The following is a 69,926-nucleotide window of genomic DNA, read 5'->3' as shown; positions in this document are numbered from 1 at the left end:
GTGTGACAGACAGTAACTGCTAAAGATGTTTGGGAAAAAGGGCTCTTTTGCGTAAGGCACATGGAAAGCCGTTTGGGGCTGGGAGAGAATATCTTCTGTGTCTTGTGGTGTAATTTTGTGGCCGACTGGGAGCCGTCTATTGTATGATTTCAGCTCACTGCATATCTTTAGATTCCAGTCGTATCGATCTCTCTCGAAGAACCAAGCGAAACTAATCACTACACTGACAGGTGATATCAAGTTGTCACCATGATATATCTTCTGAAAGGCTTCTTCAAAGTTACTTGTATTAAATCTCTGTAGAATGTACTCTCTGCAGTGTGCAAAAGTATCGCGGTAAATGTAGACAGGAAAATACGTCATAAAATCCGCGACCATCGGTAACCCAAGCGCGATTTCGGTAGTTTTCGCCCACTTTCGCACCCAGCCAATTTTCATAGTGCACTCAGAACCCTGGATGCGTATCCTTGAGCCGTTAAATATGGTTGCTTTTGTTACGGGTGTAAGAAATGCAACATCGGTATCCATCCATGCTATAATGTGGTCGTTTGTGTATAGATCAATAAAGAAACTGCTCCAGAGTTGGCGGTTGTAACCCGGGGATTTTCGAACACCCTTGAACTTTAAAACACTTGCGTCTTTGGGTAACGACTCAAAGGCCACCTCAAGTTTGCGATCTGGAAAGTGTTGTTTGATTTGACTTGTGAGGTTTCTGGCAAAAATATGATCCTGCTCCGACTCCTCGTCAAGAACTACGACTGTCTTCCCAAACGATGCAGGCCAGAAGAGCACAGCAGTCCTGAACAAGTCGCAGAAAAAACGAGTCCTGTGTTGTTTTAGTTTGCCCGCCATCCTCACGAACAGCGAGATCGATGGAGTAGAATTTCCCATGGAAGTGCCATCACGATTTTGTCTTGCTTTGTCAGCGAGGTTATATGACGGAGCTGCTACTTCGCTCTTGTTATTCATGTTGATACAGTTCCATAAAATAATGCCACTGAAGGTCATCAATAGGGCGACGAATTGAAACCTTCGCGTCAATGCAAAGCGATTCAAGGCCCAGAAAAATCTGTATTTCATTGCAGCCTTGTCTTTAATTATGATGAAACCCTATGAAACGTTTCGTGTCTGCTAGAAAGATGAAGACGCTCATTTAAATAAATAAAATTCCCTTTTCTGCTTGTATGAATATTTAAGAGCCGTCGTGAGATGGTCTCTGAGTTTCAAATTCAAATTCAAGCCTAACTTTTGAAGTCTATTCTTTTTGACCATTTTGTAGGGAACAGATTTATCACGACTTAAGTACATAAACATAAATAGTTAACTTTACAACTGATTTATTTCCCAGTACGTAGCAAACGAAGCGTGTATAAAAACAAACAGTATCCAACTAACACAGAGGGACCCAGTCTAAAATACGCCGGAGAAATTTGAAACCGCAGCTTTATTTGTATGGTCAGGCCTAAGGCCCACACCAGTCCGTCACGAAAACCTCCGAACGTTCCGATACCCATTTTTGTCGCTCTCGTACAGCATTTTTATACTGAAAATAACGCAGATGAGAGCGATCAATTTGAATTCATTACTCCATCCAAGCCTTCCGATCGGTGATGTCAAGCGACCTGATCGGCACCGCTGGAATGTGCTTAAATGCCCCCGCAGGGTGAGGTAAATGCGTAATATAACATAGCCTTATCGAAGCGCGCTTTCTGCCCATTTGCCCGTGCCTTGCACGCTCACGTCCGTTTGTTTATTTGTACTTTATCTTGGCAATTGTTTTCATCGATGTTGACACTATGTAAAACATAATTCCTATTTTTCTTCTAAATACGGAAAAATCTAATAATTCTTCCGGAGATGGGGAATATTATTTCCGTGAGCTAGCAAATTTCGAGCTTAATTGTTTTGCCGGGCCTCCACCTAAGAGATTTGCGAATTAAAGCGAGCAGGAGTTGAATCAGCTGGTTCAAGAAAGGCACTCGGCACTCGGAGACCGACCAAAAAAACACAACAAACTGGTAGTAGTGCATTGCGGGAATTTTACAGAGAATTTCCTAGCGATTTGACGACCTTGCATTGTAAAACTTTTCTGGCATTGAAAGCCATTTAAATTTATGCTTTCCACGAACAAAACTTGAACATGAGAGCTGTAATTCTAGAGGATTAATCTTCGACTTTCATCTAAATCGAAAGAGAAATAAGTGTTGGTTAGCGGCGTACAGTTGCGATCTATTCACGTATCAGTATAACGTTTCTTGATCATGACCGGATCACACAACTTTGCCGGTTATGTTATAAATACTGCGGGATTGGAAGATATAGGTTGTCGGTGGTATTTCTACAAATTGCTGGTTAGCTTTAAGCAGAAAATTTATGAAAACAGCGTTCGCAAGTCTGCGGAACAAATTCCAATGAGAGTTCTTCAATGGTTCTCACAGATTCAGTTCGCTTGTTTCGGTTCGACAAAATCAACCATCGTTACGTCTTTATTGCACCATTAGCCGATCATCGCCAGTAAATTGTACAGTATACCTTTCTTTAAATCTGGAATATTGCTGCAACAGCCGATAGCACCTCTGGAAGGCGTTTCCGCGCACTTTTCGAATGTGTATTGCACCATCCTGAAGGAGATGAGAGGAAATGAGATATCCAACCTTCCTGGGTAGACGTCACAAGAGCCGCTGGACCCATTCTCCTCAAACTCGGTCGTGAAACAAAATGGCGGTGTTTTGGAGCTATTTTCGAGATTTCGTCGTGGCACAGAAAATCGAGGATTTAACGGAATCCAAAAAGTTTTTCGCAGAACTATTTCAAATAATAAGTAGATTCGTTCTAGCGAAAAAAATTTTTGGGGTTAGGTGCACTTTAAGGTGGCTCAAAACAATTTCTAGCACTTCTATCTGGATGGGTCGTTATAACCACTCTTTATCACTTGATGCTACAATCATGGTATCAAACAACTGCCCAATCATTGGTGAACATGTTGGTATCATTTTCGTGACACAATAGTTTACCATAGCAACAGTATGACTTCCTAAAAACACCCTTCATTACAGCTTTAGGGGCTTATAACTCAAAAACGGCACGGTGAAATTTTTTTATATTATCAACTTTTGATAGGTATGATAAGACACAACTTTTGGCAAAGTTTAAAAAAATTCTGTACCTGGGGTTCAGAGCCACCTTAAATTTTTGAAAGGCTTGGGCAGTTTTTTGATACCATGATTGTAGCATCAAGTGATAAAGAGTGGTTATAACGACCCATTCAAATCTAACTGTTGGAAACTGTTTTGAGCCACCTTAAGTGATCGCGGCAACCTTTTGGCCGTCCTGTTGAGCGTTTTTAAATGTCCTTACTGCTATTAGCCCGAGTATCTGCTTAAAAGCAGACGCCCACAATTTAATACACGTAGTTTGGCCAAGTGCAAACCAATCAAAACGGACTTAAATCAAGAGTCATGGAAGGATATAGGAAATTTAAAGAATTTCGAATAAAATCGTAATAACTGAACTCTCAATTTTGAACTAATCCGAAATTTAAGGTTTAATAAAACAAGAAATATAGGGTAAACTGAGGCCTGGTAAATAGGAAATGCGCAAAAAACTTGGTGTTGACAAAAACTTATTTTGTGAGAGATTGTTGACTACTTGATTACAAACGTTGATTGAGTGGATTTCTAGTTCACATGAGCTCCACTGTTTTAGAACTCGTATTGCCTAGACTGAATATTTGTAGATAATATCAGCCTCCTTCGCAAGCCTTTCCACAGTTTCAAGGTCCCGCCATTTTATTTCACTTCCCTGCTTACTGTCAGTTCCAACTTGGTTATAATGGCGTTCTAGATTCTTTAGGCACTGGTTTCTGTTGCTTCTAGTACATGGTGTTTCATGGCTCGGTGTGAGTTTCATAAGATCGTGATTAAAAAGAACCAGGTTAGTGTCCGCTGAAAATGACCGAGTGGAGCAAATCGCCTGTTGGTTATTGGCTGCTTTTTGTGACAGACAGGAACTAACAAAAATGTTGGGAAGAAAAAATGTTGTGTTTATTCGAAAAGTATGATCAATATGTAAAGCTGTTTGAGGCTGAGAGAGATTATCTTCTGTGTGTTGTGGTTTAATTGTGGCCAACTGGGAAACGTGTATTGTATAACTTCAGTTTACAGCATATCTTTAGATTCCAGTCATATCGATCTCTCGAAGAACCAAGCGTAGCTTATCACAACGTTGACTGTAGATAATAGAGAGGCGCTATGGTAGGACTTCTTAAGAGTGCCTGCCTGTAAAAATCAGACAAATTCTTAATTTCGCGGCAAAATGGGATGACAGCATTGCGTGACGAACAAACAACTAACCTCTGCAAGCAAGGATTCAAGCAACAATAGATCAAACGTTGATCAAACGTAATATTTTGGTGTAGTGCAAGGCAAGCAACTATCTACAAATCACTTAGCCGTTTTTGACTTAGATGCAGTGGTGATCATATATGTCGAAAGAGGGTCATAGATTCATGGTATTCGACCATTAAATAAGTTCACAGTTGGCGATGTACATCGGACGTTGTAGAAACAAAAGCAAACTTCTGCTTTATGTGCGACGAATGGTGACAGAAACACGTCAAATCAGCTTTTGGACCCGCCTTTTACAGCAAATAAGGTTAGAACATTTCGAAATCATCAGCTCTGTGTCTATTTCAACTTAATATAGCTCAAGACATGTGGCGCGTGCTAAAATATATGTCTAACTCGTAAATTGAAATTTGACGACGGATGGTCAAATATCTGCATTTTTAACGTACTTTGAAAAGCTCTCGCGTCGCTCACAATCATTTGCCCAAAGAAATTTTTACAGGAATCTGTATACCATCCTTCTGTAATTCAACCACCAGAAGCTAAATCCATTTGAAGGTTTCGCACATGGTGAAAATCAATTATTTTTACGAAGTACTTTTAAGTGAATGAAATACATGCCTTCGAAATTTAATTATTTTGCACCCAACAAAAACCGCAACATTCCCTAAAATCAACCCAGTACACAATTAAACACTGCACAAAAATATTTGAGTGTTTTAAAGACGGAAGAATGATGTGGTTTTACATGCGAGGCTCTCAAACTAGTTTAATAAAATGGTGCGTCAAATGACGATTTTAACGGAATTTGATAATTTGCATATTTCTTTGAAATAAAAGGAAATTTTGCCAAAAAAAACTATCGAGTAGTTTTTGTCATGCCCTAGCCTATCTACCGTAAAAATATGAGCGAAATCGAATTTTCGACCCTTGCCGAGTTATTTTCCATATGTATGGACAGGGACTCTTAAGTGCTTCTTCAAAGGTTCTTGTATTAAATCTCTTTAGAATGTACTCTCTGCGGTGCGTGAAAGTGTCGCGGTAAATATAGACAGGAAAATATGTTATGAAATCTGCCACCATCGGTAACCCCAGCGCCATTTTGGTAGTGTGCGCCGATGTTCTCACACGGGGGATCTTCATGGAGCACTGAGAACCCAGGATACGTATCCTTGAGCCGTTAAAGATGGTTGCTTTTTGTTACTGGTGTAAGAAATGTGACATCGCTATCCATCCATGCTACAATAGGATCGTTGGTGTATAGATCAATAAAGAAACTGCGATTGTAACCCGGAGATTTTATTGAAGCCGTAATATTCAAAATACTCGCGTCCTTGGGTAACGACTCGAAGGCCACCTCAAGTTTGCAATCTGGAAAGTGTTGTTTGATTTGACCTGTTAAGTTATTGGCAAAAAATATGATCCTGCTCCGATTCTTCGTCAAGAACTACGACTGTCTTCCCAAACGATGCAGGTCAGAAGAGAACAGCAGTCCTGTAAAGATCACAGTAAAAACGAGTCCTGTGTTGTTTTAGTTTGCCCGCCATCCTCACGAACAGCGTGATCGACGGGATGCTTGGAGTTGAACCAAAGTTCTCCACGCAAGTATTAATATGATTTCGATTTACTCTGGCAGCGGTGTCAAAATCCTCATATTTGTCGCTCTCGTACAGCATTTTTGCGCTAAAAATAATGCAGATGAGAGCGATTAATTTGAATCCAGGCCTCCATTCAAAGTCTACGACCTTCAGAAATATTGCTTGCATCTTTGAGCGTTTCTTGTGAGGAAGTGGTCAGAAGTTTATGTCAAGCGCGCAACCTCATCGGCACCGCTGGAATGTGCCTGCAGTCATTCTGTGTCACGTGAGTTGAACATGTGATGGAAATCAACTAATTTACGCGCGACGTTCAGATACGTGACAGAGATGACATTGGAAAGTCAGAGATGTAAAATGCATGGCGTTTTTGAAGATCCATGTGACACAAGAGACTCTGTTCTATATGTTGTGCGACAAAATTGACCACCATGGACACCATATTTCTAGAGGTATGTCAAGCGCGCAACCTCATCGGCACCGCTGGAATGTGCCTGCAGTCATTCTGTGTCACGTGAGTTGAACATGTGATGGAAATCAACTAATTTACGCGCGACGTTCAGATACGTGACAGAGATGACATTGGAAAGTCAGAGATGTAAAATGCATGGCGTTTTTGAAGATCCATGTGACACAAGAGACTCTGTTCTATATGTTGTGCGACAAAATTGACCACCATGGACACCATATTTCTAGAGGTTCCAAGTTTGAAAGGAGAGCATTTGTGCCTTACAGAGGTTACGTAGTTTTATTCATTTGTCCATTTCTCTTATCTTCTCTGGTACGAGAAGAGCTAGCCGGAGAAATACAGTCGAACCTCCGGTTGCGACCACCTCTCGTAAGCGACCACCTTTCCTCAGCGACCAGTTTTTCAAAATACCAAAAGTTTCCAAGTCAGATCACTATATTTGGAACCTCTTGTAAGCGACCACCTCTCGTAAGCGACCGCGACCACTTTTAGAGCTAAAAGTTTGAAATTTTCTTTTGTTTTTAACCTCCCGTGAACGACCATTGAACAGATTATAGACCGAAAATTGGACACTATGTAAGATGTTTTTACATCATTGCATTCCTGGGTAGTACAAGAGATGGAAATTTTCTCAGCGCAAAGTACCGGTTTTTTTTTTCTTTTCGAAATTGACTTTTCACATAAATAAGACATTTAAAACATGGTTAATTCTCTGCAGTTACCGTATGCTAATGAGGTAAAATTTTGACCGGCAAAATGGTCTGAGCTCTCGTAAGCGAGCACCTCCCGTAAGCGACCACCTAGGCTTGACATTTTGGGTGGTCGCTTACGGGAGGTTCGACTGTAGTCTTTTTTTTTTGTGAAAAAAAAACAAAAAACAAAAATGTTTTTCCGGCCTAGGCTCAATAGTCTTATTTTTCTGTCGATTTTAGGCTGCAAATAGCCTTGTTAATATTCTTAGATTATAGCTTATGGCATTTCCGATTTATTGATCTTGATGGTGCTAAAGTAATTTTGGAGCAAATGTTGGACTGCAGGCAATAAATCCTGATATGACACATAGAACTGTTTTTCAGAAATGTTACACGGCTAGTGCTTTTTTTGCTGTTTTTTCCTAGTTTTGCTATTTAGAAAAAGGAAGAATTTCATATATCAAGTTTAGATAAAAACATATAATGTATTGTATTTACAAATTTTCAACACACAAAATGATATTCTTTTTAAAATCTCAGCTTTGGGGTTTATTCTTAAAATATTCTTAAACTTTTGCAAATTTCAGCATCGATATTCTTACAAAATATATTTTTATAGAATGAAAAAAGGAGTGCAGGCGAGCTTCTGCCCCGGGAGTATAATTTCTGTCGACGTGCGTTTACCGTGTGCAGAAAACGAGAGGAAGGCTTACTACTCAATGCCTGTATTCGTACAATGACAGCAAACGAAACCAATGTCGAACTGGATTCATGTGATGTGTTAAGTGATTATTTGAGGAGGCGAAAATCACACGCTCAAATGATCTTTCAAACTGCGCCTTTTGTTACATGAGCTGATCTAGAGATGCGTGGCTTATATTCCTGACCTAGGTAATTTACGGCCGCTGGTCGGAACAATTTGAAAACTCGAAAAGACCGTTCGAAAATTCCAAATCGCTATTCAAATTTTGCAGTTTCCTCTTTAAATTAGTAAAAACAAACGGCAATGCTCAAATATGGAAAACAAGACTTGTCATGTTTATTGAACATTCGGATGACCGTTCACGCGTGACGTAGTGTTACGAAAAATTGTTTACGTCAAGTTCTAGAACAATCTAGAACCGGAAGTCATTCAGCCGTGACCAATTTGTATAAGAACATTTCAGAACATTCTGATCCTTATGTCATTACTCAGATTAGAAACTGTGTCAAACTACTTAATTTAGCTCCTAATAGAAGTTTCTATAACTTTAAGCCTCATGTATATTAGAGCGAGAGTTTCTTCTGTAAAGGAGATTGGTTCAAATTTGGAGAAGCTTAGTGCTGTAAATTCGTTACCTTACAAAAATAAATTAGTTTGTTGCTGTTACCAGCGATCCTGAGTTTTGTCTGGAAACAACCCTCCTCTACAATGATACTCGTAACACGTAGAATGACTGTAAATGCCCCCGCATGGTGATGTAAACGCGTAGGACTGGAACGAATTCACATCAGTCAATCAGTGAATCAATCAGTTTATTAATGCCCTGCATGGGAAAAGGTTGCCCTCGGTATCCGAGCCAGGGGCTCATGTATAAAACGTATGACAAAAACAAAAAGAAAACGAGAGAAAAAAAAAAAAATTAAATATCAGTCAGTATAATCCATGAAACATTTTTGCTCGCGACTGGTCTAAACGCGTCATGTGACTGAATACACTCGTGGTCAATCGTGGTCACTCGTGAGTACTTTTAGACCCCATCTACCAAACAATGGTGGTGGGTCTTGGTATTATCGCCAAATACAGAGGTCCAGAATTCTCCATGGCTTCGGGTCGATGTTTTAACCATTCTTCAAAGAGTCTTACGGGGTCCCTTTCACCGCCGTCTGTACACCACATTTGTTGGGGAGAACTTCGGGTTTTATTTCGCAAGCCGCCTTGCCTGGTTTTGGTTGGATTTTCTTCGAACTGAACCACTTTGTCTCCATCTGCCATTAGCAAAATGGTGAAGTCTTCCACGTACGCATTGTAGTGGTCTTGACGGCCTCTGAACCCCATGTGTTCCGACAGATTTTTGAAGATGGCGTTTGTGAGGGCAACACCATTGTGATTTCCTAATTTACCTTCGGTCCAGAAAATTTCTTCGTCCACTCGACTGTAAGGCTGAGCTCTGTTGGGTCGTTTTCCCTTGCCTTGATACCGGAGCAATTTTGCTTTGAATTTAGAGTCTCTTGAGACTTTTTGAACTGCCGTCCGCTGATGATACTATCTGGATAATTCTTTTGGCGAAGATGCCTTTCGATGGATGCTTGCATCACCCGAAGCGAGTCCGGTTCGTATTCGGAGCCGTCTCTTTTCCTCACTTCAGCGTAAAATTTTGTCAAAATCTCGTCCAGAGCTTGTGGGGTGAAACTTTCAATCTCGTCGTCAATATTTCGCGCTTTACACCATTTCATCCATACTGTCAGCCATGTCTGCGTGGTTCGCTTTGTGTTTTTGCTTGCAGCCGACTCGTTCATCTCCGTTATTTCTTCGTTCGACAAAACTGGAAAACGGGACTCTTCAAGTCCAAGTGGTGTTGGCAAGAGAACATTTTCATCTGGAACTGAACGTTGCCGCAGTTGTAGTTTATCAGATAACTCAACTTGCAGTGTTTCCGTTCGTGGAATTTGCAAGGGCATTAACGATGCCGTGGTCACCGTGGGCTGTGTTTCTTGTATATCATCTGTGGAAGGTGGCAATTCTGATGATAAACTTTCGTCACTTTACTGTAGAAAATGTGAAAATATCTCAAAATTCACATTGGGGAAAATATCTCCAGTGAGACATTATCTAAAGTTACAAATTCCGCCATTTTGGAAAAGCCCCAGCCGTGAAGGGTAAGTTTTTGTTGCTATAGTGATTGTAATCAATGGGGTGATTGGTGTATGTGGATGACAGGACTTAAAATGTTTGGTTTATTTAACTGTCCGATTACAGGTGTCCGATTACAGCCAACTGTCCGATTACACTGTCCGATTACAACTTAGCAGATTAATTAATGCAAAATACAGCAGTTTATGCACCAATCACATCTGAGGAAATTGTTATTGTTATGATTAATTACTTATACAAACAAAGTTGGCTCTAATTGGCTCTAGTGCGACCCGGCAGACATCATCTAACGACGGCTCTTAAAGTGCACCTAACCCCAAAAAGATTTTTTTACTAAAACGAACCCATTTGTTATTCGAAGTATTTGGGCGAAAAAAATTTTGAATTCGGTTGAATCCTCGATTTTCTATGCCCTTTCAAAGTCGCACTTGAAGTGTTGCGCGACCGCGTCTTAGGGAGTCTGGGGCGGCGGTTGCTGATGACGTCTACCAAGGAACCAAGCACAATGGCGCCTCAGTCAACTCTCTGCATGTGTTCGAGAAAATGGAAAACAAAACTAATCGTTCCAATATATTTTGGGACTAAAACGTCCAAGTTTTGTTTAAAAAACTCTTTTTTTTCGTCACTGGAGTCAGCGTTAAGTTTCGATTCGCAAGACTCCGAAATAAACTTCGATCGAGGGCTTTCGACAACTGTGAAGTCACTGCTTAGAGCTTGAATGAATGAATGAATGAATGAATGAATAAATGAATGAATGAATGAATGAATAAATGAATGAATGACTGAATGACAACTTTATTTAAGTCTCAGTCTTAATAGCTGAACACAAGTGTTCTACTAATTGGGGAAACTAAAATATAAAGTAAAATGTATTCACCTAAGATTTAGTAAAAGTAAGAAAATATTAAAATATTAAAATTGAATTAAAAAGAAAAGAGCAATTGAGAGCAATTTGCAATATTTCAAGCGACGATCGGGAAGACCTCCTTGTGGACGAGCTGCTTGAACATTAGGATTGGAAATTTAGATACGAAGTAGAGGAGCAGGCAAACGAAAAGCAGGAATGAAAACTCAAGGACTGCTTTGGATGGTAATCACAAGATTCCCAGTCGTGTTTATAGTCCGTTTAATTTGTCCTTAGCGAGAATGTATTTTGTCAAGGTATGGTTGTTCTATTAAATCCAGTTTGTGTTCTACTTTCTGGAATGGTTCATGTTTATAAGAGCGACGTAAGTGTTGCAGTTTTCGAGACTTGATGACCTGGCTTCGATCGATTGAAAACCGTAGAATTGTTTGGACCTGTATTTTTGAGGTTGCGGGAAGCAAGACGGAAGGAAACATTTCATACAATTACCGATTTTACATTGTCACACGTTTTAAGTCGTAATTCCAAATAACCAGTGCAAATTTTTCTCAAAGTTTGCAGTGAAATTCGTCAGATAAGCGAGAAGAATGTGTTCCCTAAGCGGTCCGCAGATAATGCTACTCGGTCACATTTTCGACACTATTGCACAGAATGTTTGTCGCACTGCTGATTGCAAACCTTCGAAAAACTCTGTGAGTCTAACAATTTTTTTATGTAATTCTAAATGATTAATCTTCGACTTTTGTCTAAATCGAAAGAGAAATAAGTGTTGGTTGGCGGCGTACAGTTGCGACCTATTTACATATCAGTATATCGGTCGTAACGCTTCTTGATTGATCAAACAACTTTGCCGGCTATGTTATAAATAGTGCGGGATTGGAAGATATAGGTGGTTAGTAGTATTTCTACAAATTGCTGGTTGGCTTTAAGCAGAAAAGTTTGAAAACAGCGTTTGAAAGTCTGCGGAACAAATTCCAGCGACCGTTCTTCAATGGTTCTCACAGACTCAGTTCGCTTGTTTCGGTCCGACAAAATCAACCATCGTTTACGTCCTTATTAAATCCATTTTGAAATCACTGGTTATCCTTGCAATCTGATTGGCTCTCAATGGTGCGATTTATTCACGAATCGCACTATTTTTTGCTGTAAATCGCATCTTTTTCTCAGCCATTGAGAATGGCACAGTAAAACAAAACAACCAATCAGATTTCAATATTAGTTTAAAGTAAACAATAAAATTTCAGGAAAATGAGAGGCAAAAAGCCATTGTGTGGAGAATTTAGCAACTACTATTGCCAAAACTTTGTTGTTACTGTTGTTTTTTTTCCAAAAAAATTGACAAATGTAATTAATTACGGTTTCTAAATGACGATTATGAGCTCCTTCAGGCTGAACACCTACTTTAATGGAAGTTTCCAACTTTCAGTGTCCATTTTGACGAATATTTTGGCGATTTTTCTTCAACATCTGCTCAAAATCCGTATGATACCGAGTCCAGTAAAACATAAACAAACGAAAACCACACGACAACAAATTCAGGGCCATCTCAAGAAGTTAGATGTTTCCAGGTTTCAAACGAAGCAACAAAAGAGCTCAACTCTGTCGCTGTGAATAAACATAGTCAAAATGCGCCCCGCTCCACAAAACAAATGAATGAATGAACGTCTTATGAAGCTGGTGCTAATCCCGCCATCTTGGAAATATCTTGAAACAAATGGCGCCGCAAGAACTTGACAAGGTCCTGAGTATTGAGTCCTTCCCCGAGGTCACAAAAAGAAACGGAGATGATAACGAGCTGGACTCCCTTAAAATCATGCCATTAAACGGTATGAAAGAAAAAAAAATGTACCATCCACTGGGCATCGTGCACTCGAGTTTCACAACTCAAAAGAAATCCATCGCAGAATTACGCAGGATGCACCTTCAAATTCCTTCTCCAAAGACAATGAAAAGTCTCAGCCTCAACCACAGAAGAAAGAAAGACCTTCCATCATTGATTCAGGCGACGAGAATTGAACTTTTATACCTGAGGTAGACTATTTTCGTTCTTACTTCAAAACCGCTTGTTTCTTTGTCATACCCGGATGAGTTTTCGTCACATGACATCATTTCGCATACTAAATGAGACGTAAAGGCGTTTCCGGTTCCGCTTTTTTTTTTTAACAAGCCGGCTACTAGAACAATACACCAAAAATCTAAAAATTAAGGCGATAAAATTGTGCGATTTCAAAGTGGATCTAATAAAGTGGCAATTGAACTTCGTGTCGTGCAATTTTGGTCTGAAATCATACTTGTGATTTCAAATCGAACTCGCGCTGCGCGCTCGTTCGATTTTGAAATCACGCGTATGATTTCAGACCAAATTGCACTCCACTCAGTTCAATTACCATTATTTATTGTACCATTGACATCGCCAGTAAATTGTAAAGTATATCGCTCTTTAAATCTGGGATATTGCTGCAACAGCCGATAGCACTTCTGGAAGGCGTTTCTGCCCACTTTTCGAATGTGTATTGCACCATCTTGACGAAAATGAGAGGACGTGAGATATCCAACTTTCCTGGGTAGACGTCACAATAGCCGGTGGACCCATTCTCCTTAAATGCGGTCGCGAAACAAAATAGTGGTGTTTTGGAGCTATTTTTGAGATTTCGTCGGGGTACAGAAAATCGAGGATTTAACCGAATCCAAAAATGTTTTCGCAGAAGTATTTCAAATAACAAGTAGATTCGTTTTAACGAAAAAAAATTGGCGGTTTGATGCACTTTATTTCCATTGCCTTAGTCTATTTATTTCTTTTATTAATTATCAGAAGAAACTCCAGCTTGTGTTTTTTAACAGTATTTTTAGCCAGAGAACATTTTCAAATTTTATCATAATTCATCCTGGCTGCAATTCCTCCAAATTTTCATAATGAGAACTGATTGTGACTCCAAGTTATCAACTCAAATCAGTAGATAAAATAGAGCAATGGAACAACATTATGCAAAAGAATGCTGTTCAAGTTGTGCCCTTTTCCACTCCCACGACGATAGAGCAAAGGCTCTTTTGAGAAAAAAAATTCTAAATTATATCTCCATTAGTTTTTTTTTTGCAATCGCACTATATTTTAACACTTTTAGCCGGCGGCGCCTCTTTCATCATTTCACCCATTGAAGACTACCGTTTATGCAGCCGAACGCTTGTGCTTGTATGATAGCGGAGCTCCGTCGGCCCGAAGGGCCGCCAAGCGGTGCCCCATACCCATAGAGGAAAGAAAAGGAAACCCATGAAGGATTTTGCTCATGGTTGTCATGGCTAGCGGTATTGCTCGTGGGCGCCTATGCACGACGGCGGCGACGACGGAGTCGCGTAACTACGATATAAGCTTATTACTCATGCGCAGTATGGCGCATGAGTCAAGGATTGGACTGCGTTTCTCCGTTTTGGTGTCACATTTGTGCGTGCAAATTTATGCATGCATACATTTACCACGGTCTTTGGAGCTCCGTCCGCTATATTGGATTCTTCAAGAAGGTGTCGGTCTTTCGCAAACGTTGTGCTTTTTCACCAATTTGATGCGGTGTGAAAGTACCTATCAGTACTTAAGTTCGTTGTTAAGATTCTGAACTGGCATGTGAGCATGCATGAACAGCAAGAAAGTGTTTCTGGAGAGGTAAGCCATTGTTTATGTCGATCACCATCTGACAATATGACAAGTCTCAAATTTATTAGGGTCTTGGAGATTCAAGGACATATTACGAAGAATGATTTACTAAGAACGTGCTTTGTATACTTATTCTTTTGGTCTAAAAATACTTCCTGTTCGTGTAAATGGACGTGTTCAACAAAACGGGCAGGTAATAGGCCACGTTCGATATATCAATATTCTAGCATGTGTCCGAGGATTTCAGGACAAAATTTTCAAGTTTCTTGTATCCCTCAAATCCCAAAAGAAACTCGGTTACAAAGAAATTATTTTAAAAGAAAAATAAATGCTATAAATTGACGTTTCGGCTTTATCTTGTCGCCATTATCAAATGCAGACTAAAGTCGTTCAGTTCAGTTATAGTTATATACTAGCTTAGGTGTGTTAAGAGGGAATCCACCAAAAGTTCGAGTAACAAGTGGACTAATACTTTGTGCCGAGATTATTGGAAACTTCTGTGTGACTCTTTTAAATATCTTCTCAAAAGAAATCATTTCTAACAACACCAAATGTAGAAAATAAATTTTGAAGTAATATATGAAACACTTGAAAGTACTGGTGAAATGAAACTGATGATGAAATTTTACCCGCGTTTTACCTGACAATTCCCCTGAACTTTGAAATTTACTTGTTCGAGTTCCCATGAGAAAGTGTTTTTGGTGTTATTTCAGACAACTGTTTATATCTTTAGCTTTTAGAAAATGCAAAAAGGACTGTAATATACTTAAAGTTATTCTGGTACAAGGTTTGTGTCCATTAAAAACTGAAATTGCTCGAGTCAAGAAGAATGTGACGAACAATGTCAGGTATTAAAACACTTGTGTGTTTAAGTTTTTTTTCCTTTTTCTTTTTCTGCCTCTTGGTTAGTCTAGTACACCTTGTATTTTGTACGAATTATTGAAACATTACATTTTTAGCAACATGTGTAAGGATATATATCTAACCGATTTTCCAAAAACATGCCCGCTATTTTGGTGCAAAGTCTTTAACACGGTTTTCATAAATTCAGACATATATACTATTGGTTGGAAGATTTTAAAACTTTTCTGTGCGTCCTTTGTGAGCGTTCTTATGGTTTTCGTGCGTTAAGAATTGCGGATATTGGTAAATGTACCAGTTGCCATTTTGAAGCTCTCGAGGTTATGTACATTTAGGTAAAAAGAAAAAAACGGGATAAAGATTATTGGGGAGGGAAATTATTGGAATGTGGGATAGTTAGAAAGTAATACGGGACAATTATTCCAAAATTTAACGGGGTGAGGGATACTCAGACCCCCCTGATGAGGCCTCCATCTTTTCTCCTATGGAGTTCTATACCCGCAATGTTTCCAATGATATAAAGTATGAATGGAAACTGAAAACGTAGCTGCGCAATTCCAGTGAATCAATCTCGTACAAATATGATCGGTGATTTCTTTTACCAGGTATCGCAGGTTGTGGAAATTTAAAAACAAACTATTTTTACATCGGATACCACCCCTCCTACCCCTCCCCTCTCTTACAAACGTTGATTTCGTGCGGCGTTAAAACCCCATGAAAAAGCAACTTGATCTACGTTATACTCTTCTGTTGGTAGTTTTTACGAGCGTACTGAAAAAAAGTATTTTTCAAAAGGCGCAACATTGTCTCGGCTTTACTTGGCTGAAAAAGCAAGAGGGGCAATTGACCCCCACCCCACTCCCTAAGAGTCTACAATTTGTAACGACGGCTGCCACCCCGCGTACGGCAGTTTTCGCGCCAAAACTAAAAGGCGTGTAAACTTGAAAACAAGCTTCATTTTTAACTGAATCGTCGTCTTAATTCCGCTTCGTTTTAACCTTAATCGCTTTTTTAGACAGCCGTAAAGAGGTCGAAATCATGGTTTAGCGAGTTAGAACACTGAAGAAAAGAAATTGTTCGTGATTTAGAGAGGTAAGATGTCGTACAGAGGTTGCATTCGCCGCCACTAATTTAGTGGATTTTAACACTCGAAAGCCAGCTAAATGTTATCAATTTTACCAGTTTCACTTTCTGCATTTGCTAGTTCACCGGCCGCTTTCTTTGAATTAAGCTTTAATGTTCTCTCCTTTCCTTTCAGAGGGTACGTTAACAGAGGAACAAAGTTAACAAAGCACTGACGACTCATGAACTTGGGACTTCACAGCTCACAATTCAGACATGTTAAGCAAGGTTTTGTGTGAGTTTAAACGAACTTATTGTAACAATATATGCTCGTAGACTGTGTTATTGTTTTTAAAGCACTTGGTCATAGTTTTAATAATGGCTCACATTTTTTTTTTTTCAAAATTCAGTGATGGTTTTTAATGCGCACGTATTGGTTCAACAATTTGTCCTCGACTTGTGCAGAATTAAAACTGACCGAACTGAACGCGCAAGAAAATCAAACACAGACTCTCGGGATAAATATTTCTCCCTTAGTCACTGTTTAGTAGAGATAAATGTGTCAATGTAGCATTAAATAAGTGTCCAACTTCAAAGTCGCCGTCCGAATGATCTTCTTGTAAACCATGCATAGCGAGAGATCAGAAGCGATTTTTTCGATCAATACTCTTGATCAGTTTAGTGTCTTTTGCCAATCAAATTATACTTTACAGATGAATATGTTAAGACGCTAAACAGTCTAGACCAAATAGAAGAAAAAGAAACTTTGCATTCTTGCAGGGTCGTGTTCCCTACGCAAACCAAAATGTTTCAGTTGAACATTTGAGATTTTACGTTGTTGTTTTGCAAAGGACGGCTATAAGAAGTACCATGACATCAAAAGCACGTGCAGGCGTAATGAGGGTCAGTTTTGTTCAGTTTTAACTTCCTTGAATACATGGCTTGCCCTGAAACTTTTTTCAAGCATGAATGATTCCTTGATATATATGTCATGGCAAGTCTAGGGTTCAAAAAATCAATAACGCGTTGAACAGTTTCGCCAAAATTTTTAGTCGTAATGACTGGCTAGCTAGTAAGACTTCATATCAAAGTTCCCCATGCAGGCTATAACATGGATGGAGGTTATAAAATCTCTGAAAGCATTTACGTTATCAAAATATTTTTCAAGAAAACTTGGAGTCGTCAAAGATCTACTTTGACCACTGGCTGACCAGAGTTACAACTTTGCAGGTCGTATTTATTAGGGGTACTGTACTGATTTGACCCATTGTGACTGATAAGCCGTTTCTTGGAACAAAATAGTCGTCGGAATCAGAGTAAAAAATGTGAAAACATAACACGAATTTAAAGTACTGGAAGACCTCAAAAACTGTTTAGTGTAATAACCCGTAGTGAAGTTGTTTTGAGAGTACATTTTTAATATCTTGCAGGCCTCCATTTAAAGCTTCAACTCGAGCTGTTCAAATGCCACCTCCTTCACCGCCAAAGTTGGACGACATTCTCTCACAAATGTCCCAAAGAGATCTGTCTTCCACCCAGCTTTTTCGCTCAAACTCCGAATACTTCAATGACGCGAGGACAAATCATGCACCATCTAAAGTTACAGATATGTCCCCGTTTGGCAAAAGAGGAGCTACATTCCAGAGCAGCTACGGAAGCCAATTGAGTAGGGCCCCCGGAGACTGGCTGACAAGTGGCTCGCAACTAACTCATTCAAGATATTTACAGGCATCACAGGTAGTTAATGAGGAAGACGAGGCTGATTATGGAGACGAAGAGTTTATACAAGATTCCCCAGAGCTGTTTACCCAACGCGATGACTTTAACTTGCAAGGGGCTCCGTTTACGACATATGACCTGGAGCGTATGGGCAGCTCAGGAGGTAAAACTCCTTATTTATCAGTCTTCTCACATCAGTTATTGAAAAGATTGGAAACTGAAGTGAGTGACTTCAGCGGCTTCACAGCTTCAAAAAGACTCCGTTGAAGTTTGCTACGTACCTTACATCAGGAGCTAGTATCGGAATCATCATCTATCCTATCTGTGCCTAAGTGGCACATAGGGCTTCGGTATCGGAATGATCCTTCAGTAATACATTTAAATTAATTGGTCTTTCACAGTCACTATTCATCTTGTATAAGAATTTATCCTATACGATTGTATTATTTAATCTAAATACGCACGCTAAACGTTTCGCAATTCGTAGACAACAGGATAGACCTAGTGTCACAGCACTCCAGGCATAGCGACATGCACAACGCATCATCTAGACAAAGCTAATATTACTTTTGGATCGTTTGTAGGTTTGACGTTGAATGACTATAGCCCAGAAGATGAAGAGAATCCCAGCTCTTACCAGGCAGCAGCTCCGCAGTACAACTTTGACACTCCAGGTCGACTTGTAATACCAGGTGAGGAAATACCAAACTTTGTACTGAGATTTATCAAAATAAGGAGGTTAAAGATTGCCATGATAGCGGCTGGTGGTTACTGTACAAACTACAGATAAAAGGACATCCGGGGAAAATAGAAACCGCCCGTGAATCAACCGTAGGTTACAACTGCACCTCATCCTGTATATGTAGACTTTGGCAGTCGTACAAATTGAAGTCATCTTTAATTATGCAGGGTGATCCTTTCAGTCACCTAGGCCCGCATCAATAGGGGCCCTGCACTATGTAGAGCCTATAGATTTAACTATATAGCAATAGTAAAATATTGTAACAGTGCAAAAATCCAAACAAATATGTACAAAAAGTGTTTCTAAATCAATATTAAACATTTTATTTCTTTTCTTGTTTCGTTTTGCAGCTTTTGCTGATCAACCTGGTACTTCAAATGCATCGATAGGACTTCGATCAATCAACGAGATACGTATCCTTCGATACTTTTAAAAGGCAGTAATTAGTCTTTTGAAGTTGATCGTTGAGGTATCACTTCAAACTAGCTTTTTGTTGAAACTACGTAAATGAATTTTCAAGATATATACTACAATACTTTTAAAAACGTTTATATACGCTATCACCCTTGGCTCCTACGTTACTATCTTTCGCCGGAAACGCAAATATCGAATGCGGACGTTTGTTCATGAGATCCACATGAACGACGCTGGTGCAAAAACTTTGAAATAACAGAGCCCAGTTTCTCAAAGCAGGTTTCTAGGTAAAAGTAAGCTATGAATAAACATAACGCATTTCGTTTGTCCAACATTTAACTTTACACAGGCGGAGAAGATCTGGCATTTGTATAAAGGAGAATTTTAAAAGCCAAGCTCTCTAGGGTTAGAGTTAACGGCTTTCGAACTGGGCTTTCTGCAGGACTTTCGATATCATTAAGAAAGAAGGCAAAGTTGTCTATCTTTAACTACACTGGGTAAATTATTGTCGAGTATTTGAAAAATGTGCCTCTTGTAGTTCAAATAAGCGTTTTATATAAAAAAAAAAGTTTTCTAGGCACGTGCAGCCATCTTCTAACAAAACCTATATTAGTAAATTTTACTTGTTCACGATTCACAGCTAAATTAATTCCCAGTTTTCTGCCTTAACAAGACATAGCTAACCCATTTCGTTCGGTTTTCAGCAATTTTCCGTATTTCAATATTGTACAATCAAAAGTGTTTGACGAGGTAGGTGTGTGGACCAGAACTGATCCAGGAAGTTTCTTAGTTTGCTTGTTGTGTGGTCAATGTTAACGAAAAGTGCCCTCCAGCCCTCCGGGGCAAATAGATTTTCCTACCGTGGGGCAAGTAACTTTCCCTTGTCACTTGCCCAACGGACAAGTGCTTACGGTAAGTACTTTGCCAGTCAATTAATAAAACGGGAAGCCAAAACGAGCATGCCATTGCCCAGGGCTAGCAAAATTTGAGAGCTACTTGTCCGAAGGGAAAGCTGGAAATCAAACATTTTTCCAGCTTGGGATCGATTGGCATGGCAAATCAAGCCAAAAGACTGTAATCCGCAGTATTTGGTAGTAGTTTACGTGCTCATTGGTAGAAAAGACGTCCAAGCCATATCATTTCATGTTGTTGTAAGTAAAATCCTCCTGTTAACAGGTGATGTATACGGACAGACCTCTCGTTGTATGCGCCCCGACTGGGTCTGGCAAAACCGTTATTTTTGAACTTGCCATCATTCGGCTACTCATGAACAGTGGACAGGGAACATCGAAGGCCAAAGTAGTGTACAGTAAGTGTTTTGTACGCAACACACTTTCTAACCGAACAAGCTGATGAGCATTAAGTCATTAGATACATAGACACTTCAAAATAACTGGACAAGACCACTAATTGCCCTTTATGGTGGCTTGTTTGGCGGAAGTTCTTGTGGATGGTGGTTGTGGCTGCAGATTTCTCCGCTTAAGCTTCTAAATATTGTGCAGATATTTTTGTATTTTTCTTGAAATGTAAACGTTGTTGACTGCTTTTAGCTTTAAATGACAGTTTTGTTTCGTGGTTCAGTCGCGAATGTAAACCGCGATGTGCTGAAGTCAGATCTAGACAGCCATTGGTTTAAAACGGTAAAAAACAAACTATAATTTGGGGCAGGATAGAAATGCTAAAATTGTATCAAACTGGAGTCTTTCTCCCGTCCAATTTGTCCCTTTAGCCCCCTATGACTACCTTCGCATGCAGCAGCTCTCGGGAATGAAGAGGAACCGCGTTAATCCGACTATCCTCGGGTCACTAGCTGCAACGTTCACTTAAGGGAAGAAATTTTCTCACTGAGATTTTTTTCGGGTTCAAAAGAATTTAAGTGATCATAATAACTCAGTAGTTGTAAGGTGGAATTCCTCTGTAGTTTTATGTAGGAAGACTTACTTAGCGTGCCAATCTTTTTAATCCAAGTGGCCCCAATGAAAGCGCTCTGCAGCGAGCGATTCACAGACTGGTCAACCAAGTTTGAACCATTTGGCTTGCGATGCAAAGAAGTGACAGGCGACAGCGAACTAGACGACTACTATGAACTACAGAACGTCCACATTATCATGACGACTCCTGTAAGTTTGATGTTTAACAATGATATAATTCACGGTGCTCGATTAGTGCTGCAATTATAAGGTGGCTGGTATGCAGCAATTGTGCGTTACTGTTAGGAACGTTACTGTCAACCCTAAACACTATTTTAGTCGCTAAATAATGGCGTTAAAGGAATTTAAGATCATTGGCAAACAGTTACTGATTACCAGACTCTTTTTTTGACATAACAGTTTACCATAGCAAAAGTATAGTCAGCTGCTAAGCCTAAGTGCTTGAAGGGCGTGTTCAAGTACCCGATTTTGTATTACTGAATATTTAATGATAAAACGCGTCCTTTTGTGAAATTTTCAAACAATTCTCTGGAAGAGGGGTCGGAGCCACCTTAAATATTTGAAAAATGTGGTTATGCATTAAAAGCAAATATGGGCCGAACATGGCACTTGTTTCCTCGACTGCGTTAACAGTGAAAGTTATATTTTTCTTCATACCAACAGGAAAAATGGGACAGCATGACTAGAAAGTGGAGGGACAACCGTTCTTTGGTTCAATCGGTGAAGCTGTTCCTCATTGACGAGGTCCGTTGACTTGAGCTTTAGAGTTAAGCGTTTAGAGCAATATTTATTATGTAAGACAGTGTGGCCGCTAGGCCATGTAGGCCAAGGTCGTTTGGCGTTTCTCTCCACTTAAAGGGGGGTCCGATGTGTGACAGTATGGCTTGAGCGCGGAAATCTTGTAGATCAAGCAATTTTTGAAGAAAAGGAACCGCTGCGTCAGTTGCGTAGCGTCTGTTTGGGTTAGCTAAATACTACTCAGCTACATATGCACATAGGCCGGTTCCCCTTAATTTTACTAAACGATAAGTAACACATTTGTTTTGCTTAAGCATATTTTGCCCATGTACTTATATAGCTTGCATTTCGCTCGCTTAAAACATGTGGATGGATTTATATCCAATATTAAAAATGACAGTATTAAGACAAAAGAGGGCTCAAAAAAAAAAAAAAAAAAAAAAAAAAAAAACTTATAGTAACCTTTTCGTTTGGTAGGTTCATCTCCTAAACGATGATGCGAGAGGCGCTACTGTTGAAGCGGTTATCAGTCGCATGAAGACCGTTCAGTCCACCATGACTCGAAATAGCACATCAGGAAACAAGAACAGTCTGGAAAGAGCGAGCATGCGGTTAATAGCCATCTCAGCCACCATACCAAATGTTGAAGATGTAAGTTAAGAAACACTAAAACATACATGCACCTACAAACTCGGTCTCTGTCTCCAATTCTTCCATGCATTCCTTTAGTTGGAAAGCAGTGCAAAGAACTGCTAAGGGAAAAAAATTCTGTTCCTTTCTCGGCTTGCCGCTCTTTGTACTGCTCTCCAACTAACCAAACGACTAGAACAAGCTAATCACAGTGTCTGAGAAGTTAGTGTTAACTCTTGTTTGAATTGATGCTTTGAAAAAGTTTCAGTTTTGAGAGCCAACCATATTAAACCCTAACACTACGTGAATGCTCATCATGATACTAAGTTAGATTGTCAGGGTAATTTATTTAACCCTAATTCTTTGGCATTTAACATAAAATAACAGTGTTTCCCTTTTCTTTGTCACAAAAAGATCGCGGCTTGGCTCGGAGGAATTGACTCACCCGCATCACACTACAGGTAATTAAGACTTATTTTGGAACACAGGCCCAGGGAAATAAAAGGTTTTATTCACACGAGAACCCGGTCGCCTCTGCTCTTAGAGAGATTAGTGAGATTGAGTGCAGACGTCCGTGGAGCGTACTATCGACTTGGCTAAGTATGTTAAAGGAAGGTTTTCCACTCAATTTCCGGTTACCGTACGTTCTTGCTTCATAAACGTTTCGTTAAACTCCTTAACCTCACGGACGTCAGCAGTGAAACACGTATAAATTTCCCGGCTAGGCTACAGTTACAAAACTTTCTTTTGATTTTATCGTGTTTCGTTTCTTTACAGTATGGACGATTCACACAGACCAGTCAAGCTAAGAAAGGTTGTCCTTGGCTTTCCTAAAGGAAATAACTACTCTGACTTCCGATTTGACTTGTCTTTGAATTATAAACTAAGTGGAATCATTCAGACTTACTCCGATCGAAAGCCCACCCTTGTGGTAAGAAAAATATGATATTTACGAATATTAACCTTAATCATGACCTAACATCCTCCAAGTTCGGGTACAATCAAGAATCCGGTCCTAACGTCATCTCGTATAACAGTGTTAGTTTGATCAAATTGCTTCATATTTGATGGCCACTCAAATAAGTCTATACGAAGCTCATAACAGCCAGCTATGGGGGCGTTTGTATGCAGTTGGTACTTCTGCCTTGTGTGTTACGAGATATGCATGGTGTTCTCTTTAAAGCTCTGTTCATTTGAAAGCTTTGCTTCCTTTCCATCCAGTTTTGTTCAACTCGAAAGAGCACTCAGCAAGCAGCACAGATGCTTGTGAAAGACGCACGATTTATCATGAACTCACAGCACAGGCAAAGGTATTAACAAACTTGCATGAGTTACTGTAGTATACTCAGTTATTGAGTGTGATGTATTTCCTCTACTTCTCCTTGGTCTACAAAATTGAATTTTTTGACGATATTTCAGTTTTCGTGTTGAAATCAAAATTTTGTTCCACGACCGATACTGGTCTTTTTCTCACAAAATGAATGATTAAAGCCTTGTATATTACCAGTGGGGGATCTAGGAAAGGGACCCGGGAGCCCCGGCCCCCCCCCCCCCCACCCCCCTTATTTTATGTAAAAAGATAAGAAATCACAGAAGGAAGAAAAGCCGGCAGGGCAAGCAAAACACTCCCCCCCACCCCCCGCCTTTAGCTCAAGGTCTGGATCTGCCTCTGATTACTGTTTCCTTGTCCTGTTGCTACAGCAACAGCAACCAACATATAGTTCTTGGTATGGGTTTTGTACAGTAACGCTTGTATGATCTCTTTCATTTTATTAAGGCTTCAAAGGATTGCTAATTCTCTTCATGATTCCAAATTGAGAGGTGCGTGTTACGTCCAAATATCTTTGGTTATTTACAACCAAGGTGAATTTGTTTAGTATTCTGATGTCCGTTTGACGGAGGCCTTTGTTACAGATAATTGTCTTTACCTCAGATCTCAGTACCCCACTGGAGTTCTCCTGGGCTTTTTTAGACTTTTTAGCATGGTATACCAAGTCTATTTTTCGATCAGGGATGATCTACTTATCCCTTAAGTCCTTTTTACATTTCTTAAAAATTCTTGTTTCCTCCATTTTCAGAGCTCGTGATATGTGGCATAGGCTATCACCATGCAGGCCTTGATCCTGCTGACCGTAGAAATATCGAGGCAATGTTCATTAAAGGTGACCTGCCTGTAATATGTAAGTAAACCGGCAGAGTCTTACTACATGTTGCCGAATTTCCCTTTTATTTCAGGGCCGCAGCCAATAAAAAATTATGTCTGAGACAATGTCCATGGTTAAATTCTCTTCCCAGGTATTTAGCAGTGTTGTACGTTCCTCCTACAGTAAGAAAATCAACAAAAACGAAAAAACAAAAATGATTGAGGCAAGTGCCTCGGTTTGCCTCCGACTGGCTACGGCCCTGCCTTTCAACGTACATGCGCACCATACGAACCCTACAATTGGCGATCGAAGTCTCAATTAAATGCATTTCGCTTTTTCCTATGATTTCAGTTGCTACCAGCACTCTGGCTGTAGGGGTAAGTTTTTGAGATCTTTTGTTTACTGAACCTGTAAATTATAGGTATTTATAAAGTAGCGATTCTGATTTAAGCTGAACTGTGTGCAAATGTAAATGAAAACTAGATATTATGTGTTTTATTGTTATTTCTGGTCTAATCTAGGAAATATTGGGCGCCTTTATAAACACGCAAGACTTGTGTTAATTCGGATTGCTTCGGAATAGTTTTAGGGACTTCGAAACAGTGTATCAGGTCTAACCCTGTCAGAACTCATTTACACGCCGGTAGAAGTGTAAAAGACGTAAGTGTACTCAAAACATTTCTTATACTTATGTCCAATCTGAAAACCGAAAGTTGTTCATACAGCTGAGCAACATAGAAAGAAAAAAAAAAAATTTCTCACACTAAGTAAAGGTAATATTGGTCGCTAGTTTGCCCTCCGTCCTAACGAGAGATCTCTTGTTAGGTAAATCTTCCGGCTCATCTTGTTATCATCAAGTCAACTGCACACTATGTGATGGGCGTATTTCAAGAGTACTCTGAGACGCAAATACTACAGATGATTGGAAGGGCTGGAAGGCCACAAGTAAGTTGCCACCTGTTGTTTAATGAGGTAATTGTCCTTGCAATTTCATATGGACTTTGCGCTTCATCATTCGGTTGATTTTTAATTTTCTCCGCCCGGAGCGGGGGAAATCCCGCGTGAAAAGGTTGGGGATGTTTGACTGAAAATATGAATTAAGCCACAGACGGAGACCAATCTGGTTGTGACACGAGCTTTATTTGACCCCTAAAAGATACCGCTTAGAACGGACATGACAGCGCTTTTTATCATTTTGGGGCCGGGGCACCCTAAACACCCTAAGTGAGACTATAATCCGTGAATTACACTCCTAAGCGAGACAAGAGCATCCCTGACCTTTTTATATGGGAGACCCCCTCCACGAGTTTCTCTGACCCTGATTTCTAGATAAAGGTACTTCACGTTATTTGAAAACCATAACCAACTTACCAGCTCAGCTTGATATAAGTCTTGATTCCGTTTCAGTTTGATACCTCTGCCACTGCAGTCATCTTGACAACGAGTGCTAATAAGGTCGGTCTAACTTTTTTGGAACGATACAATACGATACGATAACTTTATTTATCCACGGTATTTCCATCAGTCTGTTTATGATAATCAACTACAGTAGCTACCTATCTTCGTAACTACAATCAAAGAATACGAGAAACGGATTTTGTATTTGCTCTCAGTCTCTCTTCTAATGTTTGAGATACATGATTTACGTTAACACTGAATAAATAAATCATAATTTTCCTTTTCCATTAATTTTCGAAACTGATCGAGATTGTCGTCTTTTTGGTCAATATAGACATGTAAGAAAAACTCAACGAGTGGCCCACACGGCTAGGAACAATATAAACCAAATCAAGTTACACCTCTACCATTTAATTTCATTTTAATTACATTGTGTTGCAGGAAAAATACACAGGTTTACTTGAAGGAACTCAGAAGTTAGAAAGCAGGTTTGTTACGTTACAAGAAACGCCTACTCAGTTCAACTGAGCATGCGGCAAGACCGCTTGGACAAGCCCTCATTTAGTCTGGAATTCCCTATGTTTCTTTACTGCTGGCCAGGGAAATCACATTATTATTGTGACGTCATCGTTTTCGAAAAGCTCCTTTTGCAAAATGTTTTACTTCCACACTAAAATGCAAAGCCGGCGTTTTCAAATTCCTCCGGTTTGGAGAGCGCTTTGAAGAGCTTTGTTTTCGTGACGGATTAGTGTGGACGGTGGGCCTAACGGTCGAAATAAAGCTGCGCTTTCAAATTTCTCAAGCTTAGTGTGGACGGAGCCTAAAAAGTCTATTTTGGGTATCTTTGGTTCTTAAATCATGCGGCAGCCGTTGAGTGTACGTGTTATGGACAGTAGTCGCCTGTTTATTAAGGCCTACGCCTAGTTGGAACATATAATTGTTATAGCAGAAAATGAACAAAAGTAATTTTTAGTGATATGAATGTAATATCATTTCATCAGCTTACACCATCATCTGATCGAGCACTTGAATGCCGAGATCGTCCTTAATACCATCACGGACGTGTCCATCGCCCTGGAATGGTTGAAGTCCACTTTCCTATATATAAGGATATTAAAAAATCCTACGCATTATGGTGAGTGCAAGCTTTTAAATCTCTGCTTTAAAACTGTGAACAAACCTTGGTTTGTTGTGTTTTTAATTCTTCTGAGGAGCATTTCTTTTTTTTTTTTTTTTTTTTAAAAAAGCATTTTATGACCTAAGAAAGTGAAAATTACTACAGCTTTGCACCTCTCAACTACTAAAATCAAGAGAATTTTCTCTTGCTAAAATAGATAAGCAGCAGTCAGAAAACACGACTCCAAACTACAGGTTCCATGAAGCAGTAGAAGTAGAAGCAGTGACAGTTATTCCCCAACCCTCTTAGCACTATTATCCACAGTAAACCAATTGCACCCCAAGACAGCTAAATAATGCTGGGAGGAGCAAGGTGTTTATAGTAAAGTGCTTTGCCATCAAGTTTAGGAAGTAGCTACCGCTTGTAGCTATCAACAAGCCGCTTTGTACCCCTTGACTTCTTTCGGCTTAATTTTCTGTAGAATTAATTCCTTAAAACGTTTATTTTTGACGATGTGATGCTTTATTCGTGTCTGTTATTATTCCTTCTTCTTATAGGGATACCCGAGGGACTTGAGAAAAAAAGTTTGGAACAAAAGCTACAAGGTACATTTAGTTAATACCTTTACTTTATTATATATACATTGTTACACCCACTGGTTGCAATACTTCTACAGTTACTTATACTGACTTACAAGGCTGATTCATATACTTACATTATTTATAGTACTTCGTATTCAATATGATTAAATCCGTCACTTACAATACTAAGGCTTACACTACTAGGGTTGGCGAATGGTCCTTCAAAAACTCTGGGTCTCGTAAAATTTTAGTCGAATTTCACGGGTCTCGCAATCTCGTTTTTTAGCGGTTATGTGTGTCTCGCAGTCTCGATTTTTCTACGAAGCTGTCTTGGAGTCTCGATTTTTCGCAAGGCTAAGGGTCTCTAAGTCCCAATTCGTTCCTTTAACTATTTTTATATATTACGTCTTGTCTTTACATGATATTGCGTTTCAATGAAGCAACTTACAAATTTTCTGAGAAAAAGTTAATCCTAACTTCTCCTAATTGTCTTAATTCCACAAAAAGGTACAAAACCTACCGCAACGTCCGGTTTGGCGCCAGAAAAACAGTTGTATTTCTCTAGGATATCATGATGTAGTGTGTTATAATCGAATTTCCAGTTCCAGTCAGTTCCAAGAAGCTGGCTTAAGGCTGTACAAGCTCATTCTAGCTCTCAACTAGATCTGGGGCTCGAATTTTGAGAGTCTGAACGTCTCGCGCTCGCACTCATGACACTTTGAAGTCTCGGTCTCGCAATCTAAAAAGTCGAGATGTCTCGGGCTCGTAAAGAAAAACGCTCGTCTCGCCGTCTCACAAAGTCTTGCATTTACCATTCGCCACCCCTACTACTTATATTACTCACAATGCAATACATTCACTACTTACAATAGAATACGATCACTTGCGCTGCTAACAAATGCTTACACTACTTACAGTGCAGTAGATAACTCATGTTGCTTATAATACTAGTTAACATTTCCTACACCGCAATACGAATAATAATGTCACTTGCAATATTATTCGATTAGTTATGCCACTTAAAACGTTTACACCTTTGACATAACGCATATTTGCATTATTGCATTACTACTGCACCTTTACAGTTTGGTAGTTAAGTTCAGGACTGAGGAAAATGCCTTCGAACCCTCCTATAGGTGTTCAAATTGGTACCTTCGATCATTCTTAAATTTAATTTTGGAAAATACTACATTGATCTGCTCCTATGACCCAAATAGTACACGAGTGAAATCACAAGTTCTTCTTGGTCCGCTGTCAAGATTCTTTAGTTGGAAACTGGCAATCTAAACTAACTCTGAATTTTTTTTTTGGCATAGACATTTGCTTGAAGAGCCTGAACACACTGGAAAAGGCCGGGCTTATAAAAATGGATGACGGATTTGATCTCAAGCCCACTGGTAAATGAAAATACCATAGTATACCATAACCATACCTTAGCTCTGATATGAATTACAGAATTGGAGTGTGGGTGTATGAATTTAATTATGGGAGAAGACCAAATAAGGCAATATAAACTTGGCTGTAGCTCAATGACATCAGTATCTGTGAATGCAATGTAATCTTTCTATCTGAAAACGAAACTGACTGGCTCAAACCCATGACGGCTTAAATTCTAAGGCTGTGTTCACTCTTGGTGCCCGAGCCCTGGTGCCCTGGCACCAGCACGAAATACTGCTGCGTTTAGACACTGGTGCTCCAAGTTTCCAAGTACCACTAAGTACACGAGTGCAAGACCTAGACCAAGAGCTCGAATTCTGGTATGCGTTCTTGGAAAACAAGGTGTGTTCACATTAGTGCCCAGCGAGAATCGTACTCAGGCCCCGTGCTCGGGCACCAAGTGTGAACATAGCCTAAGAAGCTACTACCCCTATTCCTTACTGGGTTCTGACAATAAATTGTAGGTCTTATGTCTTACAGAGATCCTTTTATACATCTTAATCTCCTAAACAATAATGTTTTTTTTTTACGTATATTCCAGAGGCAGGTCGTCTAATGGCCAGATACTGTATTGCTTACGACTCCATGAAACAGTTCCTTCAAATCAAAGGAACTGAGAACCTCAGTAACATGGTAAGCAACTCTGCTTTGCTAGCTTTGAAGTTTTTGAAACGAATCGAATCTTGCGTTCTCGATGCACTTGGCTTATACTTGTATTATCGTGCAATTTGCAGGTTGACTTAGTATCAAAATGCAAGGAATTTTCCGATGTTAAGCTAAGAATGAATGAAAAACGAGCACTGAATTCTCTTAACAAGGACAAAAATATGGAAACTATAAGGTAACACTAATCCTTTAAATAACCTAGTGTCTTCGAGAAGTTCTTGAGCCAACGGTTTTCAACAGCGATGTTGCTAAATGTAACGAGACCAGCGAAAACTGCTGACAAAAGGTTCACGTGGTATATCGTACCGTTTCCGATTGGTTCGGAAACGCCTCTAGCTTCTCCGAGGATTTCCCACGCAGTTTGTTTCTCGGGAAGCGAGAGCAGGATCGGGCCGAAGTATTAATTAGCTTTTCTTTTTCAATTTTGTCAGCAACGTCCTGCGCGTCCTATTTTATAGTTGGACCAGTTGAACTCGATGTGTGTCTAGTGCGATTGATAGAACCGTATGAACGCTACCGAATACTTTACAAAAGTCGTGTGCACTGCAGCATATAATCAGTATTGTTTCACGCATTTATATACGAGCAGGTTTCCAATCAATGGAAGAATCAAGACAACGGAACAAAAAGTTAATTGGTAAGAATTTCCGACTACCTTTTTCATGGTGTTTGTATTTTTTGCCTTTTAGTTTACATCGATAAAGTCGCCATTTATTATCATTTATCGTGTGCGATTTTTCCCATTCTACAGCCTCATTCAAGCCACGCTTGGCTCTCTCGCTATATCGGAATTTTCTCTGAACCAAGATGTTACGGTAAGTTCTCTATATTAACTTCTTAAGACTAACAACTACTAGTAATTTGCTACCGAATTCTCCTTACAATTTTAATATGCTGTCAAGGAGATAAGTGACGAGAATAATGATGTTTATGTTTATCAACTGAAGTGATATCGTGTCGATGTTCAGTCAAACTTTCAGAAATACTCTATTAGACGTTAAAGGATATATTGTATGTAACCGAAAGGGTTAACTTTTCTCTTTCAAAATGTTACAAAAACTGTCACAAATATTGTTTTCTATTGTGTTACTGTATTTTTTTTCTGTCGCCAGAAAATCTTCCGAGCAGGACAAAGAATTACACGCTGTAAGTAAAGAATAAAGTGTAAATACTCAGCAACAATATTGTTGACGACTAGGCTGTGAACAGGCTCTCTAGACGAGGATAGGGCGAAGAGAAAGTGGGAAGAAAGAGGCCTTTCCAGCTAGCCACGGTCAGACCCTTGCAGCCGGAGCCTGTTTACAGGCTGTTGACGACCCTCAACTGTATTTGCGGGCGATGGTGCTGAGACGTTTCGGAAGAAGTTCAATTGTCACTGACATAACTCCGATATAGGAACGACAGCTTGCTCGTTCACGTTAGGCTTGACATTACGTGAACGTTTTACCTCCTCAGGTTTGACAGAGCTTCAAATGTTGAAGAACGATTTCACGTCACTGCAAAACTCAGTCACTCTTGCAAAGTGTATGAAAGCCAGGTAATGATGTATATACTATTTCCAGTTATGATCTCATTGCCAATTGATAAGACTGTAAATTAGCTCAGTAAAATACTACTCATTCCGCATATGTCGACAGATTATGGGAGAATTCCAAGTTTGTTTCAAAGCAACTGGAAAAAGTCGGTAAGATTTAATCTCTTATAATATGACATAGAAAATTGCCGTATTGTGATTGGCTGAGAGCAGGTAAATTTATCGTTGATTTTGCACTGCATTGCAAATTTATGCGCGCGTGTTTGTAAATTTCTCAATCATATAATAAATGAGTAATCGTATGAAAGCTCAAGCGATTAGGAATTTACACTACTCGTGATATTTGAAAATTCTTTCAAATTGCACTCGCCTAAAGGCTCGTGCAATTTTGAGAGAATTTTCAGATATCACCCTCAGTGTAAATTCATTTATACGATTACCTATGTTTATTTGTAGGCACAGAGATGAATTCTACTAATGGTAACGACGTAAAAGGGCACAAAATCAAGTTGGTCGCCAAAAATACATGTCTACAATATGTAATTCTTTAACCGCCACACATATAGCGAAATCTGATTTCCAAGATGCATAAAGACCTAATCCCCCAGACCTTATATAATACATGTACTTTGGGAAGCGTTATGCGTTACCAATGCCTCCCTGAAGGTGAAGTAACTTTTTTATGTTTTGATTGGCTTATTCCGCGTGATTTCAGTTTTCGTTACTGTCTTTTGTTTTCATGTAGGACCTTCTTTATCCACAATGATGGTCAACGCTGGATTGATAACCTTTAAGAAAATCGAAGAGACAAATCCTCGAGAAATCGAAATGGTACTCAGATTGTACTACTGATAACTGAAATGTTTTTCTCCATTTCGATCTTTCATTTACAATGATATTGTGACCAAGCGTCTCGTTCCATTTACCTTTCAGATCGTGAACCGTCATCCACCTTTTGGAAGCCAGGTATACCTGTTTCCTTCTCCCATCTTACGGGAAAATCAGAATGATATTGTATTAAGTATGATTTGGATTCGCGAGTTCCTATGAGCTTCGGTAAACAGGTTTACGCATAAGTATACAGTTTTACCTTCTAGCGAGGCTAACTCATGTTATTACTGTAACTGCTCATTTTGCTTCAGATTCGTGAATCAGCTTCGAGTCTGCCCAAGTATGAGCTGTCTGTTCAACAGGTAAATTATTAAAAATCAAACATCAAATGACGCTAAAAACAATCATTAATCTCTTTCGTATCGAGCAATTCAGCTGTGCTCATACTCGTAATTTTCGATCCGTTTTGCGCTTCGCGCTCGTCCAATTTTGGAGTTTCTCACGGGATTAGACTGCTCAGTCCTATTTTCCTTACTTCAACCCTGAAGCGTTTGCTATGTCACAAAGTGTTTTGTTAATGTTTTTGTACACAGACTGGAAGACACCAGCCTAACCGAGCAGAGATAGTGATCAATCTAACCATGACGAACTACATCAAACGAAGAGACGTCATTGGCTCAGGAGGGAACAATCACTTTTGTCTTGTGTTGATTTCTGATGCTGATAACAAAGTGGTATTCAAACAGAGATTAAGGTAATGGATTTTAAAAATCTAAGTAGTCTAAAAGATCCAATCGACCTTCCGGACTATCATAAAACTGTATGAACGGATCTATACCTCTTCCCTAGTCATTAGGGGAGTACTGGTAATGGGACAAACACAGTGCAAAATGCTTTATTGAACCTTTGAGATATTCAAAGTCTGGTAGCTTGAGATCGACTCGCGAAATCCCGTGAAATATTTTTTTAAAATAAAATTTGAGGAATTTGCAGGCAGAAGGGAAATCGATTTTTAGTACAAGCAGTCGAACCTCCTGTAAACGACCGCCCTTGTGAAGAGAAAACAGTATGCACTTAGGGAAATTTCCGCTGATGCGGCGAAGTTAATAGTGGATCCGCACGTAGTGCCCGTTATCAGAGGTTCGACTGTAACCACATATATGATTTGCAGGGATATTTGTCTTCTATTAGACATTACGTTAACTTGAGGCTTCACTCTTTATTAGTGACGCTGTGTTCATGAAGGAGGGTTGCTGGAGTAAACGAGTGGATGTACAGCGGGCAGCCGTTAAGTCCTCAGAACTCAATATACACCTCATCAGTCAAGAATACGGTATCACTACACTTGATATTATCAGTCATAACAAAACAGGACTAAAGATATGATCGATCATCGCAGTTATGCACACAACTTAAGCAGTTGCGAAATTAAAGCCTGAAAAAAGTTCAGGCCTGAACGGGATCCCATTCTGGCCTGAATTTTTTTTTTTTTTTTCGAATTCATATCATTCTCTGCAGTTCAAATATATGAAATTTCGTATATTCACTTGTAAAACAGGACTAAATAAAAAAAATATGTTAAACTGAGTGTAAAGCCTTTTAGAAGCTAAATAAATGAAGCGGCGAGGCTGGAGGGGTGTTGCCTTGGTGTATGATTTATGAGATATGAGATATGATTTTTATTTTCTCCCCACATATAACTTTGGGAATTTAAAAACGTTTTACGATTTTTTAATGATGATTAGGGAGACTGAAGAGAGGTTATATTTCTCATTTTCAGTTGGTCTGGACGTGAGTAAAATCTTCTCACCTCACTACACTGGCGTTGGGCCCTATATTGTCGTGAGTAGAATAACTATCAATCTTTATATTAGAGACAATATAACGTCTCTACTAACAACTGTCTTCGGATGCATTTTTGTTGTTTTTGTTGTGGTCGTGGTCGTTATTGCTGTTTTTGTTGTTACAAATTTCAATTTCTGTTTTACGACAGTTCGATTGTCATTTAGTGGGTGTGGTTTTCTATTTGTATAACAGATGAAAAGAGAACCATCAGCAATTACTCCTAAAATCGCGAAAGGTATTGCAACCAATTCAGGTGAGTTTAAAAATATGCAACTGCTTTTTTGTTCTGCAGATATCATTGCCTGTTGAGACTCGGGTTAATGATCATGGGTAAATATCACGTTTGCACTTTTCATAACATTAGAGGGCCTCTTAAATTATATTTACAGGTAAAGGTGTTAGGCTCATCATAAAATGTAATTGGCCATTTACGAGTTGGCTTTTGCCTCTGTGTCAAAACGAGTCTTCTTGGTAAACCATTCAAATGTGTTCCGCCTAGAGGTTTATTTTTCATGTAAATCAAATTCATTTGAATTCAAATTCATATGAGACTTTGCACGAGGACTCATTTTGAAACAGATCTAGAGACACAAGGTAACTCGGAAATGGCCTATTACTATGATTTTGTTTGATTACCCTGTCGTTAGTTATCATTACATTGTTGGACACATCGTTTTATGACGTCAAGTATGTATGAAATAATTCATATTTGAACTGCGGTTGTAGATGAAAGTGAAGAATGATCATCGCAGTAAATTTCCAATTTAAGCAATTGGAAAGAATAAGTCTGAAAAAATCAAGGCTTCTTTCCAATTGCTTAAATTGGAAATTTACTGCGATGATCATTCTTCACTTTCATCTACAACAGCAGTTCAAATATGAATTATTTCATATACACTTCACGTCATTTCACTCCTCACGGGAAGATATGAATTCAATCTATTGACCTCGCTCCCAATGTATGGCTTCATAGCTCAGTTGGTAGAGCATCGCACCGGTATCGCGGAGGTCACGGGTTCGAATCCCGTTGAAGCCTTGATTTTTTCAGGCTTCTTCTTTCCAATTACTTAAATTGGAAATTTACTGCGATGATTATTCTTCACTTTCACTTCGTTTTATATCATCAGAAACGACAAGCGGCGCTTCATCCAAAGTCGGCACGCCCAGAGTTCCTTGCAGTCATCGCTGCCTAAACAAGGAAGTATATCCTTTGAAGACTGAGTAAAGCAACTATGAAAACCACTCACTGAGTTTTCCATTGATAATGGCCTCATTCATTGATTCAGTTCTGCAGTTCATTAAGATTCTAACAGTTCACCACTGTTCTCTTGAAATTGAACAGTAGCGTATGGAATAACTTTTAGCTCTAATAGATCTTTATTTATTTGTCTGTTTGTTTTTGTTTGTTTGTTTTATTTTGTTTTTTTTTTCAAGTAAATTCTTATTCAAGCCTAGTAGCTAATCAGGCCGAAGCATACATTTATCTCCACCCTCTATAGCATGAACATATGCTAATGCTACTTTCCTCTTCCCTCTGAAATGGAAGCTAGTCTGATCTATGACTGGTTATTAACCTACCCTCCCTCACCTCTGAAGAAGGGTGTTTGTAGTAATTGCATTACCTAGCACATTTTTTTAGCTTGTTCCTTTAATTTTGATTTATTCATTTCTCCGAAGTAGAGAGAAACTGTGGGAGTGATAGGTTTTAGGTACAATGTGGTTAACTTCCTCCTATCCAACTGAAGCCGATATAACTAACGTCACTAGCCCCGCTACAGCTACTCGACTCCGGGCCCATCAGTTTCCTGCACCTCCCTTGGGTAAACTGATCAACGTTTCAGCAAAAGAAAAACACGTACAACGAAACAAAATATAACACTCTAATACTATGTTTCACCAATTGAAAGAGCTTGAAAGTAATGTTGCTTCCTTAATGCAACCCACATGTGGCCATGAATGCTGCAAGCAAGGCGTGGTCTCCAAAGCCAAGAAAAAGAGGCCAGAAGTAAGTTACTTTTTGTCTTCCTAAAATCTTTACCTAACCATGAAAACACGACCAGTCCACAACCACCAGGCTTCACTTCGAAGAATCATAACAGCACCACATGAAATTACTGCTAGATATACTACAGAAATGAAAGTTAGATCCACCTTAAACAGCGCAATAAACAGTGCTACTTTAAAGCTTAGCTTACTTTAGTACAGAAAGGTTAATAGAGCATTCCTAACTTCACCGTTTAGATAGACCAGAATGAGGAACCAAACCGTTTACCATCCAAGAGTACACCAACCAAAGGTAACTCGCTTTCAACCCGCAACTAAGTCGAATACAAGATAATCAATCACCTAATGATGGTCAGGACCGTTGGCGCGCGTCTCCACTGCTTGCATTATGCGAGTGTACTTAATACGACAAATCCTACGCCTAATGCAAGGGCAAAAATGCCTTAAAATGGATTGAAACAAATGGTGTCTCAATATAAGCCTCTGATTATTTATCAAATGACATCAGACCATATGTAAACAGTCAAAATTTACAAGACTCTCTACATCAGAGTGAACGTTAAATTTGGGACCCCGTTATATATTTATTTGTTATTACGAAGCTGGTGGTTTTCTAAGATTAGATGGGACGAATGAAATTTCAGGTTATGTGCAGGGGGCCGTGCAGGGGTTGAATAAGTTGAATAACCATTACCAAAACAAAGTAAAGTCTCAGCATGTTAGCAGCCATAGCTAGCCATGCACGGAGAGCTCTATTGGTAACTTAGGCTGTTTTACAGATGTAGTCAGAAAGAATGCAGAAGAGAGAAGTAACATAGACATGTTCTTGAAAAATCTTCACCAAAGAACTCAAGCGATCCCTGGAACACCAGCTAAACGTCTGAAGGTAACTATCGACTAGCTAACTACTCTCATGTTATCTAAGCAATAGAGCACTTTTTTCGTGTTTGCATAGTCTTATCTAAACACGGGGGGATCGGAGAATTCGAGACAGTATGCAAACCAAGAAGAGAAGTCACCCAACCCCCGGCCCTGATGTTTATATTGTAACATATTTTTCAAGAATGCGCGCGAATCTAAAACGTCACAACCGTGTTTACATCCTTTCATCTAACACACCTATCGACCAATGAGAGCGCGCGTAGCATCTCAGTTATTTTATACAGCGAGTTCGGTTGTCCGATCATTTCTATCTAATTAGTCCTCTTTTACCTTCCTGTACCCCCTTGCTTTCTTACCTCCATTCGAATAAAAGTAAAATAATTTTTGCAATATTGACTTTTAAAAATGGAAAAACAGATTAAATTTATTTGAAATACCAATCTGAATGCCAATTTCCAATAGACCATCAGTAGTTATTTTTTCACTGTTAAAACTCTATGAGGGAGAGTCCTGATTAGTGACTTAAAGTAAAATGAATTTCTTTTAGTATGTATTTTATTTTGGATAACCACATAGGGTATTATGATCGATACAATGCAATGGTGCTACCTAATGAAATTTCTGTTGTTAAGATGTCAGGGCAAGAGACTGGAGAAACCAGTTTCGTGGATTTAACTCTTGATGAAAGATTTGGGTACTCTCGCAAGACGCCATTTCACCATCAGGTGGATACCGCTGTAGTGAAGGTCGAGGACGTTGACTCTGTTACGAAAATAGCTCCTGGTGAAAGTTGTTGGGACGAAATTGACTGGCACCAACAGCAAATGGAAAAATACCAAGATATGGGGGAAGATTTTGAAGACGATGGTAAACCTGTCTGTTATTGCTCATTAAAATAAGTATTGACGTCTATGGGACCTTTATTAGTGTAAAGTACCTGTATCAGTGTCGTAAATAGTATTGTAAGTAGTGTGAAGTACTAGTATTGTAAACAATGTAAAATAGCTTCTGGTAGCTTTACAAGTATTGCATGTGGTGTAAAGTAGCTGTGTTGTATTCTAAGTTGTGTAAGTGGATGTATTGTAATGGTAGTTGTAACGGTAGGTGTCAGTATTGTAAGTAATGCAAGTCGCTGTATTGTAAAAAAAATGTGACCCTTATTCCTGTCTTGGAGAGTACACCAAATCAGAATGCTTATAAAGTGTTTGTTTTTTGGTTTGTTTGTTTGTTTGTTGGTTGGTTGGTTGGTTGGTTTGTTCGTTTGTTTGTGTCTTGCACGAGAGATATGTTACATGGCTTACATAATGGAAAGAGTAATAAGAATGCTTCTTTCCAAAAAAAAAAAAAAAAACAAGCTTTGTTTTATTTCATCAGATCATTTTGCTGATGAGTTACCCTGCTTTAGCGTTGACGAGTTATGGAATGAGGACGAACTTGCCTTGATTTTAAATGATGACAGTGATAGCTTTGCCAGCCCACCAGACCAGAACTCATTGGAAAGGGCGAACAATTCTTCGCGGTCTCACCAGTTCACTGCTGCTGAAAGGCATCAAGGTAATTCAAATGTCAAAAGTCAAAAAGTCAAAAGTAGGACGTCCGATAAAGTCAACAAACGACTCCTGCCGAGTTCACAATTTATAACACGGCCGAAAGCGAAAGTAGCATATAATACCTCTTTATCAGTTGATCACATGTACAGTCAACCCAAGGAGAACCCCAAACGAATTTCACATCCATTGCCGCCCCCGCCACCCACCCCTGGAGCGGATGATTTTGAGATGACTGGTCGTGGGCGGTCCGCAAGGCGTGCATACAATGAAAATTGGAATGAAGAGCAGTTTAAAAATGGCACAACTGAAAGAGTCGCCCTGCGTCAAAACTGGAGCACATTAACACACGATCCTCTACCTGTTGGGTTAGAGAAAGAAGAATGGGATATTTTGCCCGTGTTTACTAAACCTCTTCAGCGAAGAAACTCTTCAAGCTCAAACCAGCAATCCAGCGAAAATCTCCAAAGCATGTTGAGCTCAACCACGTTGGAACCCTTGGAGATGAAAGAAACAATTTGCTTAGAAGAAGAAAGCGTTCCTATGATCGACGACGATTTCAGCACAAATCGATGTGAACAAAGGTAAATCAATTATTGTGATGAATGTCAGACAATCCAGCACTGTTTAAGTAACCATACGTTTCGTAACTTGCGTACAGTTTTCCCCTTAAGTGCGACGTTGTATGCAAAGTATCGATCGCACCATTGCAATCTTTCACAATGATAGCATGTGACTAATTTTGACTCACACGCAACTAAGGCCTAGTTCACACTAGTGACGGCAATGTGAACATGGACATAAAGATTAACGAAAATATCACTTGTTTTCCTTATGTCGTTGTGTTCATGCCGTTAATGTATCTTGCTGTTATGTCATTACGTCAGGATGTTCACACTGCAAACTTAACGACATAACGTCCTTATTACGTCATGTCGCTAGTGTGAACTAGGCTTAACATGTACCATAAAGCCAGGCATTTCACCAAATACAATTCATGACATATATGTAGCATTCTCATGGTAGTGGTACAACGAGTAAGCATGTGTTGACACTTTATCCCTTTTCTTTCAGCCCCATCTCTTCTTCTTTCTTCTCTTCCAAATCATTCAAGAGGTAAGTTTCTAGTTAACTGTAATGCCACATCACTGTTCGAATTATTTCAGTCAAACGGACAACTGGTTCAACTCGTACTGTCCCTTCTGAGAGGGACGCGAAAATCTTGCTACTAAATAGCAGCATAGGGAAAGATATTAAACGACTCAACGTGATTGGTGATTTCAATTAGGTGCGACGTTGATACGACCTCCTGGCTCCATTCTTTTTATTTACTTAGGTTTTTTTACTACCTTTGAGAGTGAGCAGTCTTTAAAACTCATTCGCTCACTCACAAGCACATCCAATTGCCTATACCACTTCTTTCATTGATATCAAGAGTGCTGTACGGCTAACTCAAGGCCATCTAATACTTCTTAATTGTTGCTTTCCTTTTCTAGTTGTGAAAAAGATCACGAGGAACAAGACGCCTTTGCGGGAATTTTCAACGGATTATTGTAATCCACTCACAGAAATGATCGAAAGCACGGAACAAGAATGCAGTCGCGAATCTTATCCGTGCTATTAGACGTTGAATTATCGCTCAATTATTTCAGATTAAGAGAAACCTCGCTGATGGCCAAGGGGCTTCTTACGATTCGAGAACACTATTATGTACTTGACAAGCTTCGCGATAACTTCTCACCCTTTTAAGGGAGATGTATAAGCATTTAAATGATGTGTAAGCATTTAAAACTTCTTTAACACAGTTCATTACACTGATGCAAAAGACGCAACTGAAATAATTTCGGCAATGAACATAATCACACTCTCACATTATTTCAAGGTAAATTTTTATTTTATCTTTTCTAAACCAATAAAATAGTTCAGTTTGTTGACTTTCGGTTTATGTCCTTCTGAGTCCTATTCTTTCACACAGTCTTTTCCATACTAGCCTTTGATTTCTTCACGTTTGTCATCTAGGAATAAATATGTCATGTACATCTTATAAAATTACAAATCAAATTTCTCCGGCGTAGTGCAGACGAAAACATTTTAACTGTTTTCAGAGTGAAAACCCCGTTTTCAAATTCCTTCGGCGCACTGTGGACGGCGCCCAACATGGCCGCCTTTTCATTGATTCGGTACACTGATATGGCCACCGTGAAGTCATGTGAACACTCGCGATAAGAAAGCCTAAGTCACAGATGAAACACACCTCAAGTAATGTTCAATATTCTAATTAACCGAACCCTTAAATACTAGCACCTTAAAGATAAGGCCTATTTTAAATATATTTTCAATTACAGTTTAAATACATGAGATATACATGGGCATAAGGCATAAAAGGCATGAAAGAGTTCCAAAGGCCTCCAAAAATATACTCATTTTACAATAATTTTCACTATTTTATACATATAGTAACCCACAGATGTGACATGAAAATTGTTTTACCCTAAAAAATATGGCCCTCCAATTTTAATGAAGGATGGACCATTGCATTTTTGAGGAAGGAGAGCAACAAATGAAAAGAAAAATTCCTGCCGAGTATAAAGAATGAGGGAAAAGAATGAAACTAACTAACATGTAACCAGCAGAAAATGTTCAAAGTTCTGAAAATTTCAGTCAGAATCTCCCCCCCGTCGAAAATGTAATTCCCATCTTATACCACTGAATTGATGATTTATATATATGTAAGTTATGACATTCTAATTTATCTTTGAATGATTAAGGTACATTATAAAATATTTTAGGATAATTATTGTGTTAATTCTGGTTGTTATGGAAACTAATCATAAATTCTACCTCTCAACTCTTTTTTTCCGTTCTCTCGCTATCCAACTTTGTCTGTTAGTTCGGGTTGTCACATAAAAACCATTTCCGGCTTCTACTCATGATAATACGATTTTCGTTTGAGTATGCTTGCGATGAACTTTCACATTTTGCCTGTAAACGTCTTACAACAACAACCTATGCACAGTCTCCGGAACGAGTGCCATTTACGGACAACATAGTAACCGAACACTACTTTAATAAAAATTATCGCTTCTAATCCTCGGTAGGAAAAAGGATGGCGACTGGTTCATTTACCAAAAATACCTAGCGCTCGAAAACTTAAACAACACCCATAAAAACGTACAGAAAAGTTCCAAAATCTTCAAACCTAACATACACAGTGTCGTTAGCACGGCGAGAAATATCGAAAAAATATGGCTTTCCTAGTGATGCTCGCATGGTATTGTAGTAAAATGTGCGGGCGCCATCTTTTCCTACGAGGATCAGGTTACATCTCATGCCGTTTTTTGTAAATTGTCCCAGCCGAAGAGTTAACGATTCTAGTTGTCAAATCGGAAGTAGCACGGGCGGTCCGAAAGTCACGTCACGTGTAGCGAATCATCGGACTCGAAGAGTTTCCGATTCTCGCTCGTTCTCCGAACGGAAGCATTACGGAAACTCCGAATGTTCGCTCCTTCGACTGTGCGAGAGATCATTTTTTGAGTTACGTTCTTTGATAACAATTTCGTGATTTCATTCAAAAGTGAGCAAAAGTAATGTTAAGGCTAACTTCGTTTGCTATCTGTTGTCCCATTGACAGCAACTCCGTTAAAACCTTGTCGAGTTTCCTTTCTGCCCTGAAATGCGTCCATTCGCTTCGCACCTTTGTCCGACAAGTGACCGTAAAGAATCCGGCTTCTGCTCGGTTGCTTGTTTCGCTGAGGAAAAGGTCTGAAGTTATCGGGATATTTACATCTCTTGTCTTCCTCCATTAGCCACGAACTGTTGTTAGAGTTACTCGACCCGTGATTCGAGCGGGTAAACACCCGTCCGGTACCACTGAAGGTACCCGCACCCGTATCGAGAACAGAAGCGCTCTTTCTGTCCACGACCTTCACAGGTCTAAGAGGTGTTTCATTGTTCGCGGCGGTCACTTTCAATGATGAGGATTCCACAACCGTAACTTTAGGCGGTTTACGACCAGAATTGAATCCGAATACTACAGACGGATTTTTCTTGGATTTTCCAGTTTCTAACGATGATACCTCGCCGTTCAATCCGACATGTTGGATTTTACGCGTGTTTAACGGCGCGACTTTCTTGTCCTTTTTAGCTGGTTTTTCATCCACAACTCGATCTTTCTTCTCTTCGTTTTGCTTTTCACTTGAAAACTTCTCCTTTGTCCTTTTAGTTTCGACTTCCTTACTTGCAGTTTCTACTTCTTTACTAGCAGTTTCGACATCTTTACTAGCAGTCTTTGTAGGGTGTTCCTCCTCTGTGATCTGTCTGACCTCTTTTCGTTCTTTCTGATCTCCTTTGAACAACTCGTTCAAATGCTGCATGCTTTCCTTCTCGTAAGCATTCGGTTTCACTTCAAGCTTCGCCTCACCTTTGTGATTAACCGTCGCATCATCAACACTCAGCCTTTCGCTGGTTTTCGTTTCGTTTCCTTTCTTAACCCCAAAATGACCTCTAGCAGTTTTAATCTTCTTCTTAGTGGCCGAGACAAGCAGATGGTTTATAGCGGCAGGGATGCTCTTTCGTTTTTCGGATTCCTGTATATTTTGCACTGTAGCCTCAGAAAACACTACTACAGCATTCTGTTGCATTTGCCGCATCCTGGCATACTGCTTCTGCAAATAAGACATCTCTTCGTGAACTCGACTTCCTCTAGACCCGAACTGCTTTGTAGTGTAAGGTAGCGGCGAATATCCGTCAGTAGCAAACACACCAGGGCTAGCAGCTGCTATGTCATTCACATCCGTATCGCCAGGACCTAAGGCCTTGATCCCGTTGCCAGGGGCAAATTCCGAGAATGGTAACAAAGCCCCTAGACAACCGACTCCTTCCAGGTCGTCAACGTCCTCTTCTTCGTCACTTGAACCGCGCCCCAGTGCTGATCGCGGGTTCCTATCGCCGGAAGCATCCGAAAACGGATTGATGTTATAAGTGTACTGTTCTCGAAGCTCTGCTAAGCCTGGTAAAGGAAACGGCGCCAGAGCGTACACCTCCTACAAACACAAGGTAAGTTTACTTCAATTGCAACATAGTCAAACCCCGCTCAATACTCGTTAGTGTTTTTGGTCCCTGTTTAACAGAACACACCCACAGTAATTTCCGAAAGTAAAGTCTACCAAAAACGTATTATCAGTCCTCTCAGTGTAAATATTCAGGAGAGGCGAGGATTTAAGTAACCACAGTCCAGACCCCGAGGGTAAAAAACAATAGATTCAAACTCCACAAAATGAAGTATTTCGCAATTACATGTATGTAGATAAATTTGGCTTGTGTCTTCACGGCGTCACAGCTGTGCTTTGGTAGAATTAAAAAACATAAGCGTTGAAATTCAGTGGAACAAGGAAAATTCAACAGCCACGGTTGACGTTCTCGAGAAAATACATCAAAAGAAAAAAAACTGAGGGGTACAAATTAATAATTCAGTTATTTCAGTTTGTTTTGCAAAAGACGGCTAGGAAATGTAACAAAATGCACACGGCTCGAGAAGTCATTGTGCTGCACAGTAAATCTTGTCGGTCAAGACTACTTGATTCAGCAAACCTTCCAAATAACCACTCGGTTAAGTAGACAACAGGAAAAAAATTAAACTTTTTGCCAAGACCTCTACTTTTACTGTGAATGCAGGCTGAAAGTCACGAAAACTGAAGACCGATCGTTTTCCGCAAAGCTCTTCCGCAAAGCTCTTCCGCAAAGCTCTTCCGCAAAGGTTCTTTGTTTAAATCCGAATGCCTGACGAATGTGAACGAGCACTTTCCGAACCAAGCTCTAGTACCAATCGAATCTTCCGTAAACGTTCGTTACTGACCGAGTGCGTGAACAATTTTAGAAAATTGCCGATTCTGGACAACTAAAATGCTATTTTTGATCACAGGCTCATATATTAAATATTATGGGTTACTGATTGCATCAACATGAAAGTAACGAATTCTCAATACGTTTAAAACTTAAGTAAACAAAAAAAAAGCTGACAAGCCAAAACCTGGACAAACAAAAATGACGCTTTCATGGAAATTTTCATATGACTCACGTTACCTGCATTAATGTTTGACAATCTATGACATTTCCAGTCAAAACGTCTTGTATAAGTAAACCCATTGTGCTGTAAAAGTCGTCTGAAGTCTCCACGTCCTCGAGGCGCCTGTGGGAGAGATAGCGAGCCTCTTAATTTAAAGATGGTTTAATATTAACACTTATGGTTCACTGATAGGCACGCAAGCTCAAAACAGATGTTTTATGGCGCGTTCGTGCACGGTTACTTTTACTTGTGTCTTTAAGGGTTTCTAGTATATCAGAGAAAAAAGAAGAGTTTCTGGAATCAACTCTACACGACAGAAAAGACAGATTTGAACAGCTCCATTGGTAACAACCTATTTAAGATCGCGTGACGATTTAAGGCGAACTTTCTCTTCTTTTTTTTTTCGCTAACAACAATGCAAACAAGTCTATCTCCTGAAAATAGCCTCTACCTGTCCAAATCTCAGGGAAAAAGCTATCTGATAATATGTACGTTATATGAACTGTAAAGTTTTCGAAAGTAGTTTGACTGACTGACTGACCGACTGACTGACTGATTGACTGACTGACTGACTGACTGACTGACTATCTCACTGACTGACTGACTGACTGTCTGAATGATTGTCCGACTCGCTGACTGACAGACTGACCGACCGACTGACTCACTGACTCACTGACTCACTGACTCACTGACTCACTGACTCACTGACTCACTGACTCACTGACTCACTGACTGACTCACTGACTGACTCGCTGAATGACTGACTGACTGACTGACTCACTCACTCACTCACTCACTCACTCACTGACTAACAAAGCATGGTTTGACACTTACTCTCCCAGTTTACCCCAGATAGCAACAGCAGCTCTTAGAAGCACCTCAGAGCCTTCCAACAAAATAGAATCCCACACGCGAAGCACAGTCTCCTCGGGCAGACATGTCGCAAACAGTGTTAGAAACCACTGCATGGTGAACACGTTGATCAAGGGCGGTTCATACATGGCGTTTGAACCATTCTGTGACAAAGCTTGCGCTTGTAAGCTGTCTAGGTGCTCGGAAAGCCTCTCCAGCTTCGCTCGCATCAAGTCACGGAGCACCGCCATGTCGACAGACAACGCGCGCAGATTGTTTGCAAAATAGTTGGTGGGTAGCACGTGATCAATGACGTAAACCATGACCTAAAGAAGAAAGCATATGCTAGATTGTGTAAGTCTTAATCTTGACCAGTCACATAGCCTTAACATTTATCACAGCTTACAGTAATGATTCATCCTAGCGATGGCACTTGCACTCAACTACAAAAATTCCTGTTGGAGACAAGAGTGGTCTTATTTGATGACTAGAACCAGTATGGACCATTAGGTAATGATAAAGTCTGCATTCAAGCACAGTGACCCATCGGGTTAGTGCTTATCTCCGGTTTCTGTAACAGGAAGCAACTAAGAGTATTTTTAAATACTCTTAAAACCTCTCCCTTGAATAGGATGCTCGTCCATTGCAGGGTCACCCCCAGCATTAGATTCCCCAGTACCCATTTATAGTCACCTGCATGGAGAAAGGCACTGTGAGAGTAAAGTGTCTTGCCCAAGAATACAGAGCAATGACCCTGGCCTGGGCTCGAACCTGGACTGCTCAATCCAGAGTTCAACTGGCGCACTAAACATTAATAGGCCATTGCGTATTCTGCATTAAATTCTCCCAAATAGTACTGATGAAGATGTATGGAGACTAGTAAGGAGATTTTATAGGCAAACTTACCTTCAGTGCATCTTCCTCGTTTCTTTCCATGACTTGAAGAATCAACGCTGCAATGACATTGAACCCTTGACAGTAACCCACAGCCTTGTTACGCCTGGCATAGGCTAACAGAACTCGCTTCAGGGAGGCTCTCTCTTCTGGAGTGTCCTGACCACAAAACCAGCTACAGCCGGTGCGATGGAGATCCTACAAAAGTCAAAGGTTTAATTGCAATGCATGAGAAAAGTAACAAAGACAAAGTCTGCATATGAGCCAAGTGGCCCGTCAGGCCAGGGCTTATCTCTGGTTTTTGGAGCATTTCGACTCCCTCGAGGATGGGATGCTAGTCCATCGTAGCATTACAACCAGCATTAAATTTGCTGGTATCCATTTATACACCTGGATGGAGAAAGGCACTGTGAGAGTAGAGCGTCTTGCCTAAAACATCCCTGGTCAGGACTCGAACCTGGACTGCTTGATCCAGAGGTGAGTGCGCTACCCTTGAGGGCACTGCACCTTCAGAGGTGCATGTACCAAGCCCAAAAAAAGAAAGACTCATGCAACCCAAGGGACTGGCAACCCCTGGGAAGAGATTATACATGTCACACCAGACTTCTCTGGGTTGAGTAGGAGCTCTCACTAGGTCTCACATGAATGGCTCCATACCCTTTGAGAGAACAAAAGACCAAACAACAGACACAATGGCCCTAGACTCGAAACAATCACAGTAGCCAAATGTACACTATGACAGATGACACAGAATTATAAGCCTACAAGAAGAGGTATACTTCCAACTTCTCCCACAGCCTTTGTCCCGCTGATGAATACCTTAAAATAGCATTTACATGCAGGTAATGGTTGCAAGGATGCTGTGTGTCCATGATCAATACACATGATGTTAAAACAAATAACTGACAGACACACGCTGCCCTACCAGGGTGCAAAGAAAACCAATTTCTGGGCAGGTCATTCAGGCAAGCTCTTACCATGATGTACTAGCTCAAACATTATTCTAACTAGCCCCTCAAAAATTTCATCTCTCACAGTATTTCTGTACCGGTAATTTGAATTCCTTCAAAACTTTTCCCAAGAAACTTTACTTGCCCATCGGGCAAGCAAAGAACATGAATTCACTTGCATGACTGAGAAATTCACTAACCCCAGGCCATTACACGGGACTTTCTTTTCACACTGACTACATACAGGAATGGCACTTTGGGCAGGCAAATTTATAACTTTTGATGTTGCCTGGACTATCAAAAACTGTACACAAATACTTACAAAACACATAACTTAAAACAGAAATTTGCTGAGAGACTGATTGACTTGAAAAGCATTATGCAGGAGCAGTATCTCAAGGTAAGGACGAAAAAAGGTTCTGACTTCTGTTGTCCTCCTCCACTGTATTTCAACTTTGACGACACATGTACATATGAGTGTTTCATCTGATATTCCTCACCTTGACTATCTGTGATCCCAGCTCATCATCATCTGGGTTACTCTTCTCATTAAAACAAAACTTGGCTGTTTTCTCCCAGTCCAAATCCTTTATCTTGCTCTCAGCCAGACATAACCACAGCTGAAAGGAATTGGTTGAAAGTTATTACATGTACTGTAGTTAGAGCGGTTTTCATTTGAGTGTTGAAAGTAATTAGACAATTACTTTGGTTTTGGTTTTGGTTTTACTATGGTTTGAGATTGGCTGAGTAGTCTAATTGGTAAGTAATTGGTTTGGTTTTGGTTTTACGACACTCAATTGAAAACTGCTCTAATAATACATTTGAGTGTCGAAAAGTAATAAATTTTGCATCTCTATGCTAAACAATTGGCTTAAAAAATTTGTGCCCCTTTTTGATCCAATCAAACATTTACACTGGTTTTCCCAACCTTTGCATACGGCTTTATGTACATCTTATTGCTTCATTTTTTGATTGGTTCATTGGATTGTCTGTGTCCTTTGTGATTGGCTAGAGTGATTGAGTATTTTGGTTTTGGTTTTGGTTTTATGGCACTCAATTCAAAACTGTTCTAATGATCTAACGATAAATACCGGTATTGAAAAATATCCCTTTTAGGCTATTAAGCCTTGGAAAATGAAGGTGACATTAAAAAAACCTTCATCAACTATCAATAAACATCAAAGCTATTAGCTGCAGGTTTAAATCCTGAAAAAGTGATAAATTGAGGATTAAGTTCTCTTTAGTTAATCATTTTTATAACAAATTAAAGTTAAGCAGTTTAAGAACACGGAGGTATTAGGAATTGGCCAACACAGCAGGGGCTTATCAAGGTCATGTACTGTAAGTACTGTAGCATGCAGCGACGCAGCAACTAGGGGTATTAGTCAATTGTCCGCTATTCCCTGCCCAGAATTTTGTCACACTGGTGTACCAGAATTGTTTGCCAGTTCTTCTGGGTGGTGAGAGGTACTGTAAGAGTTAAGCATCTTGTCTATTAGAGCACAACACCATGAACATGGCCAGCCCTTGAACCTTGTTCCAGAATCTTATGCACTGCAAGTCACTGTGTCTCCCACAAGAATGAGGGCTAGGTTCCATTAAATTCTAATTACCTTGAGTTATACGAAATATCCCCAGTTTTTGTGTGTCACACCCAAGTTCAGTCCCCAGTTTTTTTGTGTCTGTGTCACACACCAGTTCAGTACGTGTATGAACAGAAAATAAATAATGAACTTACCCTTCTTCTCCACTGTGATGGTACACCTTCCTTTAGCCTAGCAATGGCTTTGAAAGCAGCAAGCCACTAAGAAGAATAATAAACACTTAGTTTAACAATGACTGTATGTGAAGAAACAATGTCAAATGTGAGAGGAGAGAGATAATTCAATAAGGAGTAGAGGGATATTTTTTTAAAATAAAAATAATTTTAACTTATTAACTGTTAAATAAAACCATTTGCTACCAAAGATAATTCTTTCAAAGACAAAAAAAATTAATTCACAAGTTCATGCTCCCTCCCTCCCTTTCAGCCCCTACTACAGTACACCCAGTTAAACAAACACCAAGGAGATATGCTCAAGTGTCTGTATTATATGGGCTGTCAGAATAAATGCCACAGACACATGTTTTATTGAAACATAGACACTGGACTAAAACATACAAAATTTACAATATTAAAAGAAACAGAACAAATTTTTGGATCTTAAAATGCAACCGAAGAGCCGAAGAAGCCCAACAATCAATACAGTAATCAAATGCCTCATACTCGAGGTTTCAAGGGATCAAAACACCAGAAGAAAGATGGGACATTCATGCTGTCATGCTACTTTATGTATTTAGTAATGAAATGTATTAAGTAACCTGTGGAAAGCTTTCATTTTCTGATGGTGCACTCAATCTTAACATATACTTTATGTACATGTACAGTATGTACAAAGGCACAAGATAACTGTTGTCCATAGAACAAGGTCAACTTTGTATGGGAGGATTTCTTTCAGTTCACATTTAAGTGTCTGTTGTCCGTATTAACCATTGTCCACATTAAGCCGGCTAAAGTAAGAGAGAATACGAGCAAGCTTTTTGTTGGGACAAACAAAACTGTGCACAACAAGGTGTCCATCAAGCGGGGTTCCTCTGCACAAAATACTTTGCAAGGGCTGCTGCTGATTGGTAAAAGTCCCTGACCAAACAAACCAAACTCACAGTGGCTTAGACTCCAGAAAGGAATATTAACTAAGTAGTGTACACCATATAAAACCCCTAAAGTATGTTTTGACCCTATAATTATTTTAGGCTTGATTACCAGCCACTGTTTGGAAAAGAAGCCCACGCTCCTTCCCTGAAGGTACAGAGCTACATGCAGATGCGTGAGCCTGAAATTGTTAATTTACACCAATCAGAAATGTGCCTGCACGAGTCGGGCAGGTTGCATAAGATTATTCCTTCTCAACGTAGCCATGAAATTGTGTGATATTCAAGATTTGTGTGTTAGCAACATTCAAACAATTACTGAACAGACACAAAGCAACATGGAATCTATTTGTTTTACATAATAACAAAACGAAAAATGCTAACTAGTGATGTCAAATTCACAAATTGATCATAAGTATGAACCAATCAAACTGCGACAATACATTTGTGAAATTTGCTACACCACAGTTGAATGGCTCTGTTCAACTTGTAACTCTACCTTAGAACACAGCGTATAATACCCTTCTGCGGCAATAATATGAAACAACATGAGGTTGGAAGACTAAATTTAAAAGAGCATGGTAAATCGGAAAATGTTACAAGCCACAGGGGTGATGTGGGCCTGTCTATGATCAACTGTTGTACATGTAAGATTACATTTCTGGTGGCCATAAGTGCTGCATTAAATTATAAAATTACATCACAGACATGCTTGGTTGCTCATGTGTCCAGCTGTCTCTTCTCAAGAAGGAATGTTTCCTGACTTGAGAGAGCAGCAGAAATCAAGCCTACCTTCATTCCTGAAGGAACAGTATGAAGGAAACTAAGATAATGAACTCAAGGTACATTGTACATGTAGGCCACTGGTAGACAGTGGCCTATACGTGCAAATGTCTTTAAAGATTCACAAGTAAAGATAACATCATAAGTTAATTTAAAAGGAAATGAACTGCTTTGAAATCTGAGTGACAGTTTGAGGCAACCATGTCTGAATAAAAAGAGCTACGAAGGGTGAGTCACAAAAACAATGCAACAAGTGATCAGGCATGTTATTGAACAACCAATCGAAAAAGCCATCTTACCTGTTTAAAGGCCTTCTTTCCACTTTGAGGGATGAAGGAAAATCTGATTTTTGTATCCACTCCTAAAAGAAATGAGAAACAATGTATTTTAATCCACTGCCAATAAAACCAGTGACAATCTATTATGAGAATCAATCAATCAATCAGTCATGAATTTAAACAAGTACCATATACACTGTATAACCTAAAGCTTATTGAGAATACATCGCACATGAATGTTTAATCTTTATGTCATTCATAAGCCTCCTCCCTCGGAAATACATGTAAATTCCCCCAGTTACAAACCCAACTACAGCCTGGACACTCAAACTGAACACTTGCTATTTTATTGTACATTTTCTCGTGACCATAGAATGTGGGCTCTTCCTTTTAACAAGAGTATTAGGTGTTTTTGCACTTAAAAAATGCAAACACCATACATTATATGAAGAGCCTTCTATTCTAATTGTCAAGAAAATGTACAAAATAATGTCAAGTAGTCATGGTTTGAGTGTCCTTACTGTAAAATATTTTACAACATTGCATAAGTGCAGTGCTTATTATCGGCACTTTACAGTAATGGCCAAGGAGAAGTAATATGGTAACACTGAAGTATAAGCCTGAACCAGATTATGCAAGTGAGGTGTTCAATTCGCAAGTACTAAATGTTTTGTTTAGTAAAATATGTTTTTTCACCATTACAGTTTTCCAAGGGTATCTTTTGGAGATCTTTTATTGAGCGAAAAACAAAAGAAACCTTTGTTTTGCTAAACGATGAAGTCATCGAAGCTTGGTATTTGCGGCTAGTTTTATAATTCATATAATTACGCAATTCTCTGACTGTTGCTTCGTTAGCGCAAGCGAATAAGGCGCCGAACTGGCCAGATGCGAGTTTGTTTTGTCGTAACACGTTATTTCTCGAAAACAAAGCGCAAATCAACAAAAACAATTACGCAACAATGCTTTTCATGTCAAAACAAGTCAGTCTGCCAAAAATTAGCTCGATCCTGCAAAAAATACAAATCAGCCCAAAATGACACATACGCCCTTTTGCACAAAACCCTTCAATTATATCTGGAAAACAATAGTAATTGAAAATCATTTGAATTTACTTGATGTAGCATCAAAAGACAAAGGGCATTAAAATCAGCAACTTCCTTTTACAAAATGCTCAAACAAGAGTCCTCATAGATAGGGTTCCAAACCCTTTTTTGATTTTTAAAGTACATGAATGTATTTATTAACAAAATCCTAAAAGCCTCTGGCTCAAAACACAAAAGTGTGTATAAAAAAGGTTGCTTCTTTAAGTGCGTTACATGTACATCATGCATTGCGACATATCGTATGGAAAAGATTGTCTCCACCTTGATTACATGTAGCAATCCATCTTGTCTTAATTCATATGGTTGTCACTTGCAACATGTAAAATTTGCATTTCACATTTAACCAATCTACATATCAGTTTTGTAATAACAACATATGTTGCCAATTTGGAGCAAACAGTTCCTTGGTAAGATCAGGAATGTTTTGATAGACAGAAATACCCCTGAACTACATTGTGAAAGTACGGCGCCCTTCATCAATACACAAGTACAAAAAGTTAGGTAAAACTAGTACATATTTAGAATTAATAAAAATTTCTAAAAAAGATCATTAAAATCTAGATGACTTGCCTTCCAAAGATAAATGACGTTCACAACAGCAACTTTCTTTTACAAGTTGAAGGGGTGCGTGCGAAAAAGCTCTAAGTGACTCTTGATCTCATGTCAAATTCTCCTTTTTTCATAGCAAGAAATGAAAAGCAATTTGCTGGGAGAACATTGCAGTCTATCAGAGGTCACTTACATAATTATACAGCTGTAGGGTCTTTTTCCATGCACCCCCTCAATTGCTCAACTAAGATCGCCCATGAAACTGTTTTGAAATTTAAACACAATCCCACAAGCCGTTGGTTTCAAACACAAAAGTGTGTATAAAAAAGTTGCTTCTGTATGCATTACATCCTGCATCTGACAGCTTGTAAGGAAAAGACTGGCCTGTCAAAAATGTCTGCACGTTGATTAGCAATCCATCTTAATTAGGTTGTCACTTGCAATACGTAAAATTTGCATTTACATTAACAAATCTATCTCTCAGTTTCTTCAGAACAAAGGATGTTGCCAATTTGGAGCATTTACAGTGAAAACTGTGTGACATTAAAGACACTGTTTCTTGGTTACATCAGGACTGTGTCCATAATTGAAATATTTACAATTAATCTTCACACCTCACAGGGCAACAGTTTTGGACAAAATGACCCACTTAAAACATACTCAGCAGGAACAATATGACAATGCGAAAGGTTTACTCCCATTTGACAATGGTCACATACAAAACTTGTAAAATTTCAAGGCTTGTCAACTAGACCGTTTACAGAAGCTAAAAGTGATTGATCACAGAATAACTTTGCATGTTGCAGACAAAATTAAGACGTGTCAAGCAATTTGCATTACAATAGATTTTCGAACGATTCAACGATCGATTTGGAGCTCGAATCTACACAGATGTACGCACTGGAAAATAAATGCTGAGTTGTTTAGAGGTACCACGCTGTTGTAAGGTGTTTAAAAATACTTTTTAAATTTTAAATCTTTACAAAAAGAACTCCCCCGGCTGCAATGAAAGTGATTCTAATTTAATCCCAGCCTCGGCTATTAGAAGCAAACAGCGACCTTTGTCGTAAGGTTACATATAGAAATCATTGTTAATAGTATTGAGGTCTGAGCTGAAAAATTGGGTTGAAATTAATTAATTTACCACAGAGAGATCCCGTCCCTTGGAATTCTATGATTTCCAATGGTTTCTATTTCATAGGGATTTTGATTTGAAACTAGCACAAACAAGTTAGCTTATTAAAGAAATCGAAGAAATTAAAATTTCCCAATGTGACGTGATTCGTGTGTGGGAGTCGAGATTCTATTTTTATTAGTACTTACGTCTTTTCAGCGAAACCGCTTGGAGAATCGCCGTTAAAACATCGAAGTTTCTTTGCAGTTTGTAAGCGTGTTTGTCCCTTCTCTTCAGCTGTTTGACTAATTTTGTCGACAACATGGATATTCTCGTTCGCATCTCTTTCGCAATGACTCTCAGCTCATCTGTATCTGTGTGTGATCATGAACAGAACACACGAGTTCAATAAATAACCAAATTGAAAAACATCACCTGTACTAATGCTGACTGTTTTTGGAAAATATACAAGAGTAAAAAAGGTTTTAGAAAATACGCTCTGCTTTTGAGGTTATCACCCCTAAAATAACTTTGAACTAGTATATAACCTTATTATACTACTAAAACTACGCGCGCCATTTTGCTGGAAGAAAATCATGATCAATTGTAACTTTCCGCGTACATTTTGCAAAATGAAAACATTCGCTTGACTTATTAATTTTGGTCTCACACAGCAAGAAGATGACCAATAACCGAGAATAAGTATTCGACCTTTGTGCATTTGTTGCTAATTCTACTGAATTTAAGCTTACAGGCTTACAGTAAGAACTTCGTTCCGCTGCGCGTGTGCTAACCTTTGCCTAAGAGTTCATTTCTTGTCCAACTTTCTCCGCGTTCCTCAAGGTCGAAAGAGCCACCGTAGAAGCTTCCCGATGTGGTAGAACACTCGGTAACATTATCACTGTCCACAGAGTCTCTGCTGTGATACTGGTCGTAAATTTCAAACAAAAGGCAGTCAACGATGGAAGCTTTTTTCTCGGCATTAATCAACTCGTTACGTTGTTTCTCAGGGTCGAAGACGTGCGCTAAACCGGCATTTTTATTCGCACCGAAACCCCAGTCCGAGTCTTCACTTCTCGGACTTAACGGGCTTTCGTCGTAACTACTTTCAGTGCTTACACTCTCCCGTTCCAAACTTCCTTGCCGTTCAAACTCGGAGTCATCGTCCTCTTGATCCGCCATGTTTGTGATCCGCTGACAACAGCTAGCTCGGCTCATTTGAAATTCATTGCGGCGCGCTCAAACATAACAGTCGTGCGTTTGTTTACAAAACAACTCCAAGTGTTTTAATGTCCTCTAAATGCACCTCCCGAGCTAAAAGTTACGAGAAAAAATGATTGCAAATTATCTGCAAATAAAAACAACGGCTAAAGCACCTTGTTAATCTATTTTCACAATGGGAATCTTTGGACACAGAAATAATCCGATTCGTTCTATAGAGATTTGATCTTTTGATCACTGCTGTATTTTTTTCGCGATTGGTGCTTCGATTCGTTCAACGGAGATTTGATCATTTAATCACCAATGGAGTTTCTTAATAAAAGCGTTTTTATTTCGCTTTTGATCCACGAACTTGCGATTGTGTTCAAAAGTTTAGTTCTTTGTGAATGGGGGTAGTGGGAGAAGCCCATTTCAGTTTTAGTAGGGGACAGATCGAAATCTGTTTTCCTACCGACAAACCGCATGCTAGGACACCGTTGTTATTCTACAATAACGTCAAAATTTTAGAAGACTAAACATTTGGCGTTTCCCTTTTAAAAACATGCATAATAGAATTTTTGTTAAGTGAACACGACATGTCAGGTCACAAGATCACACCATTTGCTGAAATTTTTAAGCGATAAGTTGTTGCCTGGATACTGATTCAATTTTCTGTCTATCCGTATTAAACATGCCATCAGGTGTTCTTCTTACTGTTTCTCCAGAGCAAAACGCTCTCCATTGTCTAATGGTCGCAGACTAGAGAAGGGCTCCCAGCAGGGGGGGAAGAGTTCCCTTCAAGTTCCCTTCAAGTCCCTTGAAAAATTCTTATTTTTTCCCCTTGTCCCCAGTTAATAAATTCCATTGTTCCTTGTACGTTTTTTCAAAGTTCCCTTTAAAGGCAGAGATATCGCTTGTTCCAAAATATCCCTTGTTCCCTTGAAATCAATGATCACGTTCCCTTGTTCTCCAAAACCCCCGGGCATGGGAAGTCCTCACTAGACAGTCGAAACAGGAAGGATGTGGCAAACAAACGTCAGTAGTTTAATCAATCAAAATTATAAATTGGTACTTTGCAATGTGTCAAGGCATCTGAAATTACCTTCAACAGTGATCACGCAAACCTTAGTGGACCGTGGCTTCTTGCTAAAATAATGTAGTGCATGTGGTAAAAAGCTCGTAAAGAGATCCGTGATGTGGTTTTCGGAAATCGGCGATGGGCCACCGTTTTCATAGGGTTGCCGGGATGCATGCGGGATGGAAGGAAGTTTGAAGGCGGGATGCGGGATCACAAGGGGTCGGCTGGAGTCGGGAAGTTGGCGGGACGTGCGGAAATATTGTTTATTTTCGTGCGGGAAACGGGGTGTAAGACAATCAAAATTAGGTTAACAACATAGGCAACATGTGGTAACTCTCAACTTTTCTATTTTGGCTCTTTTGTCAACTCTTTCAATTTGCAGTCAGACTTCTATCGCAGGCTAGACTGTGAGCGTCTCTTTTCTCTTTTTCCGCTCGCAGTCTAGTCGCAGGCTTGTCGATTTTTCTATAGAAACCATCAAAATTAAACCGACAACCCGGTGTCTCATCAGGGAAACACATCGTCTTGTCACGGTTTAATAACACTTCGGAACGTGGGGGATCGGGATGACTCGTCCGAAGTAAGCGGGATGGCGAAATTGGTGGTGGGAAGCAGAATTTGCAAACCCTGTTTCAGACCCTCGAAGAACTTTGTCTGTTTCAGGGGGGAGAGAGAGTAAGATATGGTCTTGCCACTTGTCAGGAAAACTTTGCCCTTTGTTATCTCAGCATAGCATGAATTTTAGCACAAATCGAATAGATGGCTGTGATTCAGGCTAATCTTTGTATTGATATAGGTGAGTTTCATTGTCCCTCAATAAAACATTAAATTGAAAACCAATCGGTGGATAAAATCAAGAAAATATAAATAAAGAACACAGCTCTCCAATTTTTAAGAGCACAATCTTTCGTTTCGCCCTAAGAATTACCTTACCATCTGACTTTCCCAGGTTATATATTGTTATTGCTCGGACACTGAGCAAAACCTACTTGTGCAAGGTCAACGCCAAAAAAATTGAACAAAAACAGAGGGCAAAGAATTCCTTTTGTTAGCTACAATTCACCTGGCTACGACTGATCGATAACATAGTTTATACAATTGTAGTTCAATTGTCATTGAAATGAAATGAAAAACACATTACGAGACAAACTTCTGACACTTCTGGTCAAAGCAAAACGTTTATTCTTCCTTGAAAAAATTATGAATCTACATTAATCAATTAAGGCTACAAATTATCACTATTTTACATATTCAGCCCAATTACTTTCACAGGAGAGCTCTAATTCAGCAAACCTGGTTTTACATGGAATTCTGCATTAACATCTTCTTACTGAGAAAAAAAGTTGAAAACTAAGTTTAAAAAGGCAATTGAAAAGGCTATATAAAGGTTAAATATTCGCTTATCTAGCATGACCACTCTTGTGCAATATAAACTTTAGCTTAAACTGAGAAAGTTGAACGTAGCAAGAGCATTACTTGAACAAAAGACATCTCTCCAAGGTGATGTACTTTAGCAGCTGAGAGGAAAAAAAGAAGAAATGCCGTTAAGGTTTAAAGCAACTTGTATCTTATAAGTAACAATTTTCTTAAATCTGAGTCACCGAGTTTGTGGCTCAAATTTAATTTTAAAAAAGATTCGATTGATCGATTGGTTTCCGATGATCGATTGTCATCGATTGATCACGCCGGGAGTTAATCTCTTTGCACAATAAGACAACCCATCAGTTGTTATCATTAAATCATTTTAAATCGCGATGTAGCCCCTGCCAAAAATGCCGTGTTAGGATCAGAGAAATTTAAAAAAGCAAAAATCACTGGTCATCTTGGATTTTAACGATTTTCTTAAATCTGAGTCACCGAGTTTGTGGCTCAAAATTTTAATTTTAAAAAAGGTTCAGTTGATGGGCAACTCAGCGGAGCGTACCATCTTGAATTTCAATTTAGGAGAAAAGTCTGGGAACAATATTTTGGTGGTAACAGCTAATCTCTTTGCACAATAAGACAACCCATCAGTTGTTATCATTAGATCATTTTAAATCGCGATGTAGCCCCTGCCAAAAATGCCGTGTTAGGATCAGAGAAATTTAAAAACGCAAAAATCACTGGTCATTTTGGATGCGTGTTTGAGGAAACCTCAGTCAGGGAAATCACATGATTATCGTGACGCCATCGTTTTCGTCATCGTGGGGCTGGAGAGCGTGGGCGTTTCCAACAACTAAAGTCAGAGGGAGGGGGTCAATGGAGCTCTTACGGTATATACGGGTTGTCTGATGGTACATGTGCACATGTAGTATTTTGCAAACGAGCTCGACCATTTTGACTTGAACAAATGTACAGATAAGGAAGATGTCTCTATATTTCATGACACGTTTGAGGTTAATTTGTTGTTGTTGTTGTTTTGGTTTTGATTTTGTTTGGTTGCTGTTGTGGTTTTTTCCAAGCACAAAAATATCCTTAAGCCCTCGAGATAATAGCTTACCAAGGTAAAGTATCATCAGTCGGAGCAACGTGGTGCACCTGTGAAAAGAAAGACAAAAAAATAGAACAAACACACATAAAAAATAAAGGATTTTCCGCCATTGAGGTGAAAAGCATCAACGGTCAAAAAGTAAAATTTTTCTTTGCGTTTCTCGATGAATTCAGATCAGCATCTGCCATTCAAGTAATTTAACATTTAGATTATAAGCTGGAGTTTTCTATTGTGATTTAGGTTTCGAAGACCCTCAGCGATAATTTAAACTAATATGGCCTTTTATTGTATGGCTTGCTCTCTGAGTGGCTTGAAATCAACTTGGCCCGTGATATCTACAGCCATCTTGACTGGAAAAAATCTCAAAGCTTGGTCAATGATCCATATACAACTACAATCGTGTATATGCTAGTTATACAACGCTTTCGGGTGACATACCATGGGATATCCCACGACTCAGTTGTATTTTCCCGGTATGCACACGAGCCTTTATACAACGGCTTTCCTGTATTCTGATTGGCTGTATTTTCTACGGCATTGTATAAAGTAATCCGTATAATTGCGTCAAATCTGTCATGTATACGTGCCGCTCTCTCGAACGACAGTCAAGCGCAAATAAATGTATGGCTTTTCTTTAGTTCCTTTTCTTGTATTTAGGGAGTTATTTCGATCCAAGTCCGCGCTGCCAATCTGTATAGCATTGTCGTGTCAAGTAGCTGCACTGTTACCTTTGTTTTAACCTGTATCGCGTATTTAACATTGATACTTGCCTTCTTTCTTGAACCAAGCTCTAGACATCATTATGTTTCGTTTACCTGAAAAAGAAAAGCGACAAAAAGAAACCTGTTTAGAATCAGCCGAGGATATTATCAAACGGTAAAATATATAGCTAAACCTATATTGAGCGGGACACACTCTTTTTAGCGGTCAGTTGCCAGAGTCCTGGGGTGGGGTCATATCATTCCATAGCAATCACAGTGAGGGACGCCATTTTCAGAGAAGCTTTGCCCTACTTTAAAGTTCTCCCCCCTCTGATCACCTCAGCACATTTTTTTTGTCTGTAATCGAGCTCAGTTATACTTGAATAGGAAATTTTTCCCTCCACCAACTCCAAACGTTTGAAGAAAACCCACCACACTCACTGCTAACTAGCCCTCCAACAGGCTCTCAAACCGGCGAGGGACCTGGCACGTCAAATGAGAGGCTCTAGGCAAGAGAGGATGATATAATATACAATCGTGACGTCGTAGAATCCAAGAGGATTCAAGACGCATGGAGCGTTAGAGTGTTCAAGAATATTCAACGATATTTATATATGAATTATTCAAGTCGAATTGGGAAAGACAGGTCGGATTCTAATAGATATGTCACAAGAAGAATTGCAGTTCATTATGCACAAAATAAGAAATTGTGGAATTTGATCTTTTCAAGACTGCTCTCAGTGCCATAACTTGTTGAAACTTCTATGATTATCAAACATGTCAAACAAAACTATAAGTTAAAACGCTGTTAATTGATTATATACCTTAGCTTAAGTAGGACTTACAATGAAAACAATATTTCTGTAGCTACTTGACTGATACATAGTCAGTTCCCATTCGTGCACGCTTCAGTATTTTACGTTCGATCATTTTTGTGTTTTAGGAAAAAGCTTTTTTGAAGTTCCGTGATTTCACACGTGATCCTTGGTTACTGTTAATGGAACTGACATATTTTGTTCCGTCCATTTTAGGACATCGAGGCTCTGTCTTGACATTTATAGTTATGAATTTGCTCAGTTTTAGTCGATCCTGCAATTGCTAGAAATTAAAATGCATTACCTAAAAAACTCAAGGATATCTCGATCCATTTTTAATTCAGGACGTTTATATTAAACTGGGTACAGTGTCTCTTGTAGACAGCTTCGTGGACAGTTAAGTCGTGATTTTACTATGTTTTCACTTGTTTTAACTTAGACTTCGACCGGTACGGCCAGAAATATCTTCTTGTAATACCTTTAAGTATTTTAAGGTTAAAACCTTAGTGGCGCCGGTAGATGTTCTATTGGATGATTTCAGGGATAACTTAAGCATACTGAAAGACTTGGTTAGCAACAAGAAATAGCGAGATAAATGTATGACAACGATCTCTTAAGCTATTAGTTGTTGGGGAAAGATACTCAATATATATGCGCATGTGATTGACTAATATGGTGTTTTCGGTTTGAAGCACTTTGGAAGAATCGGTTAGTTACAATAGAAAGGAAAACGTAACGACTAAAACAGTGAGCAAAAATGATTTAACACAGACTCAGAAAACCCTGGGGAGGATTCTCCCATACGAAAAGGTCGAGGATGCTCGTCGTCTCAACAAGGGTATAAGTCGAGGATTCTGGTCTCACTCAGGGTATTCATGGCGAAACACAACTATTTTTAACTGTCAGAATATCTTTTAGGTTGCACTCGAAGAAAAAACTGATAGTAGGGCACTCTTGTTTCCGTTTTTAGGCTCAATTTTCGGCTGGGCTCTCAAGTCCAGTCTGCTAGCGCGGGCTCCTTTCCTGAACAGCCGCCTGTAATCGAGCCTATTCCGCGTTAAGTGGTATTTTTTAGGGGTCAAATGAAGTTCAACCACGCCCGGATTGGTTTCCTTTAGGGGATTAATTCAAGTTTTCCGACGAGCATCTCCGACCTTTTCATATGGGAGTCCCCCCCCCCCCCCCGGGAAGAAAACGTCTATATACCTGGACAATCAGGTTGGCATTCTCCAGTGTCACAACCCTGGCTCTTGCAAAATAGATAATCCTCACAGCTGCAATCAGGTGGAAAACCATAACAATCTGCACAGTCATCAGCTGTAAAAAAGAAAAAAACACACACAGAAAAGAAAAAAAATTATATTGAGTTTCGTATAAAGGAGTAACAAGACAAAAACTTAAGTAATAACCCTAAGCAATCACTGAAAGGCACAGATCTATCAGCAATAAATGAGTGAACCAATCAGAACTCGTGTACGTGAGTTTACAAGTCACGGTCATCAGTAAACACCATGTTAAGGGAGCTACTTTACAGTTCGCGCATCTTGAAAAGTTTAGCCTATATTTTTCAAGTTCGTCGTTTGCAATCCATGTTACTCTTCGTCATCCATAACCATCCTTGTTCCTTTATGGTTTATTATTATCTCTTTGGTGCTTTCTATTTTAGTAAATTATTATTTTCAGGTTTCCTTAAATTTAAAGATAACTTTGTAAATGGCCTAGATAACTCAAAATACTGTGACTGAGCTCCTTTAAGCATGCAATAACGTTTTGGTCCCACACTTAATTTGAAGAGATCCCAGAAGGCAGCATGGCCCCTCCCGCCTAACGATTGAGTGAATTTCGTGAATTATGTTTTAATCTGGATTGCTTATTTAAAAATATATTGAACTTACGTTTTCTCTTCAACAACTGTCCAGCCATCATTCTCCTTCTTTTATCTGAGATACAAAAACGTTGAAGTATATAAAAAGTGTGTGTTTAAAATCATTAACTATGAAGGTTGAAATTTTTTGCATCAATTTCCTCCTCCTGGAGTAAGCGTCAAATTAACGCGTTTATTTCAAATTCGCCATTTACTATACTTAAAAGTCTCGAGTGAAATAGAATGCAAAACTGTTCAAACAATCATGCAGCTATGCAACTTTGCATTGTACTCTCCAATATGTCAAAACATTTAGGAATCAAGCAAGCAACTAAATCGTGTGAAAATCATCAGTAAAATATAAGAAAATTAACCAGGAAATTTCAATTGAAACCGTCGGCAGAACTTGCATTGGTTTAACTTGTAATAAAGTATTTGTTTCAAAGTACGTACCTGAGCAATCAGGTTGGCACTCTCCAGTGTCACAACCCTGGCTCTTGCAAAATAGATAATCCTCACAGCTGCAATCAGGTGGAAAACCATAACAATCTGCACAGTCATTAGCTGTGACAAGAACACAGAAAGGCGTCAGGATACATTAACGGAAACGAAAACACAGTCATACAGGCGAACTAGACTGCCGGGGGATGTTGCAATCCATTCTCTAATGAGATCTGTTGTCCTCTGCAGGAGCATATGGTTGCCTTCAGACCTTTCCCTTCCCAGAATAGACTAACCTAGAGTTCAGTAACTCTTTCAACCCTGACAAAGGTTTTGCATATACAACGTGCCCCCTCCACGCCCCCCCCCCCCCCCCCCACCCTTCCCGGCGGACATCTCATCTCACTGCCAAAAACAAACCGGATGAAAGTCATACACATGGTGAGCAAATGTTAAAATCCCCTTCCTGTCTTAGCTATCGATTAGAAATGCAGTCTCCATCAAGGGTAAAATCAACGAGAGATTATTGTTAGTAAGAATTCAGAGCAGCGCGGTTGATTATTTTTGCTCCCTATACCTCCGGATAACATTTACTTTAGCCTTGAGGTGACGACCGCGGATTTGGTTTGAGAACATGATTTTAACTTACGTTTTCTCTTCAACAGTTCCCCAAGCATCGTCTTCCTTCTTTTTCCTGAAAATAAAGATGACGAGGGAGATATCTGTTAAGATTCCGAGATCAACAAGCAACAAAGTACGTAACAAATGCAAGTTTACAAGCTGATTCTTTCTTCCACTTAAATTATCGAATATTAAAACATCATATTCTCCTATTTAAGAAGCACCCAGGGCCTTAATTTCAAATTTTCAATTTTATCTTTAAGAATATTTTACGATTAATAAGTCACATTTAATATAACAAAATTTTGTAATCATCGGCAGTGTAATGAAAATGAAAAAAAAAAAAACTGGGCATAAAATATCATTTGAACAGTAGGGAGAATGGGTTAGAAAAGTCATAAAGCATTTGTCTACCTGGGCAATCAGGTTGGCATTCTCCAGTGTCACAACCCTGGCTCTTGCAAATTTGATAGTCCTCACAACTGCAATCAGGCGGAAAACCACGACAGTCTGCACAGTCATCTGCAGAACGAACCCAGAATAAAGGTGTTAGGGATACACGCTTATGAGAAAACTGAAAAATGCAGGTTAATGAGAAAACTGAAAAGTGCACGTCAGTGCAGGTGAAAGATTGTCGAAGGATAATGCAATCTCTATCCAAATGGAAAGTTAGTTTTTTGTGTGTGTTCATCTGGAGGAGCATACAGTTTCCTTCAGTCACTTTCCTGCCTTCAGTCCTCTCTCCTCCCCGGTGAAGATTCGCTTGACGATCTGACCAGGGGAAGGGAGGGTGGTACACAATATGGTACACAGTTTAGAACATATCTTAGTTATTTGGCCAACACGGGGGAGATCCCGGATAAGTCGAAAAGTGAACAAAAGCTATCTACCGAAAATTAGATCCTGAGTTGGAAATTTCTGTGGAGTGATAGTTTAGGAAACCAAGGCCCGAAACAACTACCACTTCATGTAATTTGAATCCAGAGAAAAAGTTCTAAGGAGCTACTTCGCGGTTTGTGCATCTTGAAAAGCTAAGCCTCAATTTTTTAAGTTCGTCGTTTGTAATCCGGGACAATCATTTCCATGCTTGACTATCCTTGATCCTTTATGGTTTATTATTATATCTTTGGTGTTTTTCTCATTCTTAGCTTTCTCAAATTCAAAATATTACTATTCGCATTCTTCAGTTATGATTTGGCGGGCTATTTATCAATCGGGAAGTCGTGACTTAAGTTAACCCTGGAAAATCCCAAAAAGAATTAGAGACAAAGAATTGAAGAGAAAAGACCCGGGATTTTTTAGACTGTCTTGAAATATTAGCAAAACGTTTGAATCTGTAGGTCGTTTTAACCAAACTACAAAAGCGCGCGCAAAATCTGACCCAATAAGAATTAGCAATTACTAATTACAACGAGAAAATAATTTTATCAATCGCCTTAACTTGATTCAATTGTTAAGTTTAAAAAATTAAACACATCTAGTTTTTCTACAGAATTACAGATGATCGCTCGAACTATAAATATCTTTCTCCATTTTATCTAAGAGTTAATCAAAACCACTATACGACCGCTCTACGTCATTCTCAGTGGACGGCACTCTTAAGTGCTGCTTAACAAATGAAAACTAGTTTAAATTAAAAAAGAACTGCCCCACCTCGCCGCTGCAATCTCGTGGCCGAGCAAAGAGCAACAAAGAGAAACAACAAAGCGATGGAGGCTTGCTTCATCTTGGTAGACTTTGGGATGCGTTGATATTTGCTTGAATCTTCAGTGGTATTAGCTGACAAGCTGAGGTCGATGCTTCTTGCAACAGTCGATGTACTAACTGAAGCTTCATACTAGTGTTGTCGCTTATATATGCTGAGAGTGGAACAGTACTCTTTGTTTTACCCTAGTAATTATAACCAAATTATTCTGAAAATCCCGCCATTTCTGTGTGTAGACTGCAACTATTGTTTGTTCCATTATGTTGCCTTGTCGCAGTAGGCCCCAAATGTCCTTCCTATTCCGTTCAAATTGAGCTGAAAATATTTCTCCAACAGTAATATATGACATTGACACTTTTTTTGATACCATATTCCAAAAACATCGTTTCGGCGCGAAGTAATGACCGGCATAATTATCTCACAGGCTTGGTTTCACTGGGAATAACTTATCGGCAGAACAACATTTTTTACCATTTATCGTTAAGTACCTCAAACAAATTTAAATCAATATTTAGCATGCCTTCTAGAAAGCGTACAATGCATACGAATGATGTGTTTTGGATTGAATACCTCGTCTAAACCAAAAATTAATTGCTTTAATCTCCCTGAGGCTTGACTTAATTCTTATAAATTGGGATAGGTGCTCAAAACATAACTGCTTTACTAAGTTAAACTGGTACTAAAGGATGTTCGAGCTACCCAGCAACTAAAAAATGATCCCTCACCATATAACTAAGAGGTCCTTAACCCCAAGATCCTTACGTAACACTAACAAACGTCTAAACGTTTAACAGTCAAATGGTTTGAAATTTAAAATGACAGCTGTCATTTAGACCCTCTTAGACGCTTATTACATACCAGTAATTAACACACAAGACCGGACACAGCTGTTATAGTCTACAGATATTTCTGCAGGGTACAAAAGTATACTACACGGATATTTGTTCTGACGCGCAAATGAATCCTTGATTTAATGCATGAAAAATTAAAAATACCGCTGCATTCTTTACAATTCTTTGCTTTACAGCCATAACGATTATGTTGCAGTTATTTCCACCCAACAATGCAACTAATCCGAACTCATTTATTTACTTATTTACAGTGCGCTTTTTCCCAATTGACTTCACTTGTGAATTACTACATATGCTTTCTTTAGTTCAGTTAATAAGTATGTTCTCATGCAGTTACCATAGCTTGAAAATAAAATGATTTGGCCTAGGAGGCAGAGAGATATTTTGTTAATGCCATGTTCCCTAGGTGTATGAGCGCACGAAATAGAGACCATATTGTAAGAGCACCAAATTTTGACCTCCTGTTTTGCTTGACCTGGTGTGCATTAATTTGCATACGAATAAACCTTTTCTGATTGACAACTCTGCTAAGCCGATGCTGTTTTCTTCGAAAAGAAAACTGTAGAACACCCCTTGTTTTCAGCTGACTTTCTCCGTGCAAATTTTTCATTAGTCGTTAATGCGACAGGCAAGATTAATGTACCTTAGGCCAAAGTCAATCACAATAAGCGTTTCACTTAATTACTATAAAGAGCCATTTGGTGCTAAATACTAAATGCTCGGCTTAATTAGTGCAATAACGGAATGATAAACGCCAACTAATTAAGTATCATTCAACTAAGCGCTCCCCAGGCTCATGCCCGGTGCCTCACATTCCCAGACTAAAAAATTTCGGACATTGAAGCAGACAAGACCACAAATTATTCAGTAATTTGCTTCGGTATAACAGGTCCATCGATTATCTTCAAAAATTGTTTTTCTGTCCGTTTCTTTATTTTAAACCGATTATCACCTTATTGATATACTGTATTTTGTACAAATATGGTTCTTGTAGACCTGAAGGTTCATAACAAGATGGCGAGTTGCAGTCGAGTCAAGGCGAGGCGAGTCTTGGACATATTTGGCGCCAAATCTTTCTTTTGGGAAAGGCTAAGTTATGTCTCTTTATATGCTAGCTCGGTAAGCTGGCAAGATGAACCAAATCCTGCGCTGTGATTGGCTACCCGAGGCCAATATCCAGCTCTCTTGACCGAACAAGCTTGGTCAGTAACCCATATGTATTCTTATCTATTCGCAGAATTGAATTCAAAGTTTACGGTTGTCAGCCATCAGCGCACGCCTAACAGTTTTCCACTTGAAGACTTTGTTGTTCCTTTGTTTTGGGAAAACGATTTTTAATTTCATGAGACCAATGGTTAATCGTCTGTTCGAACTTCAAGTTCTTTTGGTTATCTATATTCACATCTATTCTGGGTCACTGTCAACCCGCGGTCAGTTTGAAAAAAAAAACCGACAAGCAATTGCTTTAATCACTAAGTGGGTCACTAACTAAAGTACTTTGTTGCTAAATGAATTCTTAAAATACTTCCTATATCACCCATTTCAGCTTATGTAGTTATTGGTCCAGTGCATTGGAACATACAATATATCAAAATTCTCTGTTGTTTAAACCGGCACTGGAGCAATAGCTACCGTAGGCTGATATGAGAAGTATTTGAAGAATTCATTTAATTAGTCGGTAACAAAGTACTTAGAAGTTAGTGACGCGCTTAGCGGCTAAAACAATTAGTTGTCTGCTGTTTTCAAACTAAAACCAAAAAAAAAGAACGAAGCTATTATTGACCGAACAAGCTTGGTTAATAAAGGATTTATTGTCATATGGGATAAAGAGCACAGAGTGTAATCCAGAGCGGTCAAGATACAGTGGAAGCCCTTGTAAGCGGACATCAAGGCACTGGCCGCTTACTAGGAGAGTTCTTGTAAGCGGCCACTCGGATTTGTAAGGGAAAAATAGCCGCCTAAGGGAGCTCGAACAGCTAACAATAAACCGTTATATCGGGAATTTCAAAAATACCACCAAATTCTTTTATTATTTTTGTTCTGTTTTATTGCCTTGTACAGTGCCGCGATAATGGCTATCACCGCATGTACACAGTACTGTATACTGCAGTACTATGATTGGCCCTTAGTGATTAAAGAACAAATCAGAATTGCAGCCAGCAGTGACATTAGCATTACCAGTTTCACTTTAACAAAAAGCAATGATACAGCTTACAAATGTTTATGAGTATCTTTCAAAAGTCAGGCTCGATTCCTTTCAAGTGTCAGCTTACGGGAGCTTAAAAGCAAAGGTCTAGATCGTAAGCCCACCAATTGTCCACGGCCGCTTACGGGAATGAGTAAATGCAGAGTCTGTATGGGAATTCAAACTGGATTTTGTGAAGGCGGTCGTTAGTAGTGCTGTCCGCTTACGAGAGTGTCCGTTAAGAGAGCTTCCACTGCAGTGCCATCTTGCCCGCTTTGGTAACCAATCACAGCGCAGAATTTGATTTACCTGTCAGCTCAAGGGGCTAGTAATATATCTAATAAAGTCACACAAGCCTTCCGCAAAAAACGGATTTAGTGTCCAACTGGCCAAGACTCTGCCTCAACCCGCCATCTTGTATTGAACCTTCTGGTCTTCAAAAATCATATTTAAACAAAATATACTTATCAAAAAGGCGATAATCAGTTAAATGTAAAGTAATGGACATAAAAGCAAGTTTTGAGGATAATTATTGGACCTGGCGGATAGAAAAATTTAATACTTTGTGGACTTGCGCAAATTCTTGCTGTCTGCTTCAATGTCCGGAATTTTTTAGCCTGTGAAACACTTAGCTGTAGCACACTTAATTAGTTAGCGTTTTAAAATTATACCGCTGTTGTGCTAATTAAGCCAAGCAATTAATTTTTAGCACCTTATGGCACTTTATCGTATTGAGTGAAGCACTTATCAAGGCTGAAGTAATTAACCTTCGCAATGTAGCCTAGCTTAGAAGACAAACACACACTCAAATATACAAATTCAATGTAAACAAAAATCATACACTCCCATATTTCGACTTCGGTAAATTCTTTTATCTTAACTTTGGCCTTAAGTATACAAATTAATCTTGTGTGTCACATTGCCGATAAACTAAAGCTTTGCATGGAGTAAGTCAACTGAAAACAAGGGGCGTTCCACAGTTTTATTTTCAAAGAAAACAGGTCTGGCTAAACAAAGTTATCAATCAAAAATGTCTTCTTTGTATGCAGTGTGCGATCTGCGGTAAAATTAAGCAGGTCAAGAAAAACAGGAGGTCGAAATTTGGCGCCTTTCATTACGGTCTATAATTCGCGCGCAAATATTCTGTAATTAACACTTATTCCACGAGCGCGCGTTGGATATGAGATGGTAGATAGCCAACGATTGCGCAGCACCGAGATTGGCTATAATCATCTGATATCCAACAAGCGCGTGGAATAATTGTTTGTTTCCAAAATATAGCAAACCAAACCAAAATGAAAGTAAAAACGCCAACAAAAATTACGCGTACATACGCTTCCAGATATGAAGAGTATGGCCGTAATGGCTCAGATACCATGATGGCTAAGCCAATGAAAGCTCTTGAATTGCATTATCCAGTGAGCCAGTTTTTATTAATATTCTATAATGTATTGTTCTATTGTACGAAATAATCGTATTAGTTAGAGACTCAATAGAAAGCGCGTTCAGTTGAAAGATAAATCCGTGAACAAAACATCTCAGCTTGGCTGCTTGTTCAAGTCCTGAAATCAACTGTTTGTAAAGCTAACGAAGATGAAGAATACCTGTGTAATTTTGCTAGTTCTTCTTGTTGTAGTCTGTTCAGCAGCGCAATTTCCATTTCAACGTCGAGTGGAGGGTGAGAACACTCTTTTGAATCAGCTTTTATTAATTGGTGCGAGAAAGACATGTAAGCCTTGTGTGCGATCATTTCGGACAGGTATTTGATCAAACGTCAAGATCATTTGGAAAGAAAAACTTCATCGATTTTCATTCTAGTTCTCATGATCAAAATAGAAATATATTTCCACTATATCGCTTTTTAAGGCTAGTTTATAAGTTCTTTAGTCAGTTAAAGTAACTTTGTAGTTAGCAGATTTGCGCGCTTTTCAGTTGTGTCTTCATAATTAGCTAATGTAATCTATACCTGGTGTACGATTATTTCTGATAGGTATTTGATCAAATGTCAAGATCATTTGGCGATTTTCATTCTGTTCTAATGTTCAAAATAAGAGTATTTTCCAATATTGCATTTTTTAAGGCTAGGGGAAAAGTTCCCTAAGTCAGTAAACGTGACTGTCAAGTAGGCACTTGCAGATTTGCGCGCTTTTCAGTTATGTGTATATAG

General features: G+C 39.2%; 6 protein-coding genes, 2 long non-coding RNA genes and 2 pseudogenes across 9 annotated transcripts in view; 5 read left to right on the top strand and 5 right to left on the bottom strand.

Moving 5' to 3' along the window:
• LOC149101280 (uncharacterized) overlaps positions 1–1,080 on the bottom strand; it is a 3,426-nt gene extending 2,346 nt beyond the window's left edge. The window contains exon 1 of one of the 2 annotated variants that reach the window (XM_089276157.1): positions 1–1,080. This exon is cut by the window's left edge and continues 387 nt beyond it. In XM_089276157.1, coding sequence (XP_089132283.1) covers positions 1–1,080 — 1,080 coding nt within the window. The other variant, XM_089276158.1, reaches the window with a different exon arrangement.
• Positions 1,081–3,717: 2,637 nt separating this feature from the next.
• Positions 3,718–5,915, bottom strand: LOC149101279 (uncharacterized; annotated as a pseudogene).
• A 2,928-nt stretch (positions 5,916–8,843) lies between these two features.
• On the bottom strand, positions 8,844–9,763 carry LOC149101278 (uncharacterized protein KIAA1958-like; annotated as a pseudogene).
• A 6,829-nt stretch (positions 9,764–16,592) lies between these two features.
• On the top strand, positions 16,593–18,899 carry LOC110045516 (uncharacterized). The gene is made up of 3 exons (XM_020751118.2): positions 16,593–16,685; positions 17,821–18,272; positions 18,694–18,899. The coding sequence occupies exons 1-3, from the start codon at positions 16,633–16,635 to the stop codon at positions 18,897–18,899; spliced, it is 711 nt and encodes a 236-aa protein (XP_020606777.2). The 5' UTR covers positions 16,593–16,632.
• A 309-nt stretch (positions 18,900–19,208) lies between these two features.
• On the top strand, positions 19,209–20,593 carry LOC149101277 (uncharacterized). Its single transcript, XR_016203159.1, has 3 exons — positions 19,209–19,264; positions 19,945–20,015; positions 20,442–20,593. It is a non-coding gene; the product is annotated as an uncharacterized LOC149101277 (long non-coding RNA).
• A 604-nt stretch (positions 20,594–21,197) lies between these two features.
• LOC110045517 (putative ATP-dependent DNA helicase HFM1) lies at positions 21,198–35,458 on the top strand. The gene is made up of 30 exons (XM_089276378.1): positions 21,198–21,385; positions 21,860–21,940; positions 22,412–22,585; positions 22,979–23,025; positions 23,342–23,495; positions 23,786–23,874; positions 24,342–24,385; positions 24,643–24,744; positions 25,060–25,085; positions 25,534–25,653; positions 26,116–26,163; positions 26,548–26,594; positions 27,108–27,241; positions 27,781–27,828; positions 29,121–29,201; positions 29,783–29,874; positions 29,976–30,082; positions 30,497–30,544; positions 30,659–30,722; positions 31,020–31,053; positions 31,363–31,444; positions 31,545–31,591; positions 32,187–32,272; positions 32,375–32,407; positions 32,584–32,634; positions 32,866–33,026; positions 33,499–33,605; positions 34,053–34,114; positions 34,310–34,370; positions 35,245–35,458. The coding sequence occupies exons 1-30, from the start codon at positions 21,242–21,244 to the stop codon at positions 35,340–35,342; spliced, it is 2,472 nt and encodes an 823-aa protein (XP_089132504.1). The 5' UTR covers positions 21,198–21,241; the 3' UTR covers positions 35,343–35,458.
• Positions 35,459–35,525: 67 nt separating this feature from the next.
• LOC110045456 (uncharacterized) lies at positions 35,526–41,344 on the top strand. Its single transcript, XM_089276001.1, has 7 exons — positions 35,526–36,122; positions 36,359–36,413; positions 36,901–37,007; positions 37,636–37,870; positions 38,378–39,134; positions 39,625–39,666; positions 40,047–41,344. The coding sequence occupies exons 1-7, from the start codon at positions 36,006–36,008 to the stop codon at positions 40,105–40,107; spliced, it is 1,374 nt and encodes a 457-aa protein (XP_089132127.1). The 5' UTR covers positions 35,526–36,005; the 3' UTR covers positions 40,108–41,344.
• LOC110045479 (TBC1 domain family member 30-like) lies at positions 40,423–55,067 on the bottom strand. Its single transcript, XM_089276000.1, has 9 exons — positions 54,623–55,067; positions 54,038–54,202; positions 51,084–51,145; positions 49,049–49,114; positions 47,811–47,930; positions 46,373–46,558; positions 45,449–45,792; positions 44,632–44,737; positions 40,423–43,592 (listed from the first exon to the last, which is right to left on the bottom strand). Exons 1-9 carry the CDS (start codon positions 55,044–55,046, stop codon positions 42,147–42,149), a joined length of 2,919 nt encoding a protein of 972 aa, XP_089132126.1. The 5' UTR covers positions 55,047–55,067; the 3' UTR covers positions 40,423–42,146.
• Positions 55,068–57,265: 2,198 nt separating this feature from the next.
• LOC110045478 (uncharacterized) lies at positions 57,266–64,867 on the bottom strand. The gene is made up of 9 exons (XM_020751086.2): positions 64,672–64,867; positions 63,433–63,540; positions 63,047–63,091; positions 62,410–62,520; positions 61,988–62,032; positions 61,299–61,409; positions 59,347–59,391; positions 58,586–58,623; positions 57,266–57,623 (listed from the first exon to the last, which is right to left on the bottom strand). Exons 1-8 carry the CDS (start codon positions 64,742–64,744, stop codon positions 58,601–58,603), a joined length of 561 nt encoding a protein of 186 aa, XP_020606745.1. The 5' UTR covers positions 64,745–64,867; the 3' UTR covers positions 57,266–57,623; positions 58,586–58,600.
• A 4,400-nt stretch (positions 64,868–69,267) lies between these two features.
• LOC110045482 (uncharacterized) overlaps positions 69,268–69,926 on the top strand; it is a 4,151-nt gene continuing 3,492 nt past the window's right edge. Inside the window, exon 1 of the long non-coding RNA XR_002296248.2 lies at positions 69,268–69,437. This is a non-coding gene — a long non-coding RNA (uncharacterized LOC110045482). The remainder of the gene's footprint in view (positions 69,438–69,926) is intronic.

This window comes from Orbicella faveolata, unplaced genomic scaffold (assembly GCF_042242905.1).
Source record: "Orbicella faveolata isolate gen_17 unplaced genomic scaffold, um_ofav_v1 contig_4, whole genome shotgun sequence".
Taxonomy (NCBI): Eukaryota; Metazoa; Cnidaria; class Anthozoa; order Scleractinia; family Merulinidae; genus Orbicella; species Orbicella faveolata.
The sequence above is the reverse complement of the archived record's forward strand: the minus strand, read 5'-3'. Positions and strand labels throughout refer to the sequence as shown.

What these genes read in the sequence shown, in the direction of transcription:
- LOC110045516 (XM_020751118.2), top strand. Translation starts at nt 16,633, where the DNA reads ATGAACTTGGGACTTCACAGCTCACAATTCAGACATGTTAAGCAAGGT. An exon ending in CATGTTAAGCAAGGTTTTGT is followed by an intron (nt 16,686 to 17,820) that starts GTGAGTTTAAAC and finishes AATATCTTGCAG; the next exon opens with GCCTCCATTTAAAGCTTCAA. An exon ending in GCGTATGGGCAGCTCAGGAG is followed by an intron (nt 18,273 to 18,693) that starts GTAAAACTCCTT and finishes GATCGTTTGTAG; the next exon opens with GTTTGACGTTGAATGACTAT.
- LOC110045517 (XM_089276378.1), top strand. Translation starts at nt 21,242, where the DNA reads ATGAAAGCGCTCTGCAGCGAGCGATTCACAGACTGGTCAACCAAGTTT. An exon ending in ACATTATCATGACGACTCCT is followed by an intron (nt 21,386 to 21,859) that starts GTAAGTTTGATG and finishes TCATACCAACAG; the next exon opens with GAAAAATGGGACAGCATGAC. An exon ending in TTTGGAACAAAAGCTACAAG is followed by an intron (nt 27,829 to 29,120) that starts GTACATTTAGTT and finishes TTTTTGGCATAG; the next exon opens with ACATTTGCTTGAAGAGCCTG.
- LOC110045456 (XM_089276001.1), top strand. Translation starts at nt 36,006, where the DNA reads ATGTTTCACCAATTGAAAGAGCTTGAAAGTAATGTTGCTTCCTTAATG. An exon ending in CCAAGAAAAAGAGGCCAGAA is followed by an intron (nt 36,123 to 36,358) that starts GTAAGTTACTTT and finishes TTCACCGTTTAG; the next exon opens with ATAGACCAGAATGAGGAACC. An exon ending in GGAAGATTTTGAAGACGATG is followed by an intron (nt 37,871 to 38,377) that starts GTAAACCTGTCT and finishes TTATTTCATCAG; the next exon opens with ATCATTTTGCTGATGAGTTA.
- LOC110045479 (XM_089276000.1), bottom strand. Translation starts at nt 55,046, where the DNA reads ATGAGCCGAGCTAGCTGTTGTCAGCGGATCACAAACATGGCGGATCAA. An exon ending in AAATGAACTCTTAGGCAAAG is followed by an intron (nt 54,203 to 54,622) that starts GTTAGCACACGC and finishes GATCACACACAG; the next exon opens with ATACAGATGAGCTGAGAGTC. An exon ending in ATTGTCAAACATTAATGCAG is followed by an intron (nt 43,593 to 44,631) that starts GTAACGTGAGTC and finishes TTGTGTTTGTAG; the next exon opens with GAGGTGTACGCTCTGGCGCC.
- LOC110045478 (XM_020751086.2), bottom strand. Translation starts at nt 64,744, where the DNA reads ATGAAGCAAGCCTCCATCGCTTTGTTGTTTCTCTTTGTTGCTCTTTGC. An exon ending in GGAACTGTTGAAGAGAAAAC is followed by an intron (nt 62,521 to 63,046) that starts GTAAGTTAAAAT and finishes TTCTTGTCACAG; the next exon opens with CTAATGACTGTGCAGATTGT. An exon ending in ATGCCAACCTGATTGTCCAG is followed by an intron (nt 59,392 to 61,298) that starts GTATATAGACGT and finishes TTTCTTTTTCAG; the next exon opens with GTAAACGAAACATAATGATG.